The sequence below is a fragment of the Microtus oregoni genome, unplaced genomic scaffold, assembly GCF_018167655.1.
Source record: "Microtus oregoni isolate MIOR12 unplaced genomic scaffold, Mior012 000004F_ref0000308, whole genome shotgun sequence".
Classification (NCBI taxonomy): Eukaryota; Metazoa; Chordata; class Mammalia; order Rodentia; family Cricetidae; genus Microtus; species Microtus oregoni.
The window spans coordinates 36,140,156-36,201,103 of NW_024543063.1; the positions used below are offsets into that span (position 1 = coordinate 36,140,156).

The 60,948-nt window shown below is 43.9% G+C and overlaps 1 protein-coding gene across 1 annotated transcript; it reads left to right on the forward strand.

Annotated features, from left to right (window-relative positions):
• The first annotated feature begins 36,285 nt into the window (after positions 1-36,285).
• Mphosph6 (M-phase phosphoprotein 6) lies at positions 36,286-45,625 on the forward strand. Its single transcript, XM_041650300.1, has 5 exons — positions 36,286-36,422; positions 38,627-38,739; positions 42,268-42,358; positions 43,956-44,053; positions 44,423-45,625. The coding sequence occupies exons 1-5, from the start codon at positions 36,372-36,374 to the stop codon at positions 44,553-44,555; spliced, it is 486 nt and encodes a 161-aa protein (XP_041506234.1). The 5' UTR covers positions 36,286-36,371; the 3' UTR covers positions 44,556-45,625.
• Positions 45,626-60,948: the final 15,323 nt, after the last annotated feature.

Sequence of the window (60,948 nt, forward strand, 5' to 3'; positions counted from 1 at the left end):
TGCCTTTCTGTTTGTTTAACTGTGATGAAGGTAGAAAGAAGAGCAGATTTTTCCCTGGGAGGAAGGCGACGAGCTCATCTGTCACAGGCTTCCTAAAGAGGCTCTTACCTGCAGGTAAAGAAAAGTGCTAACTGCTATTTCTGACCTTGCTGCATAGTGACTGCAATATCTAAGCAGAAGAGCATCAATTAAAAAAAATACCTTCTTCCCTTCTTAATCTAAGAGCTACTGAGGAAGATGGTTCTGGAGACAAACAGAGATTAAAAATGTCAACTCTGTGATTATAGGCAATAAGGCTGATTAGAGAACTTGGCTGCAGAATCAAGCACAAACCCATTTTTTTCAATAGTCTTTCTCCATTAGGCAGATTGACCCAACAACCTCAGGCATTGTTAGGATAATGTGAGACCCTCTCACCAGGCAATGGTGCTTCTGTGAGTCTCCAGCATGCCAGTATCCTGATGAGAGAGAGAGAGAGAGAGAGAGAGAGAGAGAGGATCTGAGTTAGTCCAGTTCTTTCTCCTATCAGAGAAGACCAAGATTGTGAAGAACGCCACACCAAAGGAAGCCCACCATGGGTCTCTCCCCACAGCAGATCAGCCAATTCTTCCAAAGATTTCACCAAGTGCCCTACCATGTCTGAGAGTCTGATAAGCTCAGAGCTTGCTCCGTGATTCCAAGCTTAGGCTTCCTTGATATGACAAAATAGTAATATTTACATGACAGAACTGTCTAGCCTCATCTGGAGCCCAAGGTAGGTTTCCCACTGACCAATCAGCCTAAGCCGGAGAAGGGTTAGATTGTAAAGCAGGTACCCTGATCACTCGGATTCCTTGTCCTCTCCCAGCCAGACTGAGCCAAGTCTCTGCAAAACACACTCAGTGCCACCAGGAGCATGTTGTATGCTATTCCATCTTTGAGGGACCCATTTCATTGTCTTTCAAATTAGCTTTTACAATTGTCGCTGGACGTGTGAAGACAGACAATACAAAGAACTGGACCAGCTGTGCCCTAGTGATGAGACACACGATAGCTGACCAGGAAGCTCTCTGATGAGCTCAGACTACGAGCACTTGTAAAGATGAGTGAACTACCTTAAAAGTGATGGCGACAGCAGTGATAGTGGGCAGTGTGGCTACGGTGAAGACCATGCGTATGCCACATACTAAGCCCTTTACGTATAATGAACCATTTATACTCTCAAGCCGTAGGACATAAATATTCATAAATATTTACCCCTGCCTTACAGGTAAAGAACTCAGGTTCAGAGATGCTGATGAATTTGTCTATGGTCTTGCTGATATAGGAAGCAGGACAGCCAACATTGATCCTGCATGGCTTCAGAGGCCTCCCTCAAGACGTACAGTGGGTTGAACTGAACATACATGAATGAGAGCTACTTTCCCCCTAATAAACTGATGTAAAATGAGCTTGAATGTTCATCTCAAGGCCCAGAAACACAGGAATACCCATTATCAGCTACAATCAAAGTAAAAAGATGAGACAAAAATACACAGGCTCATTGCTTGGGGCAGATGATAAAACATTCTCAAACAACCAAGAGAAAGTCATGTATCTCCGCTCCTATTGTATTTCCATCTTCTTTATCAAGGAGAGAAATCTTTGGACTCGGGAGGGTTGAAGAAATGTAGTTTAGAAGAAACTGAAGCATAAGATAGGTAAGGCGATAGCACAAGACCATCTTGCTGTTTCAAATGAGTCCGAGTCTCTAGGCCTAAACAAATTATATCCCAGAGCGCCGGAGACTTCACAGATGTAATCTAGGAGCCGCTGTCAGTAATCTTTGAGGACTCACGGCGCACAGAAAAAGGGCTGAGGAAACAAATCGAGAAAAATAGCATTCTGATTTTTATACGTGAAAAAAATAAGCGCATCTATGATCTACTCCCTACAAGACTGATTTCAAAACGTGATAACATTCTAAAATGAAGATTTCAAATACTTGAGTATCTAGAAAAGGAGGTCACCGTCATTAGGAGTCAGAGTTGATCCTTAGCAAAGGCAGGTAGAAAGCTCCTGTGTATCTTTTTGTGGGTACCGGGGCTGGTGAGAGTAAGGCTGTCATGTATACAATGAGGGACACAAGAGAAACCTTGTTGAATCTCTGTTATGTAATAATGCTGGGAAATGGGGCCCCTTCTTTGATATATGCTCCATGAAGCTAAGAACTTCCTCAGGGCCAGGTGGGGGTGGCGCACACCTTTAATCCCAGCACTCAGAAGGCAGAGGTGGGCGGATCTCGGTGAGTTCTTCTCTCCTTAAGCTGTGTCTGTTGCATATTTTATCATGGAAATAAGAGCAAGTGATACAGAGGACTTGTACTAGGAGGACCTGCTACTATGAAAGCCAGATCATGTGCTCACACACAGTCAGAGAAATATGAGGAATTTAGCACTGTGGACTACAGGTGCCCTAAAACACCATAATGAGAGCTAAACGGGTTCTTTTGTTGGGAGTCTGGAAAGCCAGCATGCTGATAAAAATGAAGATAATAAACATCATCTGAAGGCTCCCGAGGCTTCAGAGAAAAAAAAACTACTAAAGCTTAAATCACACATTAAACCTTATACACTAATAGCGACAGCCTTCAACATCCCACTCTTACCACTGGACAGGTCTGTCAGACAGAAAGTTCACAGAGAAATGAGGGAACTAACAGATGCTATGACTCAAATGAACTTAACTAACATCTAGAGTTCCATCCAATCATAAAAGAATATACCTTCTTCTCAGCACCTCATGGAACCTTCTCAAAAACTGACCACATACTTGGTAACAAAGCAAACCTCAACAAAAAGGAATAACCCCATGTATCTTATCAGATCACCATGGCTTAAAAGTAGAATTCAATAGCAACATGAATTTCAGAAAGCCCACAAACACGTGGAAACTAAACAATCAATGATCACCAGATTCATCAATGGGTCAAGGAAGTAATAAAGGAAAAAATTAAAGACTTCCTAAAATTCAATGTAAATGACCACACAACATACCCAAATTTATAAGACATAATGAAAGCAGTGTTAAGAGTAAAGTTCATAGTACGAAAAGCCTACATGAAGAAACTTGGAAAATCCCACACTAGTGAGTTAACAGAACACCTGAAAACTCTAGAACAAAAAGAAGCAAACTCACCCAGGAAGACTAGATGGCAGGAAATAATCAAATTGAGAACTGAAATCAAAAAAATAGAAACAAAGAAAACAATACAAAGAATCAATGAGAAAAAGAGTTGGTTCTTCAAGAAAGTCAACAAAATAGACAAACCTTTATCCAAACTAACCAGAAGGCAGAGAGAGAATATCCAAATTAACAAAATCATAAATAAAAAGGGGACATAACAACAGACACAGGAAAACCAGAGAATCATCAGGTCATATTTCAAAAGCTTGTACTCCACAAAATTGGAAAACTTAAAGGAAATGGACAACTTTCTGGATAAATATCACTTACCAAAATTAAACAAGACCAGATAAGAAAACTAAATAGACCTATAACTACTAAAGAAATAGAAATAGACATCAAAAGTCTCCCAACCCAAAAAAGCCCAGGACAAGGATAGTTTCAGCACAAAATTCAACAAGATTTTCAAATAAGAGCTAATACCAATAGCCCTCAAATTTTTCTACCCAAATACAAATAGAAGGAACATTGTAAAACTCTTTTTATGAGGCTACAATTACCCTAATACCCAAACCATACCAAGACATTACTAAAAAAGAAAATTACAGACCAATCTCACTTATAAACACTGATTCAAAAATATTCATTAAAATACTAGCAAACAGAATTCAAGAACACATCAGAAAAATCATCCACCATGATCAAGTTAGCTTCATCCCAGAGACACAGAGATGGTGCAACATAAAAAAATCAGTCAACGTAAACTACTATATAAACAAACTGAAAAGTAGAAACCAAAGGATCATCTCATTAGATGCCGAAAAACCCTTTGACAAAATAAAACATCCTCTCATGATAAAGGTCTTGGAAGCCGGGCAGTGGTGGCGCACGCCTTTAATCCCAGCACTCGGGAGGCAGAGGCAGGCAGATCTCTGTGAGTTCGAGACCAGCCTGGTCTACAAGAGCTAGTTCCAGGACAGGCTCCAAAACCACAGAGAAACCCTGTCTCGAAAAACCAAAGGGAAAAAAAAAACTAAGAAAGAAAGAAAAAACAAACAAACAAAAAGATAAAGGTCTTGGAGAGAGCAGGGATACAAGGAACATACCTAAACATAATAAAGACAATATACAGCAAGTAAACAGTCAACATAAAACTAAATGGAGAGAAACTCAAAGCGATCCCACTAAAATCAGGAACAAGACAAGGTTGTCCACTCTCTCCATGTCTATCCAACATAGTTTTTGAGCAATAAGACAACAAAAGGAGATCAAGGGGATACAAATCGAAAAAGAAGAAGTCAAACACTCACTATTTGCAGATGATATGATAATTTACATAGTGACCCCAAAAATTCTACCAAGGAACTTCTACAACTCATAAACACCTTCATTAATATAGCGGAATACAAGATTAACTCAAAAAAATCATTAGCCCTCCTTTACACAGATGATGAATGACCTGAGAAAGAAATCATCACCCTTCACAATAACCACAAATAACATAAAATATCTCGGAGTAACTCTAACCAAACAAGTGGAAGACTTGAATGACAAGAACTTTAAATCTGTGAAGAAAGATATTGAAGAAGATACCAGAAAATGGAAAGATCTCCCATGTTCTTGGGTAGGTAGAATTAAAAGAGTAAAAATAGCAATCTTAGCAAAAGCAATCTACAGATTCAATGCAATGCCCATGAAAATTCCAGAAAAATTTTTCACAGATCTTGAAAGAACAATACTCAATTTCATATGGAAAAGCAAACACCCAGGATATCTAAAATAATCCTGTACAATGAAAGAACTTCTAGAGGCATCACAATCCCTGACTTCAAACTCTACTACAGAGTTACAGTACTGAAAACAGCCTGGTATTGGCATAAAAACAGACAGGAGGACCAATGGAACTGAATCAAAGACCTGGATATCAATCCACACACCTATGAACACCTGATTTTTTACAAATAAGCAAAAAATATCAAATGGAAAAAAGAAAGCATATTCAACAAATGATAATGGCATAACTGGATATCAACATGTAGAAGAATGAAAATAGATCCATATCTATCACCATGCACAAAACTCAAGTCCAAATGGATCAAAGACCTCAACATAAAATCAATCATACTGAACTTCATAGAAGAGAAAGTGAGAAGTACATTTGAAAGCATTGGCACAGGAGACCACTTTTTAAATATAACCCCGGTAGCACAGACACTGAGAGAAACTATTAATAAATAGGACCTCCTGAAACTGAGAAGCTTCTGTAAAGCAAAGAACACAGTCAACAAGACAAAACGACAGCCCACAGAATGGGAAAAGACCTTCATCAACAGAGGGCTGATCTCTAACATATACAAAGAACTCAAAAATTGACCATCAAACGAACAAAAAAATCCAATAAAAAATGTGGTAGAGACCCAAACAGAGAACTCTCAACAGAGGAATCTAAAATGACTGAAAGACACTTAAGGAAATGCTCAACATCCTTAGCCATCAGAGAAATGCAAATCAAAACAACTCTGAGATTCCATCTTATGCCTGTAAGAATGGCCAAAATCAAAAACACTTACGACAACTTATGCTAGAGAGAATGTGGGGTAAAGGGAACACTCCTGCATTGCTGATGGTAGTAAAAACTGGTACAGCTGTTTGGATACTAGTATGGCGATTCTCAGAAAATTAGGAAACAACCTACCTCAAGACTCAGTAATACCACTTTTGGATATATACCCAAAGGATGCTCAATCATACTACAAGGTCGTGTGCTCAATTATGTTCATAGCAGCATAGTTTATCATAGCCAGAACCTGGAAACAACCTAAATGTCCCCAACCGAAGAATGGATAAGGAAAATGTGGTACACAAGGGAGTACTACACAACAGAAAAAAAAATGGCATCTTGAAATTTGCAGGCAAATGGATGGATCTAGAAAACATCATTGAGTAAGGAAACCCAGACCCAGAAAGACAAATATCATATGTACTCACTTGTAAGTAGCATTTAGACATAAAGCAAAGAAAAACCAGCCTACAATTCACAGTCCCAGAGAGCCCAGACAACAATGAGGACCCTAAGAGAGACATACATGGATCTAATGTACATGGGAAGTAGAAAAAGAGAAGATCTCCTGAGTAAATTGGAGCATGGGGACCTTGGGAGAGGGTAGAAGGGGGTGGGGAGAGAAAGGGAGAGGTGTGGAGAAAAACATATAGTTCAATAAAAACAACTTTAAAAATTCTCAAAGCATAAAATATTGTCTTAGTTATGGTTTATATTTCTGTGATGAAACTCTATGACCAGAAGTGAGTTGGGGAGGAAAGGGCTCATTTGGCTTTCATTTCCACGTCATAATCCATCACTGAAGGAAGGTAAGACAGCAACTCAAACAGGACAGGAACCTGGAGGCAGGGGCTGATACAGAGGTCATAGAGGAGTGCTGCTTACTGGCATGCTCCTCATGGCTTGCTTTACCAGCTTTCTTTTAGAGCCCAGGACTACCATCCAAGGGAGGGATGGCACTGCCCACAGTGGGCTGGGTCCTCAATCACTAATTAAGAAGATGACCTATAGCTGGAACTTAGATAGGCATTTTCTCGTTGAGAGTCCCTCTTTTCAGATAACTACAGCTGTGTCAAGTTGGCATAAACTAGCCAGCTCAAATATTAAGGCAAATAGAGCATTTGCCCCCATTGTACTCTTTTACATATCTCTTGCTATTATCTGATCTATATCTTATCTCTTATCACTACCTGAAGTTGGACGATCTACAAAAGTTACACATTATCATATGTGTGTCTACATAGCTATTACACACACGTACACACAGAGGCTGCTGCCCTCTTCTTACAGATGTGACTGGCGTTTTTGTGGCCTCTTTGCCTTTTAGAATATCAGTGCCATGAGGATAAAGAAAGGATAAAGAACTTTCTTTATTTCTTACCACTATCTTCTCGGTCAATGAATCAGTATGGAACACAGGTTTGCTGCATGTTTGTTACTCTGTAATATGTATCTAATTTAATGGCGGTCAGCCTGTAGGATGTCCAATAATGGCAATGGCTACATGCTTCTGTCATTGACCCTATATGAAGTATTAACTCGGACCCAGGTAATAAGAAAGAAAATGAGAAAGCTGAGTTCTTGCTCAAGAACACTAGTATCACTAATTATTTTCGCTATCCCTAGCATGTGAGAGGCACTGTAGCAGGCTCTTCTATTACTGGGAATCCTTCAACAAACCTAAGGGGTAGAGATTATCATCATTTTCATTTTCACATGAGCAAACTAAGCTCAGGGAATTGAAATAGCCTGTCCAGGATCCGACAGACAGCAGGTACAAAATGAGGCTGGGATTAAAATCCAAGACCTGTCTCACTGCAAAGTACATTCTTTTCTTCACAATACCACGATAACACAGAAACACGGGAGTCCTGTTTAATTCGCAACTGACAAGAAACCCAGAACACAGATGAAAAGTCAAGATTTTGTGAGTCTCTGACAGATTTGAACGGCAGGCCAGAATTTAAAAAAAAAAATACATATGCTAGTTTGAAAGGTAATATCCAGTATAGCAATAGCAATTTTATAAAGCAAATACATGGGTGCACAGTGGATGGGAAACAATCACTTATTTTAAGTAGACTAAGAGGCCTCAACTGGCCACGTGCTCACAGTGAACTAACAATGAAAAACGGCTGTCAAATGAACTAAAACAGTTTTATCTGTGTTGTCAAAGACTACAAAACGGCAAAGATTTTCCAACTGAGTTCTATAGTAGCAAGGCCAGGAAAACCAAAGCCAAAGGAGAGTATCAGGCTGTGTGTGTGTGTGTGTGTGTGTGTGTGTGTGTGTGTGTCCATATGTGTGTGTATATGTATGCATACATATACATCATATACATATATATACATATACATCATATATGTATATATGACTGAAGAGTTTGCTGAACTTTGGTCTAAGCGAGAAGACAAAGGGGAAGAGATCTGCCTTCACTCAGAAGTGCTATAGAAACAAAACCAGAGGATCAAAAGGCTGTAGGAAACAGGAGCTCAAAATACACAGCCCACAGATAACTAGTGCCTTCCAAGGCATACGCCATGGATTTATCTAAGAGACATCCATTCAGAGGCTACACGACGACCTGGCCCTGACCCATCCATCCTAAGCCCTGGGCAATTAGGTTGACTCAGCAGAATGCTTCATTCCAACCTCCTTTTATATATGAAGAACCTATTTTCTGAACTTCAAGTCAATGCCTGTAAACCTTCGTGGGGTTTTGGGATTTAAAAGACAGCCTAGCAAATAAAGCCACAAAACCTTCAGTTCCCAGGAGATATCAATTATTGAGTGGTTGAGGGGAAATATATAAAATTGGGAAGATGTTAAATCACCTGGGTCCCTCTCCTTGTCCCAATCCCACTCTGAAGACGCAATTTTCAACCCAAAGAATTGCAGAAGATTTCATTCATTTTTCTTAGCTAGTAAGTTTCCTTAAAATTTTCCTCAATATATAATTAATTTCAGTTTATTTGGATTTAGAAAACCAATCAGGTAGTGGTGGTAAAAGCCTTTAATTCCAGCACTCAGGAGGCAAAGGCAGGCAGATCTCTGAGTTTGAGGCCAGCCTGGTCTACAGAGTGAGTTCCAGGATAGCCGGGAATACACAGAGAAACAAACAAAAAAAAAGGGGGGGAGAGGAGAAGGAAGGAAGGAAGGAAGGAAGGAAGGAAGGAAGGAAGGAAGGATCAAGAAGCCCCTGGATAAAAACTTCTGGGGCATAATGAAGAGACCAGACCCTCCCTCAGGACCTGTGCCAACTCTCCCTTCTGGCATCCCTTTCACCTCTGGGCATATTGGAGAATGCTTACCAAGATCCCCAAAGTAGCCCTACTTCTCCCGCCTGGGCTGGAGTGTCTCCCTACCACCTTCCCATCCCTGGGTTCCTCAGCAGAGGTAGGTGGGGCCAAGAGTGCCTTGTGGCCAGATCTGTCCTGCGCTCTGTTTCCACGGGAAGCAATCAGAGTGATTAAGATGCTGTAATTCCCGATCCCGTGCATCGAGCTGGTATCAGCTGTTCCCTATTAGACACAATGTTCTGTTCAATAGACTACTTTGTCTCACACTGACAGTCATTCTTCACCCTGCATGGCAGAATTTCAAAGCCAAGAATCATGTAATACACAGTAAACAAACAAAATTAGAGTCAAAATTGCCTTCTTTGATTTTGATATATTAATCAACTCTTTGGGAACGCTTCTAAACATTTTCAATTACATCAAAAAAAAAAAACAGGCTGGCAACATTTCCCAACTTCAAAAAAAAATCAGGCTTAGTTAAAGGTTTGTTTTCTATTCCACAGATATTCCCCCATTACATATTTGCGACTGTTTCTCTTTTAGGACAGATTGATTGATGGCATCAGTTCTAAAAATCTCCGCATGTCCACAGGGGGCTGGAAAGAGTATTTCCATCTGGGGTATTCATTAGCCAAGGCAGAACTATCTATTTCTACGTCTGCTTCTCCCTTTGGCTGCAGCTTTGGGTCTGTGCACATTCCCCAGTGTAAAGGCTCCGTGGCTGCCATTCAGGGTTCTCAAGAGCGGGTATCAGCTCTAGAGACAGAGGCCAAAGAATAGATCCAATGAGCCAGGGAAAGAGAGAGATGGAGACAGAGAGATACACAGAGAGAGGGAGGGAGGGAGAGAGAGAGAGAGAGAGAGAGAGAGAGAGAGAGAGAGAGAAACAGAGACCTAATCTCCTATTCAATTTCATGTATTGTTGGAATGAGCTGAAAATCTGGGCATTTAAACTGATAACAGAAATAGGATGAAGAACAAAACAGGAGGTGGTATATGATCCAAAGATATGTAGAAAGGAGTGTCCACGGACAATTTAATAGATAAAGTGGCGGTGTGTGAAGAGTCTGGCAGACTAGTTGATGGGCATAGCTGTGGTGCTTAAATTGTATCTGTGGTTGGCTTTTATCAAGGGAAAATCATAGGCCAACATCCTCCCCTAACCATGCTTCCTCGGAGCTTAACCACCCCTGCTGTTAACTGCTCCCTTTCAAGAACTGTCTTATATACTAGTTAAAGCTGGATAGTCATGGCGTCGTATAGAACCCTTGCAGTCTGCTACAAGAGCACTAAAGAATTCCAATACAGGGGGATACTGTCTCCAGGTAACACCTCTTCCTGAGAAGCAACTGGCAGCTTCCGCAGGTAACAGTGTGGCCACTGGTAGGTTTTTCCACGCTCCAGTGGATGTCCCCAGACTCAAACAACTATCGGCAGCACTAACTGAACTTAGTGGGTTACTGGCATATTAGCACATGCCTTTAATCTCAGCGCTCAGGATGCAGAGTGGGGGTGGGGGTGAGTCTCTGTGAATTCAAGGCCGGCCTGGTCTACATAGTGAATTCCAGGCCATGCAGGGCCACAGAGTAAAACCCTGTGTCAAAAAGAAAAGACCGGCCGGAACACCGGACGGCGGAGGCGGCCGGAACACCAAACAGACTGGATCAAAGAAAAACATCCCCTCGCCATATAGTAATCAAAACACAAAATATACAGGTTAAAGAAAGAATACTAAGAGCTGCAAAGGAAAAAGGCCAAGTAACTTATAAAGGTAAACCGATCAGACTTACACCTGATTTCTCTATGGAAACAATGAAAGCCAGAAGGTCCTGGATAGAAGTACTGCAGAAACTAAGAGACCATGGATGCAAGCCCAGACTACTATACCCAGCCAAGCTTTCATTCACTATAAATGGAGAAAACAAGACATTCCAGGATAAGAACAAATTTAAACAATACGTAGCCACTAATCCAGCCCTACAGAAAATAATAGAAGGAAAATCGCAACCCAAGGAATCCAACATTGCCAACACTGCCTACAATAACTGAGGCATCTAGCGACCCTTCACTAGCACAACTCAAAGAAGGGAGACACACAAATTCTACTTCCAAAAACAATAAGAATATCCGGCGTAAACAACCACTGGTCATTAATATCACTTAATATTAATGGTCTCAATTCACCTATAAAAAGGCACAGGCTAAGAGATTGGATACGAAAACAGGATCCAACATTCTGCTGTTTGCAAGAAACACATCTCAACCACAAAGACAGGCATCTACTCAGAGTAAAGGGTTGGGAAAAGGTCTTTCAAGCAAATGGTCCTAAGAAAAAAGCAGGTGTGGCCATATTAATTTCTAACAAAACTGACTTCAAACTAAAATCAATCAGAAGACATCGAGATGGACACTTTATACTCATAACAGGAACAATTTGTCAGGATGACGTCTCAATCCTGAATATTTACGCCCCTAATATAAAAGCACCAATTTATGTAAAAGAAATATTACTGAAATTCAAGGCAGACATCAAACCACACACACTAGTAGTAGGAGACTTCAATACACCTCTCTCAGCAATGGACAGGTCAATCAGACAGAAACCTAATAGAGAAGTAAGAGAACTACTGGAGGTAATGAAGCAAATGGACTTAACAGACATCTATAGAACATTCCACCCAAATAGGAAAGAATATACCTTCTTTTCTGCAGCTCATGAAACCTTCTCGAAAATTGACCACATACTCGGAAACAAAGGAAACCTCCACAGATACAAAAAAATATCAGTGTCCACCTGTGTCTTATCAGATCACCACGGATTAAAGTTAGAAGTCAACAACAATCCTACCTCCAGAAAGCCGACAAACTCATGGAAACTGAACAGTCAACTTCTGAACCACACCTGGGTCAAGGAAGAAATCAAGAAAGAAATTAAAGTCTTCCTTGTATTTAATGAAAATAAAGGGAAAACATACTCAAACCTATGGGACACTATGAAAGCAGTGCTAAGAGGAAAGTTCATAGCACTAAGTGCCCACTTAAAGAAAAAAGAGAAAGCATACATCGGAGACTTAACAGCCCACCTGAAAGCTTTAGAAAAAAAAGAAGCAGGCGAGCCCAGGAGGAGTAGAAGACTGGAAATAATCAAACTGAGGGCGGAAATCAACAAAATAGAAACACAGAAAACAGTCCAAAGAATCAATGAAACAAAAAGTTGGTTCTTGGAGAAAATCAACAAGATCGACAAACCCCTACCCAAACTAATTAAACAACAGAGAGAGAACACACAAATAAATAAGATCAGAAATGAAAAGGGGGACATAACCACAGACACAGAGGAAATTCAGAGACTCATTAGATCTTACTACAAAAGCCTGTATGCCACAAAACTAGAAAATGCAAAAGAAATGGACATTTTTTTAGATAAGTACCACATACCAAAGCTAAACCAAGACCAGGTGAACGATCTAAATAGACCTGTTAGTCGCGAAGAACTAGAAACCGTTATCAAAAATCTCCCTTCCAAAAAAAGCCCAGGACCAGATGGTTTCAATGCAGAATTCTACCAGAACTTCCAAAAAGAGCTAATACCTATACTCCTTAATGTATTTCACAATATAGAAACAGAAGAGTCATTGCCAAATTCCTTTTATGAAGCTACAGTTACCCTGATACCAAAACCACACAAAGACCCAACCAAGAAAGAGAATTACAGGCCTATCTCACTCATGAATATCGACAAAAAATTCTCAATAAAATACTGGCAAACCGAATACAAGAACACATTAGAAAAATTATCCATCATGATCAAGTAGGCTTCATCCCAGAGATGCAGGGCTGGTTCAACATATGAAAATCTATCAATGTAATCCACCATATAAATAAACTGAAAGAAAAAAAACATATGATCATTTCATTAGATGCTGAAAAAGCATTTGACAAAATTCAACACCCCTTTATGATAAAAGTCTTGAAGAGATTAGGGATACATGGGTCATACCTAAATATAATAAAAGCTATTTACAGCAAGCTGACAGCTAACATTAAATTAAATGGAGAAAAACTCAAAGCCATCCCACTAAAATCAGGAACACAACAAGGATGTCCACTCTCTCCATACCTCTTCAATATAGTGCTTGAAGTTCTAGCAATAGCAATAAGACAACATGAGGGGATCAAGGGGATTCGTATCGGAAAAGAAGAACTTAAGCTCTCGTTATTTGCAGATGATATGATAGTATACATAAGCGACCCCAAAAACTCTACCAAAGAACTCCTACAGCTGATAAACACCTTTAGTAATGTGGCAGGATACAAGATCAACTCCAAAAAATCAGTGGCCTTCCTATACACTAAGTATAAGGAAACAGAGAGGGAAATTAGAGAAGCATCACCTTTCACGATAGCCACAAATAGCATAAAATATCTTGGGGTAACTCTGACCAAGGATGTGAAAGATCTATTTGACAAGAACTTTAAGTCTTCGAAGAAAGAAATAGAAGAGGACACCAGAAAATGGAAGGATCTCCATTGCTCCTGGATTGGGAGGATCAACATAGTAAAAATGGCAATTCTACCAAAAGCAATCTATAGATTCAATGCAATCCCCATCAAAATCCCATCAAAATTCTTCACAGATCTGGAGAAGACAATAATCAACTTTATATGGAAAAACAAAAAACCCAGGATAGCCAAAACAATCTTATACAACAAAGGATCGTCTGGAGGCATTACCATCCCTGACTTCAAACTCTACTACAGAGCTACAGTATTGAAAACAGCTTGGTATTGGCATAAAAACAGAGAAGTCGACCAATGGAATCGAATAGAAGACCCTGACATTAACCCACAAACCTATGAACACCTGATTTTCGATAAAGGAGCTAAAAGTATACAATGGAAAAAAGAGAGCATCTTCAACAAATTGTGCTGGCAAAACTGGATGTCAACCTGTAGAAGAATGAAAATAGATCCATATCTATCACCATGCACAAAACTCAAGTCCAAATGGATTAAAGACCTCAATATCAGTCCAAACACACTGAACCTGATAGAAGAGAAAGTGGGAAGTACTCTACAACACATGGGCACAGGAGACCACTTCCTACGTATAACCCCAGCAGCACAGACATTAAGGACCTCATTGAATAAATGGGACCTCCTGAGACTGAGAAGCTTCTGTAAAGCAAAGGACACTGTCGCTAAGACACAAAGGCAACCCACTGACTGGGAGAAGATCTTCACCAACCCCACAACTGACAAAGGTCTGATCTCCAAAATATATAAAGATCTCAAGAAACTAGACCGTAAAAGGCTAAGCGACCCAATTATAAAATGGGGCATTGAGCTGAACAGAGAATTCTCAACAGAAGAACTTCAAATGGCCAAAAGACACTTAAGGTCATGCTCAACTTCCTTAGCGATCAGGGAAATGCAAATCAAGACAACTTTAAGATACCATCTTACACCTGTCAGAATGGCTAAAATAAAAAACACCAATGATAGCCTTTGTTGGAGAGGTTGTGGAGAAAGGGGTACACTCATCCATTGCTGGTGGGAATGCAAACTTGTGCAACCACTTTGGAAAGCAGTGTGGCGGTTTCTCAGGAAATTCGGGATCAACTTACCCCTGGACCCAGCAATACCACTCTTGGGAATATACCCAAGAGAGGCCTTATCATACAACAAAAGTATATGCTCTACGATGTTCATAGCAGCATTGTTTGTGATAGCCAGAACCTGGAAACAACCTAGATGCCCTTCAATGGAAGAATGGATGAAGAAAGTATGGAATATATACATATTAGAGTACTACTCAGCAGTAAAAAACAAGGGCTTCTTGAATTTTGCATGCAAATGGATGGAAATAGAAAACACTATCCTGAGTGAGGTAAGCCAGACCCAAAAAGGAACATGGGATGTACTCACTCATATTTGGTTTCTAGCCATAAACCAAGGACATTGAGCCTATAATTAGTGATCCTAGAGAAGCTAAATAAGGAGAACCCAAAGAAAAACATATAGGCATCCTCCTGAATATTAACCTTCAGCAAGCGATGAAAGGAGACAGAGACAGAGACACACATTGGAGCACCGGACATAAATCTCAAGGTCCAAATCAGGAGCAGAAGGAGAGAGAGCACGAGCAAGGAACTCAGGACCACAAGGGGTGCACCCACACACTGAGACAATGGGGATGTTCTACTGGGAACTCTCCAAGGCCAGCTGGCCTGGGTCTGGAAAAGCCTGGGATAAAACCGGACTCTCTGAACATAGCAGACAATGAGGACTACTGAGAACTCAAGAACAATGGCAATGGGTTTCTGATCCTACTGGACGCACTGGCTTTGTGGGAGCCTAGGCAGTTTGGATGCTCAACTTACTAGACCTGGATGGAGGTGGGGGTTCCTTGGACTTCCCACAGGACAGGGAACCCTGATTGCTTTTCGGGCGGAGGAGGGGGGGACTTAATTAGGGGAGGGGGAGAGAAATGGGAGGCGGTGGCCGGGAAGAGACAGAAATCTTTAATAAATAAATAAATTTAAAAAATAAATAAATAAATAAATAAATTTATATATAAATATAAAAAAATGTTGTTATGATTGTTACACTTTGTGGGTTGGGGGGGCTGTTTGTTCTGAGGCAAGGTCTCATTGTTAGTTTAGATTGGCTTGCTCTTTTGCTCCATCAGTCCCTCGGCACTTGCTGAGACCTTTGAGACTGCAGGAAAAAGACTATATATGAATCTGCAGATATATAGACTTGTTGTTCAAACCTTTCAAATTCTCAATAAAACTTCATTTTCCTCGGAAAAAAAATAAAAGAAAGAAAAGACCTGAAGTTAGGAGGGGAAGGTGCTGAGAGGGATGTGGAGGGAACCGGCAGGGAGAATGGGGGTTGATTATGATCCACGTTTCCCTGCATCCAGGTATGAAATTCTCAAAGAGCAAAAAGAGAGTAGACTCTAGATGTGTTTGCTAAGCAGAGCCCTCATGTAACAACGGCAGAACATGTAACATGTACTCTAATGTCATCCGTTACATATTAGATGGGGTATCATGTCAGGTGGAATATGGAATTCCCCCTCCCTCGTTAAAACAGAAAACATAAAACTGGAAGATCTTCAGCACTTGAAGGAGCTTCTTTGAAAAGACAAAGGGCACTAAGGCTTGAAAATGGCTCAGCTGTGGCTCAGGATGAAGTCCTAGTGGGTAGTTCTTGGGAGTTTGGTCCTGGATGTCATGAGGCTTACCGGGAGAATCTTGACCATTTAAGAGGTAGCACCCTGTAGAAGGCCTTTAGGTCACGGGGAAGCTGTCCTCCAAGGACTCAGGGTCAAGTCACTCACAAGAAATACTGCTCCTGAGCTGTGAGTTCCTGGTTGGCAACATAATTAGTTCCTTCTTTTGTTGCCACCACCACGCCACCATCGACCATGAGGTCCTCACCAAAGTAGATCTGATGTTGGTACCAGGCCCTTATTCAATAGAACTGTGAGCTAACCGATCCTCTTTCCATTACACGCTTAGCCTGGGAAGGGCTCCAGCAGGCCTGAGAAGGCAAACAAGTCACTGGAAGGTTTTCCCTTTTACCCTTCTCCTCCTTTCCCTCTGCCTTGCTGAACCATTAGATTATGATCAAAGCATTGAAGTCCAGCAACCAAAACCTCCCTTTTGGCTACCCTAATTAACATTACCCAATCAAAACTAATCAACTCATCCTTACACAAGCTTTTCTCCCTTTATAATCTGCCAGTAGTCTGTAGGCCATGTCTCACCTCTCTATTCAAAGGCAGTTCTTTGTCTTCCCCTCCAGGACAAATACCCCTGCCCCCTCTCCCTTGTTCCTTTCCCCTTCTCCCTCATCCTCTTTCTCCTGTCTTTGTCTCTTATTTACTGTCCTTTGCCCCTATGAGGAAAATAAATCCCCTTTGTGCTGAGAACTTAGTCTTGGATGTCCTGTGCTGACTTCAAGGTCCTTTTAAGCCTGTGTCTAGTATTTTGTTATAGCAATTAAGTACACAGAAACACACATACACACATTTTTAGAGGCATTTCTCAACACATACAAACGTACAAACACACAAGGCTGCCTTACTGCATCCTGGAAGAAGAAAAAAAAAGTTAAAAGAGACCAAAATAATCACCATATAAACTTCTTGCCTCTCCAGATATTCCCGTTCTTATCCACCAAAGGCGTTAGTGGCTCAAGCCTGACAGGGTGTGAGCATCATGAATGTAGGTAAAGACAGAGTGTTAAGGCCTGTTCTAGAATTCTCAGAAATATCTCTGTTCTCCAGCATTAACTATATCATGATGAAGAAATTCTTGGATGCCAGAAGGTACACAGCTTCACCGAAGAATGCAATGCCAAACGCCATCTCCGCATCCCTCAGACTCTCCCATGCCTTGCCTAAGGTGGGACTCTTAATGATCCAAGGCTGGTATTGCTCATGACGGAGTGAAACAGCAAGGAGTGGAGCTTCACCCTCCAGGTGGGTTCCTATGGAGACCGCGCTGCAAGAGGCCTTCCCAGGAAACAGACCAAAACTCCCGAGGAAGGCTGTGCCTTTCTGTGGGTGGAACTGAAAACCCATGCTGACAGGCAGTCACCCCCTTTGTCCTGCCTTATAGGGACAGGAAGGAATGAACTGCACCCCAGTCCTTCCTCACAGACACAAGGGGAAGAACAGCCAGCAGGCAAGGGGAGCTCGGAGTGAGCGGGCTTTATGAAGACCCAGCTTAAGTTTTATGTAGCCATTTCCTGTTTTCTTCCTCAGTATTGGCATACTGTCTACCAGAAAGAGCAGAGACATTTTGTTCTTGGATTAAAAATCATCATCACAATCGAATTAGTATATTTGTTACATGGAAAAAAGAAATCATTGGGGACCAATGCCAAGGATTGAGGCTCCTCCTGGGGACCCCATTTTGCTCATCTCACCTCCACTGTGCTTTACCTAGATGACTGATAGAAATCCAGTGGTGCACACTATTGCTCTTCAGTGGGAACTCAGCCCCTATAATCGTGGTTTGGTCCCTAGTGGGTTCATTGATTAATGTCTTAATAAAACCACAATATTCAAGCAAATACAACGTAAAGGAGGATAGTGTTGTCAGGTCTGAGCTCTGCTGCCAGAAGACGGGAGGCTCTTGGAGAGCCAGGAGTTTGAAGACATGCCAAGGAGTTGTAAAGACACAAGACATATTTTGTTCACTCTGGGGGAAGTCCACTACACAGACTGACAGGCAGACATATGCCAGCAGGCACCCAGTCACATGCTGGCATACAAAGGCCACACGGAGGTAGAGACAAAAACCTACAGATAAGACGCACACATGCAGACTGGTGAAGGCAGTCCCAGGCCATTGACCTCAAGGCCATATTTATACAAAACCTACACAAAAGCTGAATTCTGTGAAAAGTAGTGCTGTGCGTGCGTGCGTGCGTGCGTGTGTGTGTGTGGTTTATAAACTGGTTGCATCATTGTTTACATCATTGTTTACTTTTGTGTTCCGGGACATCCGTGTCAGCCATTTTGTGCCAGCACTACCCATCTTGCCCCATGTTGGCTATCCATACCGACACCATGTTGTCTAAATACAAACTAGCCTGCGGAGAGCCTTCTGTCTCCAGCAGCTGCTCTCAGGAACTATACCAGTGTGGACCTTCAGAGTGGTGCCAGACACACAACAGTGGCTAACTCAGGAGGGAAGTAACTGGGGAAGACATTCTAAAGGCACTGAAACCTCCCTCTAGACTTGATAATCAACCATCGCATTTCCTTTAAAAGGCTCTTATAAGCCATAACCCCAGTGATTCGCATGAATCCGCTAACATCTACGTCTCGTAATTATCTAGCAGAAAATTGAATATATGTTAAATATATGGCGAATTAATTTGGGTTCCATTTAACACAACAGTGATCTCAATTCACATATGCTCAGTCTTCTTAATCTACAGCTGCTACGGCATGATCTGGGCCCAAGACTGTAAAGAAGTAGAAAGTTAATTTTCAGACGTCTAAATTAAGTGTGTCTGTAGGAAGACATCAACTCTAAGGAGATGGCTCTGCTGATATTAATAAAAGATCTGTGCCATTCCTTCCAGTGACTGAAGTAATCCTCCATTCCGATTGAGGCCCTTCAGTGTACTGGGCCCCAAAATGATGATGCCTACAGTGCTTAGGAAGGAAGAGATGCTGCAGGAAGAAGAGAGCCTGTGTGATTAATAGTCCTTTGATAATTTCTGTTCACAAGCTTGAACTCAAGAGGAGGAAAATTACAGTTGGGCGTAATGATACCTGCCTGTAATCAGCTCCTGAGGCAGGAGGATCATGAGTTTGAGGGCTGTCTGGGATACAGCGAAGGGCCTTGTCTTAAAAGAAAGGTGATGAGAAGAAAAGATAGAGGAGCCCAGAAGAGGAGAGAAGGGGAGGAGAGCAGAAAAGGGGATGGGGGATGAAGGCAGGCGAGGGGAGGGGAGAGGAGAGAAGAGGGGAGGGGAGACGAGAGGAGGAAGCAGAAGAGAAGAGAGAGGGAGAGAGGGAGGGAGGAAGGGAGGGAGGAAGGGAGAGAGAAATGACGGTTACAAACACTGAGACAGTGGCCCTTGGTACCTGGAACCAGGAGAAAACAGGCCCTGCCTGGTCCTACCGATTCAGCTTATTTGGGAAAGAGGATCAATAAATCCAAGGAGAAACTGTGATAAAAAAAATTTCATGTCACTTCAGTTAGCCTGTTTTGTTACCACAAGGCCATCCAGGCTGGCTTACATGACTCTTTCTATGTCACAAAGCAGCAAGTCCGCGGCTCTCACTTGGTAATTTCCCAGCGTCAACAAGTGCCCAGGCTCTGCCATCTGTCCACTCGGCCAGCATAGCAACCCTCTGAGGCTGCCCCCCCCCCAAGACTGTAACACAGCCCCCACAATTCTGGGCATCACATGAAGAGGACCCAGGTGACAAACGTGTCCCTTTCAACGTGCACATTTTACATGGAAACATTACCTTTACTTCTGATCCCCGCCAAGAACCCTCCCTCTCATCTCCTTAGCCAAAGCCCTGTCGCTGGCACTTGTCTAGATCAGTACCTGAAAGGGTAGCCATAGGAATCAGAGTGTCTGGCTTAGATCATTCAAGCTCACCACCAGCTCTTGAAGCTCAAGAAAACCCCAGCTTCCCCCTGAGCATATAACCACAACGCTTGAGAGAAACCAGAGTTTCAGTAAGAACCCAGCTGGGGAGAATGGCAATGGAGTAGATAGCTTAGGGCATTTGCCACACAAACGGTAAGACAGGAGCGCAAGCTTGACTCACCATGCCCCATCTCTGTCCACGGAGCGGATGCTGTTGAACCGTGGGCTGTGCCATATGCCTAGGATCAGCCATCGTGGGTATAACTGTGTCTTAAGAGAGACACGGAAAACTGTGAGTCCCTCTTTAAAAGGAAGTAAGTGATTGTAATTGAAGCACAAATCATGGTTAAATCCTATCATCTACATGATCTCAGAATAGACATTTCCTTTTCGATTGAAAAATTAAGGATTTCCTTTACTGGAAATGTGGATTCCATTGAATTTCCAGTAACAGTTTCACATTCCAGATGTGCATTCTTAATAAGTTTATATTGGTTAATTGGACCAAATTTATCTAACGAGCTACTAAAATGGTCCACTGTTTATGCAAATTAGTAACTGAATCATAGCTTGTATTAAAAGGGACATATTATCTGACATCACCTGAATATATCCAGACATACACTGTCTCATTTTTTCATTTGATTCTCAATTCCTCATTTATTACATTTCCTTCATTAAAAATTGGCTAAAATAATACATTGTAAAGGGTGTCCTAAAATATTTAATCAATTCTAATGAGAAATGGAAGTAATGCAATCATTCACTACGTCAAGAAAGACAAAAGTCGTACAACTGTACAGTGATCAAGGAAGAGACATGAACTCCAAAGCCACGGACTGGGAATTCGGTAACATAGTGTGTAATGGAGATGGTGTGTTCAGTAACACAGTGTGTACTGGAGAGTGTGTGTTCAGTAACGCAGTGTGTACTGGAGATGGTGTGTTCAGTAACGCAGTGTGTGCTGGAGATGGTGTGTTCAGTAACGCAGTGTGTGCTGGAGATGGTGTTGTTTTGCCCTTCACTTGTCTAGTCCCTGCAATAAGCCTTAATCTGTGCACTACGATGATTTTTTTTTTTTTTTTAGGCACGGAAGCAGAAGTACAGAGAGGTTCTGCAACTTGTTTAGGTCCCAGTTAATAGTGGCGGGGACAAGTTTCTAGCCAGGCGCATTGAGACCCAAACCACATCATAGTATGCAGTAACTGTTTAGCCCCGGGAGCTGCCACTGGTCGCTTAAACTTCCTGGAGCTTCAGTTTCCTGATGAGTTCAATGAGGAGTAGGAGAAGAGGTATTTAAGAATATATCTAACCTTAATCCTTAAAATTTCATAAAAGTGATAACCCTTATTGTTGGGACAGTTTAGAGTCCTGGCCTCCAGCTGCTCTTCTCCGCTGGTGACCTTTTCTTGCCCTTTTGATTTGATCTTCTGAGAGCTGTGTCAAAGTTGTTTACCAACCCTGCTTCCTGAGCACGCATTGCCCTGGCCTTGACCGAAGGCGATGGGGTCTTCACCTGTTGGCCCACCTGGCTGTGTTAGGTATAAACACTTGTTGACCCACCTGGCTGGGTTAGGTATAAAACCTCTGTGGTGCTGATCAATAAAGGGCTTCTTCTACCAGCAGCTTGAGAGGTGTATGTGAAACCTTCGCTTGGTTTCGGTCCCAGGTCGTGCAGGCACAACACCTTATAGAGATTCTTTTCAATCAAATGGTTTATATTACAGTTATGACACAACTAAAGCCTTTGTCTAAACTTTCTAGAAACTTCTTCAGGGTGAATCAGAAGATAAAACAGCAACCACCAGAGTAGCATCTAAGTCACAGGAAAAATACATCCTTAGAGGAATAAGGTCATTGTTTATCAGACCTAAATCCACCAGGCCCCAGACAATGGAGGCCTATTCAGGAGGCGGGCTGCAAAACTGGGTTCCCTGCCATCTGGCTCCTGGCCTAGGATCTTCCTGAGAATGTTGCAGGGCTACCCAATATTAAGTTGTGGGAAACGTCCCACCCAAGTAAATCTCTTCATTCTCCGGCCTCCTAAAGGAGTCAGAATTGCTTTTATTTTTTTGAAAAAACTAGTGCGATGAGCATAGTTACAAGAGTTCTCAAAATACCCTCCTCGCAGTAGCCAAACACAGAGACACAAAGCAGGCAGATACATACATTTGCAGAAGAACTAATATTAAACACTTTCTCCGAACACTGTGAACTGCCCACCCATAGCATAGCCTCCCACTGTGCTTAGCTGAGGGGAGGAATCTTAAGTCTGAAAGATCGAAGTCTCCAATCCTACTTGAAGACTTGGCAGTACAGCGTTTCCCTGGGATCTGCGGGGCCCTTCATCCTTGCTATGTCTGTTCACTGCATGTAAGGAGGGACATCAGGTGGTCTAAGCTCTGGCCATGGCACGCTGTCAGGGGCATGTTCTCCAGTCAGCTGCCGGCCACCAAGGCACCAGCCAGGGCAATGGATTGTAAAGGAGAGAAGCACCTTCAGCCCTGACTAGGACGCTTGCTGTAAATCTCTGACGAAGATCCATTTTCTCCAGGCGATGGGCAGTTTACTTGGGGCGCATCTCATGATTGCAGCCATCTCCCCAAGATGAGGAAAATCAGCCATGCAAATGCAAAAATACCTTGTGGGTTACAGTGAGTGCATGTGAGTATGTTGTTTTAGAGATTAATTTGATTTCCTAATCTCATTCTTCTTGTATTAGATAATAGTTAGTTTGTTATTCCTGAAGAAAAAAAAATGTGACCCCCAAAAGGCCAAAGCAATATGGACGTAGAATCGAACTGTTAAAAGGAAATGGGCCACGCTTGCAAAGGCTAACCCACTTCTTAAAGATGGAGCTACTTGTTTGCATCTCTGATTAGGAAGGAATGACAAATGAAGTGCTGCCCCTTCTATTCTCCTATCGTCACAGTTTCCTTGTGCAGTATTCCATGGATAGATAAACTAAGAAGAGCTCTATCGTACGTTCTATGAAGCAAAGGTTAGACAGCTGGAGAACAATGCAGAAAAGCCACCAACGACACACACCACCTGCCTGGCGTCTGTTTCCTTAGAAAAGACATGACATTTGTCCCAGTTTGCTGCTCTGTCCCTGCGACACAACATTCTAGCCAAAAGCCGGGCCCGAGAGGAGAGAATTAATATGTAATTTCCACACGACAGTCCAACATGATGGAAGGCAGGGCAGGAACTCAGGCAGAAACCTGGAGATGAGAACCAACGCAGAGGCCACTTAGGAACACTGCTCTCTTATACAGCCTAGGCTTATCTGCCTAAGGATCTCGCCACCCACAGTGGGCTGGGCCCTTCTACAACAATTAGCGATCAAGGAAAAGCTCCCACAGACACGCTCAGGCCCATGTTTCTCGGCTGGAGTTCCCTCTTCCCAGAGCACTTTAGTTTTCTCGGGTTAACAAAGACTACACAGCACCAAGTTCCCTTAAAGTTGCTTCCCCCTTTATGCCCACTCTGATTTCTAGGGGCAGGAAATAAAACAGGGGCTGCCACTCGGTCTTCCCTGAGCTCGAGAGTTCACAGTAAAACACAAACAGTTGACGCTAACATGGAAAGCCAGCAATCAGATGCACAGCCATGATCTTAGGAACTTACGCCTGCACCAGCCGGATTTTCAGAGCCGAACGTGGAATGATGAGCGAGGTGCTGAGAGCAGGGGTGAGGTTCCCTCCAGCTCAGGACCGAGCCGGACTCCGCCTCTCCCAAACCCCTAGTTCCTTTGGATCTTTCCTCAGTCGGAAAACTATGAACACTTTCGGCCCGCAAAGGGTTACAGTGAGCAATGAATCATGGGAGGAAAAGCACTTTTCAAAGCCCCTGGCACCCTCAGCGCTCCATGCCAGCTGCTGCCCTCTGACTACCCCAGGAGGGGACTCAGCCAATGGGCGGGCAGCAATTGGTCACGATAGTCTGACCTGAAAAGTTTCCCATTTCACTTTCTAATAGCGGACTTGAATTCTCCCTTTTCTGAATCTTTGAAAATTTAATTCCAACCATGTTTTTTAAGATTAAAAAAAAAAACCTTAATGGGTTAAATATGAGAGGCCTAGCCTCACCTCCAATATCAAAGGTATTCATTCTTCTGAAAACCGTGTGGGTGCAAGTATGTGTGTGTATGTCCGTGTGTGTGTGTGTGTGTGTGTGTGTGTGTGTGTGTATGCACGCACACACATCCGTACCATAACGTGTGGGTGAGCTGGGCAGGGGTGGCGTACACCTTTAATCCTGGTACTTGAGAGGCAGAGGCAGGTGGATTTCTGTGAGTTCAAGGCCAGCCTGGTCTACATGAGCTGACTCCAGGACAGGCCCCAAAGCTACAGAGAAACCCTGTCTCAAAAAAATAAAAAAATAAATAAATAAAAAACCAAAAACAAAAACTGTGTGGATGTGTGAAGGTCAGAGGTCAGCTAGAACTCAGGTGGCCAGGCTTATACAGCAGCACTTTGACCTGCTTAGCCATCTCCCCTCTCCTCACCCTTTTAAACCAGCCTCTGTTCTCCACTGGAAGTACATGCCTCCACCCTCTTCACATTTAAACACAGGTGCAGCTTTTTTGGGGTGCGGGGTATAGGAGTGGTAGAGCTAGGAGAAAGTCTGGTTATTCCCAGCTTGCCTTGAACTCACTATGTTGCTTAGGCTGGCCTCAAATTTGAAACTTAAACTTATGGTTATCCTCCTGCCTCGGCCTTACAAGTACTTGGATTATAAACATGGCCACCACCACAGCGGGCTTTAGTAATCTTTAAAGCGGAAAGTAACCTATTTTCGAAGCAAGCATTACTCCCTCATCAATGCGCTCCGGTAGGATAAATGAGCGTAGCACGCATAAATTGAGGCTGCTGCCAGGAATGGTGCACTAACCTTAACTAAGCAGATAAAGCAAACTAAGGAAAATATTAATGCTCATCATTGTTTAACTTTTAAGTGTGGTGATACCATTGTCATTAAGCTTTCTAATCTTTGAAAGAGATGCCCTGACATGTTCACACACAAATTCGAAATTCTCTTTGAAAAACTAAGTTCCAACAATAATGCTTTTTAAAGCTAAGTGTAGGTTGAAGAGGGATGGAGAAAAGGAAGTGGGGTACAAAGAAGATTGTCCTAAGTTGATGGTTAATATGACTGTTCTCTCCTCTGTAGTTTTGGCTGCTATTGCAAGTGTAAGCCGAGGCTGACGGCACACACCCAAAATCCCAGCACTCTAGAGACTGGGGCAGGAGGACCATGGGCTTGAGAATAGCTTAGACTAGGTAGTAAGACACTGTCTTAAAAATGGAAAGAAAAAAGCCAGGCACTGGTGGTGCATGCCTTTAATCCCAGCACTCGGGAGGCAGAGGCAGGCGGTCTCTGTGAGTTCGAGACCAGCCTGGTCTACAAGAGCTAGTTCCAGGACAGGCTCCAAAGCTACAGAGAAACCCTGTCTCGAAAAACCAAAAATAAAAAAAATAAAGAAAGAAAATAAGAGAGGACGGAGAAGGGAGGGAGGAAGGGGAAGATGGGGGGGAAGAAGAGAGAGAGGGATTTTTCTATGATAAAAAATGTAAACATTCTCTCTCATAATTTATCTGCTAAATGCCATGCCACCGTACCTTTAAATCAGAGCTGTTAATTCCTGACTGATTCAATGATAATTTAATCAAGACTAATCATTCCTAACACCCAGCCCCTAAAGCAACACAAACAAATGAGAGGCAAGGCAGCGTCCCTGGTTTAAGCGATGCTATAAAAATCCCAACACAATAACTGGCCCAGAGAAGCAGTGCTCAGTAATGTAATGGGAGCTCTTTATTGACGTGTGTAAATAATACACTATTATAATTATTGCTCACAGAGCTATCAAAGAAGCATTTCCCTTTTTCTCTTCTATTAGAATGTCATTAGATGAGAAAGGCAAAAGGTTCCTTAGTCTGTCTACAACCAGGACTTCAGAAAAATAATCCTGAGTATTCTCTTTACCCAGGTGGGCACATATAACCGGTAGTGTGCTCACCAAAATTCTGCCGTGCTAAAACAGAGCATGTGTGACACCAATGGGACCAGTATTTAATCTGTGCATTGCTCTGTGCACTGCTCCAGGAAGGTGACAAGGCTTTTAATAGCTTACTGCTGGCGCTAGGAACCAAGCTGTGCTGGCTGCCTTTTGTCAACTTGACACAAACTGGACGCCTGAGTGGAAGGACCCTCAGCGGAGGAAATTTCCCCTCCTGGAACGTCCTGCAAATGCCTGTGAGGCTATTTTCTATGGCAATTGATGAGGGAGGTCCCAGCCAACTGGGGGTGTGACACACTCAATCCTGGGCAACACAGGAGAGTGATCTGAGCAAGCCATGGGGAGCAAGCTAGTAAGCAGAATTCCTCCCATGGTTTCTGCTGCAGTTCCTGTTTGGCTGCCTGGATGATGGACTGCAAGCAGTAAGCGGAAATGAACTCTTTTCTCCCCAAGTCTCACCTCCGCCATCTGGTGAGCAGGAGGTGCTGGCTGCACCTATAATCGAGTCCTCAGGCGGAATCCCCTCGACAGACAGGTAGCAATCTAGGAAAGCGTGGTGGGTTATTTTCTTCTTCTTCTTCCATTTTAAAGTTGTAATAGGAATTTAAAAAATCTGATTGGTGTTTGTTTTTGACACGTTGTATTTTTGATTCTAATTTAATTACAATGTTTCTCCCTTCCCTTTCTGCCCTTCATACCCCCCTCATAGGCCCTTCTCCCACCTCCTGTGGGGACTCTCTTTTCACTGTCATTGCATGTATATATGCATTTGTGTGTGTGCATGTGTGTTCCTAATAACCTGTTGTAATTACCTGGTTCATATGTTACTGGTATGTATGTTCTCAGAGATGATCATTTAGTGCTGAAAAACCAATTGTACGTTTCCCTAGAGAACAACCCCCTCTCCTGCTCCCAGCTTCACTCCGTTGCCTGTAGTTCTTTGTGTTAATGGAATATACAACCAATAATTTACTAAACAAGCATAGTCCCCAAAACAGTTTATAATATTTGTCATTATACCCAGAGAAAAGAGTGGTCCACATCGAAGAAACTTCTCTTTGCAATGGACAGAGACCACTACGGGATAGTACAATCCATCACATCGACAAAACACTCCCACACCTAAGACTCAGGGAACACTGCAGAAGGTGGGACAGGAAGACTGCAAGAGCCAGAAGATCAGGGAGTTTGCTGTGAGATTGTATCTCCGCCTAACATCAGAAGCTATGCCTGGAAAGTCTCACCAGTGTGTCTGTGCAAACGTTAGGTGAACAAGGGTGACACCAATGAATAGGCCATACGGGACGGAGAAAGTTCTAGTCTGTTTGGCTCATGGTGCTCATCACAGCAATAGAAACCTAACAAGGACAGAGCCTCTGTGGCAAAGAGGAAAAACTGCCTAACTTTTATAGCTCTGGTGTTGCTGTTTCGTTTTGTTATTGTTGTTCTAAACCTATACTCACTGAAGAAGTTTATGCTCACAGCCCAGAGGCAAATGGGAGAAACTATCGCTTCCTAGACAGCAAGAGGCAATAAGATCCCTATAGTGAGCTATAGTGAGGAGATGTCAATGTTCAGAAAGTCCAAGGACACACGATCTGTCAAGGGGGGCGGTGTTTGGAAATGGTACTCAAGAGATACTGAATGTTAGTGCTTTCTTGAATCTAAACACAGACTAGAAGCAGAATTCAAAAGGGACAAGATGGACAGATAATGGCATCCCTGAGATCAGTGATCACCTGCACTTCATCCACACGTCTGTGGATTTTCACCTCTGGACCACGTTCGGGACAGAAGAGTACGAATGAATGTTTACACTTAATTCCTGCCGGCCCACAGCATAAGGTCTCAGGTTTGGGTTTGAGTGGGTTTAAGGAGAATGAAGATGCACCAGGTTTTACAACTCTGCACCTGGGGTAGTTAGTTCATGCAGACTATTCCATTTAAAATCAACGTGACAATAAAAATGGCCATAAAGCAGCCCCCCCCCCTCCCGTGCTGTAATAATCACACTCCACATCTGCACAGCTGTGTGATGCAGGGGTGTTTTTTCACGTATGCTGTTGCTTCGTTGGTTCTTCACAGAGGGACGAGAGTTCAGGGGCTCTCAGGATGCTGAGCAGATGGGCAAGGAGTGAGATGGCTTAATAGGAATGAGAATTTTCTCCCAGGCAGCTGGTCACTAGGCAGCCCCCCCCCCTTCCCAAACACACACACACTCACAACTTAAAACATCTATTTAAAGCTATAATTTTTTAAGATGGATTTTGCCGAGCCCATTATTAAGGATGAATTCACTTTTTAAATGATTCCACTTAGGTTGCCACCCAGTGGTCATACTAAGTCATAACCAAACTTTACCACACACAAAAGCAATGACTTTTTTACAAGCACAGGTGAGGAAACAAGGTCACAGCACTTTCCGGAACCTTATGAGACATAGGTATTTTTCTGAAATCGACTCGTTAAAAAAATACGCATTTTTAGAGAATTCTTTGACTACAGACTTTGAAAATCAAGGGATGTAATGAAAGCTGCCGCAGGAATCGGAGTTAAGGCAGCGAAGGGGGCAAGGCTCCCACGGTTACGCTTTGTTCTGTCCGACATTTCTACTCCTTTTGTGCAGCTCACAGGAAATACAGAACTTTGGTAACGTTATAATTTAGCAAACTTACCTTTTCTTAATGAGAGGAAGCTAATACCTAATTAGTTCTTTTGCTCCTTGTCAAAAACACCACTACTAGCAAACAAAATCGTTTACTGCCTTTTAATGCTTCAAAGGGTTTCAAAGAGAGAAACGCTATTTTTTTTACTCACTTTTGTTAGAAAACCTAAGCCCGCCCATGCCATGTCGGCCAGGAATTTCTACCTACCATACGAACTTCAGTGAGAGAAAAACAGCTGGAGGGAGATTCAGAACTGGCATCAGAATTAAGCATTCACTCCCCATCAACCTCTGCCATCTGGTGAGCAGGAGGTGCTGGCTGCACCTATAATCGAGCCCTCAGGCGGAATCCCCTCAACAGACAGGTAGCAATCTAGGAAAGTGTGGTGGGTTATTTTCTTCTTCCATTTTAAAGTTGTAATAGGAATTTAAAAAATCCGTAAAGTGCAAGAGTATCTTAAATAAAACTTACTATATATAACTGAATTCATAAGACTGCTACAGACACACATATACCTGTACAAAAATATGAAGTATGAGTTCTTACAGGGGTGGGATTACGTATTCTTTGAATGGCAAGATGACACAGTGAGCCAAAGGCCATTGCACTTGGCAGGGCTTCTTCACTAAAGCCTCCTTTTTGATCACCAGCCTGATTTCTTGACATGCTCTTTCTCTCTCTCCCCCTCCCTCCCTCTCTCTCTCTCTCTGGCAAAAGGGTAAACAGTGGTCTCTCTGGAACTCCAATTTGAGACCTTTCATTTGGTCTTTATTAGTAAACACCCAAATTGCCCATCCAGCTCAGCCATGTGTTGAGTTCTAAAACCAAACCGTGCTCCCAGGGCTGAGGATCCAGCCCAGCAGATAAGAACTTGCTGTGTCCACCCTCAGACCTAAGCCTGATTGATCTTCAACACCCATCTAAAACCATGGGTGTGTAAGCACATACTCGTAATCCCAGTGCTAGGGAGGCAGACACTGGAGCCCTGGGTCTCACTCTCCAGCCAGCCTAGTGTAACCATGAGTTCTAAGTCCTAATGAGAGAGCCCATCTCAAAAGAACAAGGGGGGCAGCAGCTGAGAAACGATACTCAAGATTGACTTCCGGCTCTACACACACACACCACATGCACCATGTGCCCATAGACACCCCCCCACACACAAACATTCACACATAACCACACAACATAAAAACATGTCCCCCCAACAGTTCATGTCCTCATTCTTTTTCTTTCTGAGGCAACCTCCTCCATGTTCTGCAAATGTCTTGCGGGTTTAGGCCTGTGGCTTCATTTGCATAAATTGATACATTTAAAAAAAAAAGATTCTCTTCATAATCCTTAAAGCAACTGGTTTCTTTAGAAACCCCCTCAGCAACTCCAAAGATGACATTTTAACTGAAGTGACCATTCTAATAGAATTAGTATAGGGGGAAATCTGGCTTTGTTTCACCCTCGATCTTTCTTTTTGTAAAATGAAAGAAAAACCTGCAAATTCAGTTGGGCCGAATTTGCTACTCATCTTGGAAGTTAGCAGAGGATGCATATTATCCTAAAAGATGCTGCCTCGCCCATTTTCAAGAGCAGTTTTGGACAAACTCCTTCGGCATTTATTAAGTAGATTAAGAGGAGCGTGGCAGGCTCTGAAAGACACAGCTAAGTACGGAACTGAGAAACTGCCTTCCTGCTCTTGCTATCAGCGCAGACAAAAATAAAAAGCCCAGTGCAATTAGACACCAAAACCAAAGCTGCTCGATTGCTTTCCTTTGATGCAAGAGAAAGATGAAACACAGCCCGACACTCAAGAGATAGGTAGGGTCTGGAGGGTAAGGACGGAAAATACTACTCCGGGCATCCGTCCAGCAGAAGACAGCCTGAGTACCCATCTCCACGGGATGTAAATCTGGAGCATCTGGAGGGCTAGCAGGTGGGGCAGCTTGGCTACAGAAGACAAAATTTAGATCCATAAGACAGGGCTAAGATGATGGAAGCTGAGGCCAGAAGCCAAGTCTAGAAAGCCTTGACTGTCAAATCCCAACCTGTGTTTGAATTTACCTCACAGGGAACCCAGTCTAAAGGCAATGGCAGAGACTAATGCAAAATCATGAAGATGGCCTGAGACTCTAAATACATCCCTGCCTTCAGTCTTGCTTTCCCCGTCCTCCACGTCGCTACTGTACTCTCAATCAGCATGGTCTTAAACATGGCGCAGTTTTGTGTCACTTCAAAATGGAGTCATTCTCAACACTTGACAGTGACTTTGAGGTAAGAATCCTGCCAACCTAACCCACGGCCTTTAGGCTCTCTGGGCCTAGCTTGCTCTCCAGCTTTGTTACCCACACAACAGTGTCATTCAGAACCTTTCTGCCAGACTCAAAAAGTCTGTCCTGCCCATACCTCTTGTTGGGTAATCTCCTAATTCCTCTTAAGGTCTCCTTTAGATGTCGCTTCTCCAAACAAGTCTCAAGGCCCCTCAAATCCAAATCGAGTTTTCCCAGCACAGCTCTGAACTAACGATTCTAAATCCACAGCATAGCCAGGAATGTATTAGATACCAAAAAGCATTTGTTAAAGTAAAAAGATGGCAGAAGAATATGAAGATATGGCAGCCAGTCATAAAATAGTATCATGTAGGCAAAACAATGACAGAGAACACAGTAAAAAGGATAAAAAGAATGTGAATGAATCTAGCTCTGTGACCAAATTAATCCAATTTGGTAAATCAGTGTAAGGGTTTGGATAAGACTATCCCCATAGCTTCATGTGTATGAACCCTTGGTTCCCATCGGCAGCACACTGAGGTTTGGGAGGAATGGCCTTGCTGAAGGATGTATATCGACTAGGGGGCGGGCTCTGAGAGTGTACGGTCCTTCTCCCCATGCCTCCCCACTGTGGTGATGAAGGACTCTGGACCAGTAAGCCCAGATAAAGTGTCCCTTCAATAAGTTGTCTTAGTCACAGCAGCAGAACACTGACTAATACGGTATAATTATGTATAGACACTAAGTATACAATATAAGTGTATTTTGTGTAAACATAAAATTAGAAATGGTGAACTCCAGGTTTATTGAGAAATTATCTTTAAATTAAGGTGAAGAGTGAAGGACACCTGGCATCAACCTCTAGCCTCCACACGTTAGAACACACAAGTACACACAAAACAACTGTCCTAGTCTGGTTTCTGCTCTGTGATTTTTAAAAGAAAGAAAGGGGAAAGGAAAGGAGGAAGGGAAGGAGGGAGGGAGGGAGGGAGGGAGGGAGGGAGCATGCTAATCAAAACCAACTTGAGGATGAAAGGGTTTGTTTGGCTCCCAGGTTTACTGTCTACCATTGGGGAAACCAAGGCAAGAACCTAAGCAGAGCCCATGGAAGAATGTTGCTTACTAGCTTGCTTTCTGTGTCTGCTCGGCTAGCTTCCTTACTTACACAATCCAAGACCACCAGCCCAGGGGTGACACTGCCTACATCCATCAATTAACAATCAAGAGAACGCCCCATAGGCATGGCCATAGGCCAATCTGATGATATTTCCTCCACTGAGGCTCTCTCTTCCCAGGTGTGCCAACAAGAACAGTTAGCACAAGAATCATACAGGAAAACATTTTTTTTTTCTTTTTAACACGTTTCAATTTACTTTGAATGTTCTGCTCATCCAATTTCCATGGCCAAAACATGTTTAGAAATTACTCATTCATAGAACCTGCAAGGCCATGTCTAGATATCTATGCACAAGTAATTGATAGAATTTAATAAGCAGAAGAGATGCATCGCACGACTTAGGTTTTGAGGCTGGTTGTCCTGGATTCACAATTTGCACGTAACTGGCAGCCAGCCAGTAAGTACTTGTTTCATGAATGAGTCAGGGAAACAGGGAGAGGGAGCACATTTTGTGAGAAAAGACAGATTTGATGCTCGATATATGCATCTCCCAATCAGCAGTTAAATTCTTCATCTTTTGGGACCCTCAGCAGCACTCTCCCCTTTCCTGTCTTAAGTGGGTGTCTGTCCTCGCCACTGCCATTTGGGCCATAATGACTCTCTCTTCTTGGAGGAACAGCAAGTGTTTTCTCTCCCCACTATGGGGCTCGCTGAAATTATAAATCAGGTCCTACCCTAAAACCAAGACAAAAGGAGAGTCTCCTTGACCTTGAAATTGTGAGCAGTGTGTCCTAAGATCAGAGAAAGCCACCGGTGTCATCCATTCTTACAGGGGCCGTTTACATTCATTCATTCATTCATTCCTGCTTCCGAGACCCCTCGGTGGTTCTGGCGTGTGCCTCCTTACCTTCGTCCTCAACCCTCCTTACCAGTTCTATGAACTGCTGAGTATCCTAATAGATCTGTTTTGCACGAGCCACTTCAATACCAGGTACTTGCAAACAAGTGAACAGCAATATGAAGTGGTACTTAATATGCCAGCTGCCTTGAGTCACTGGGGCAGCGCTTCCTCTGCTGGCCCCGGACTCATCCACTCTTAGCGCCTGCACTGGGAAAGAGGTGAGCTGCTGCAGGCAGCTCTGACATCAGTGCTGCAGAAACGAAGGGGAGGAAGCATGGAGGGGGGGCGCGGAGAGCGGGGCCCTTTTCTTGATGGAGCTCAGGACTGTGTCTTGAGGAGACTCAAGACAATTCTGATCACAAAACAATGTTTTCTTAGTTGTACATAATCACAGAGGGTTATCGCATATGACATCTCTATCTTGTGTCTATAATTTAGTGCCATTAAACTGATTAAGAAGTTACCTCCCCTGTGGGGAGTCAGTCAAAGCCACAATGAGACTGTTGGTATTAAATCACTTCTCATGTGTTACATTTTGAGAGGTAGGACCTTCGGGTATCCATATTAAGTATGTGCATTGTCAAAAATACAGAATATTTTTGAGTTGATCAGCTGAAAACTTTGGCCTTCATCCTCAAACAAGTGCTGAAGAACTGACATAATAATGTCAGTGTTTCAAGAAAATCAAAATCCAGTGTTCAAGTAGACTAGACATAACAGCAGTCCAAAGGAAAGTTTTGGTGCTTTTAACTACCTCTGCTGGTTGTACGCATACTATTATACCTACCAAGATAGATGGTTTCCTCTTCCTAACCCAAATCGATTCATCCTTCAAGAGTTAGTTCAGAGGCCCTCTAGTTTCCCCGAGGTAGATGAGAGACAAAGTCACTTCTTCACCTCTGTTCTCCAGCTCTTCTTTCGAGACCAGCCCTCCCCCGCAGAGGAGTCAAATTCAAAGTAAGAAAGCAGAATAGCAGTTGCAATGGCTTCTTGTTTTCTTGGCACAGAGTTTTCAGTTTTACAAGAAGAGGAATGGGTGGCAGTCAGCCATGGTAGCACAGTCGTGGGAATGACTGGGAGGCCTTTCCTTGGGCTAATTCCACTCTTTTCTTATCTGTCTCAATGTCTCTCCACTTGGGACACATTTTGCCTTTCCCAGGCCAGAGGGGCTCAGATACGCTTGCTGTGCCATCTCTGCTCAGCAGGCTATCAGTAACAACTGTAATTTATAGTTGGGCTATGGCCACCGTAACAAAATACTACAGATTTGGCTGGAGGGCTACCTTTATTTCTTACAGTTATGAGCAAAGTGGTAGTAGCTTTGGCTTCTCCTGTGGCTTCTTTCCTTGGCATATAGATGCTCACTCTTTTATCATACACACCTCTGGTGTGCTCAGTTTTCATCTTATAACAAGGCTGGAGATGTAGCTGAGTCGTAGGGCACTTGCCTGGGCTATAGCTCTGGTTTTCATCTCTAGCCCTCAAGAAAAGCAAAAAAAAAAAAAAAGCAAAAATATACCAGGCATGCTGGATTTGGGTTCACCTGAAAGGACTCCATTTAACTTAATTGCCTCTTTCTCTCCAAACACAGTCCCATTCTGATACAATGGGGTTAGGACTTCAATCTAACAATGGAAGGGGGCCTAAGTTGGTCGCATGTGGTTAGGCCAGTAACAAGGTAACAGGCAGTAAACTCGGGGACAAGAACTTGGTTCTAATTTGGGGAACTGCTATGCCCTATTCTTTGTACACGTCACCTCCAAGTCTTCACACAACATCATGTTCTTGACTTCCAAGTATTCCCACTTTCATCTGAAGAGGACCATCCTCGACTAAATTTAAAGTGACCCTCAAAGTCACTCCACACAGTAGCTTTCTTTCTTCCATGGTACTTACCACCTTTTAATGTACAGAGAGCCAGATCCGGGGTGGTAATGTGTTTTTAGCCACTTGATACTCTGCAATGTCTCACTCACAGTTATGAGTAAATGTGTTTCTGTAACCACTTAACACATTATGTCTTTATTTACTCCACTGAGAAAAACCTTCAGGGCTTTTAATATCCGGAATGCTTTATGAATCTCAGCTTTACCACCTTCTCCGGCAGGTTGCTTAATACACAGCAATGATGTGTTTCCTTGGTGTTCCTACAGAGTTCAGGAGCCAGCTCAAAAAAATGCTATCCACTGCATGCAAACAGCTAATGGGTTATTAGGTGTATTCCAAAGTGTGAACCCTGAGAACGGTCTGGGGGAAAAAAAATGTCTTCCGGGAGGTACAGTGAGCACTAAATAGAAAGGTTCTAAAGCTAATGCATCTATAATTGTTTGCCTTAATATAGGTCTCAAGGTTCTTTATTTTTAGTAATTTACATTTATTTGTTTTCAGGTGTGGGCATGTGTGAAGTCAGCGGACAACTTCTGTCTTTCCATCATGGGGAACCCAGGGGTCAAACTCAAACCCTCAGGCTTGGCAGCACTAAACCATCCCTGACCCCTTCACAAATTCTTTGTCGCCTTTCCTCAAGCTCTTGCTAGTTCCTGTTATTCTTCCTGTTTAAGAGAGAAATCCTTCCAGCTCAAAGATGCACAACAAACAGGTGTATGTATGTATAATTACTAGTCTTCCGTGGTTTCCTGTGCAGAGGTACAATGGCGCCGCGTCACTCTCGACACTGGGCTTGGGGCCCCCTCCTTCACTCTGTGACTGGGCTAGAACAACAACACCAGCGACTCAAGGGCTACCGGGAGTTCTAGAAAACGAGCTGCAGAGGGAGCAAACCAGTCGTGTTTTCAAAACTTTTAAACTCTGACAGCAACTTCAGCGGCTGAGCAGCCAGGACCCTTAGGGGGTCCCGGAGCCGCAGAGGCCTCAGGGAGGCCCCGCCCACAGCTCCAGCGGCGTCCCACTCCGTCTGCTTTCTTAGGGTAAACATGGGGACCCTGAATCGCAGTCGCCCCGCGGCAGCTTGCTTTCTTACCACATCTCCTTGGAGAAAGATGAACACCCGAAGGAGCCTAGCGAGAGAAGAAGCACAGCCCGCCTCAGCACTAGGCACATGGGCGTGGCGAAAGCGGGTGAAGGGGCGGGGCAACACAGCAGGGTGTGTCCAATGTGGGCGAGGCAGATATGTGGGCGGAGCTAAAGGGCGGTGACAAGGGAAAGCGACGTGGCGAGAGGCGGGCACGTTCAGTCCGACGTCACGGTCTGCGCTTGGCAGTGCGCAAGCGCGGTGGCGCGGCTAGCCTCAGGAAGTGTCGCCAACATGGCGTCTGAACGCAAGACTAAGTTATCCAAGAACCTGCTGCGCATGAAGGTGCGGGGCTTGGGGGTTGCCGGGGTGTCGGACGGGGCGGCTGAACTCCGAGATGTCCCTAAATGACTCGGACCGAGGCGACGGACAGGCTGGACCCCAGATGGGCCCTGGATGGCCGCGGCGCGCGCTCCCATTCATTCGCTCATCCTGCGGGGCACTGGGCACCAGGGTGATATTCTGCTTAGGCAGACTCGCCTGGAGCCCGAAGCCCGTGTTAGGGACGGAGCTTGCCCGAACATAAGAGCCGGAAATGTTGTCTGGGGTGACTACTGAAGTGTCAGGGCCGCCTGGGAACTTAGGCATCTCGCGAGAAGTGGCCCTTAAGAAACAACGTGAGAGGTTGTCTGGTAGTGTCCCAAACTAGGGAAAGTAAGTTCAGAAGTCGGAGAGGGAGAAAAGAAAACCACGAACATTTATTTCCAAGAACAAAAGGTAGCTCGGACGTCCGAAAGACAAGGAGCATAAAGCTAGTCTGGAAGAATTAGTGATCACGACATCCAAGGAATTTTGTGAGCCAGACTGAAGTTTTGTTCCCCATTCTCATGAGCAGTAGCAAACTGTTGAGCCTGGGAACAGCCTCATGTGTTGTTAGCTTTCAAGGCTACTTTTGACTGTACTGTGGATAATAGTTAAACACATAAGCTTACAGTCAGGAAGACCAGCAAAATGTGAGTCTACCAGTCTTAGCAGTTTGTGATCATACTGATTAAAGAGAAATGGAGTGGAACTGGGAAGCACTGAGTAACCTCAGCTCTTGGAATAAGCCAAGGGAGAGTGTGCTGAGCAGCCAGGGTGGACACTGCAGATCTGCCTCTTGACTTGAAAATAATTAAAGCAGTTATGTTCCCTCACCCAAGGGAACGAGATCCAACTGGACGTGACAGGTATGTGGGAGAGCATTGCCCATGTTCTGTTTGCCTTAGCTCTATTGACAGAGGTCTTTGTGGTGGACAGGAGGTATTTTGCTCAGCCAGAGCAGTGCGTACTAGAAGGCATGGAGCAGAGAGGTGCCTAGGGAATCCGGGCCAGGCCGTCTGTCAGGGAGAACAATAGGGCAAGCATTTAGTCCTGACTCACTTCGGTGTTTTTTTAATTAAAAGTTTTTCATTATTTTATATATAAGGGTGTTTTGCCTATGTGTATGTTTGCATCACATGAGTGCCTGATGCCCAAGGATACAGAATAGGATGTGCAGTCCCATTGAAATGGAGTTACAGAGGGTTGTGAGCCCCATTATAGGTGCTAGGAGTCCCCTGGAAGAGCAGCCAGTACTCTTATCCACTGAACCATCTCTCAGGTCCTTTTTTTTTTTAATTTATTAGATTTATTGTGTGTGTGTGTGTGTGTGTGTGTGTGTGCGCGCGCGCGCGCCATGGCACATTATAGACAATTAACCAGTGTCATTTTTCCTTCCAAGTGGGCCTGAGGATGAAACTCAGGGTGTCAGCCTTGGCAACAAGCGCCTTTATCCATTGATCCATCTTGCCAGGCCCGTCAGTATTCTTGAATTCCTCTGTCTAGGGCAACTGTTTAGGATGAAGGTAGTTCTGGTGGGAGAGAAGGATTGCGTAGAAGGTTTGCCAGGGTGGCGGTTTGGGTGTGTATGGTATTTGTTTGTGGTATGGTCTTTTCTGGACCTTAGGACTTAGCACCTTACAGAGTGCTCTCTGTAAAGGTCAAGATAGTAAATATTCTAGGTTTGTAGGCCAGCGAGGACCCGTGCACTACTGAGCTCTGCCATTACTGCCGAGAACTAAATCAGCATGGCTATGTTCCAGGAAACCGTAGACAATAGAGATCCACCCTGAGGACTGGACTTTGCCAGAGTCTGCTCTGGGCCCTCATTTTGGTGTGTGGAGAATGAAATTGCTAGTTGAGACGCTGTAGAGCCAGCATTGAACTTCCTACGCCTAGCTGTACTCTATTCACAGCTATAATATGTTCCTTCCTCTGTCCCGTGTAGACATGTGTGACTATCTGTGTGCCTTAAAGCGTCTGCTGAGGAGAAATGGAAGATACAGGGCAGTTAGGATTACACCAAGAGCCTAAGGGGCAGCATTGGGACCCCTGTACTTTGAACCACAAGGAAGTCTAGAAAGCCAAATTAAATGCAGGTTCATTGATAACTCAGAGCTCCTTGTCTGCCAGGTGGCCTGCGCAACCATGAGCAAGGGCATTGACGCTGTTTGTTTTTGTTTTGACAGTTCATGCAAAGGGGCCTGGACTCGGAAACCAAGAAACAGCTAGAAGAGGAGGAAAAGAAGATGATCAGCGATGAGCACTGGTACCTGGATTTGCCAGAGTTCAAGGAGAAAGAGTAGGTTTATTGGGGTTTGTAGCCATGGTTTTGGAAACCCTGTGGAGTGCAGTGCTTCCTGTTCTAAACACTATCAACCTGTGTGTGTGCCACGTGAATGCAAAGGCCCAAAGGTGGGCTATGCGGTTACACCTCACCAGCTTCGTTTCTACAACAATCCTTTGGCAGGTCGAGATGTTTGTTTGTTTGTTTGTTTTAACCAGTACTACACTGAATGTCATTCATGTCACAAACATTGCTGCACTGGTAGTCTGTCCTAGGCTAAGCATTTCATTTCCCTTAGTTAATCAATACTCCCAGCAACCCAGGGTCCCTTTTGCTGTTGAAGAGCTGGAGCTTAAAAAGGTCATTAGCCCAGAGCCACCTGCCTGGAGAGGCGGAAGCTGGGTAATACCTGAGGCAGTTTTTCTTCCTCTCCCAAGCCTATCTGGTGCTTGAAAGGCTTGAGTTGGAGAGTGGTAGGGTCACCTCATCTGTTCGTCCAAATGCTGGAAGTTTTGTGGCATTTTTGTATAGGCAGAGTTTTCCTGTCCCAGGGGCCTCTTCCTAATTACCACACAGAGGCTTATATTATTTATAAATGCACAGCCAATAGCTCAGGCTTGTTAGTAGCTAACTCTTACATTTAATCAACCCATATTTCTGTTTTTTACCATGTGGCTCATGGTTTGTTACCTCATTTTCTACACATCCTACTTGGGGGCTGACTGGCATCTCCTCTGACTCTGCCCTCCTTCTTCCCATCATTCTGAGTTTGGCTTTCTCACCAGCTACTGACCTGTCAGCTTTTTATTAACCCATGAGAATAATACATATTCACAGTGTACAGAAGAATTATTCTACATTTTTCCTTGTTTATTTTCTTACTTCAGCATGGTTTATTACTTATACTTTTGTTGAATGGCTGAATGCTTTACCTATAGTTTTTAGGTACATATATGTCCTTCTCTTTTCCCCCTGTTAATTTGCTGTTTGGTTAGCCATATTGTTCTTCTTTTTTATTATTCTGACTTTCTCTAGTCCTTTGGGATAGTGATATATTCTCCTTTGAAGAGAAAGTCCAGATTCCCCAGAGTGATGAGAAGTAACTTTTTTACTCTGTGTGCTTCTTACAGGCCCATTGATCAAGACGAAGATTTTTCAAGACATAATATAAATAGGAGTGTGCAGGGGACTAGCACAGATGAGGACCCCAGGAACAGTGTGAACAGGAGTGTGCAGGGGGAGCTAGCACAGATGACAAACATAAGGACAGTGTGAACAGGAGTGTGCAGGGGACTAGCACAGATGACGAGTGTAAGGACAGTGTGAACAGGAGTGTATAGGAGGGTCCAGGGGGCCCAGAGCTCCAGCTTCCTTTCCTTGCATTATTTGATGTGTGCCCACCACCCACACTGAATAGACGTGATGAGAACAGCTGTCTCAGGAAAGTGCTGACTTGTGCCTTCCAGGCATGGCCTGCTATGTGTTTTGGTAGATGCCTATCATCAGCAGGGTTAGTTTCTTTCTCCCTGCTTGCTAAGGGCAAGTTATATTTTTGTTTTTTAACAAGAAAAATATATGATTATTGTTTTCTGTCAAAATGTCAGGAATTGCATTAATTTCTGAATATGAAAACCATCTGGGTTTTTTTTTTTGTGTGTGTGTGTGTATCAGGAGAGCAAGAGGTCTTGAACTCTCAGTCCTCCTGCCTGAGCCTCTTGAGTGCTGGGATTATAGACATGTGCCAATGTGCCTGACCCATTTAGTTGTATTTTTTTCTAGTTCAGTTCCATAATTTTTATTAATAATTTGTGGCTATATTCATAAAAATGTAGCCTGTATATCATCTATAATATCTTAGGTCATAGGTCAGCTACTAAGTGTTCATACCTCCTCTCTTTTCCCAGTTTGTGTAACACTTATAGTATTTCCTTGTTTCTCTTGGGGTGCTGCTCATATTTCACCAGTGAAGTGATCCACGCTCTGAAGTATTCTTATCCAGAAGATTTTCAGTAAGGAATTCATATCCATTTTCTCTAATAGAGCCAGGCCTGAACTCTGCCTTTGATGCAGGGCAGGGTTTTCCTCTGCAGTTCATGCCAATCTCAAACTCAGCACTCCTGCTTCAGCCTCCAAGATTGGGGCTGTGGTATTCCCATCATGCCCGTGGCAGTGTCCTTCTTCAGACAGGTTTCTATGATTGTGGGATTCCTATCTGGTACTTTCTTGTAGTTTCCACTTAAAATTTGGGCTTTTTTTTTATTGTTTCTTTTTTTTTTTCTCTCGAGACAGACAGGGTTTCTTCTCTGTAGCTTTGGAACCTGTCCTGGAACTAGCTCTTGTAGATCAGGCTGGCCTTGAACTCACAGATACCCACCTGCCTCTGTACTGGGATTAAAGGCGTGCACCACCACCGCCTGGCAGCCTTCATATTTTCATTGAAATTCACAGTCATGTTTATAAAACACTTAAACTTCTTGAACTGTTTTTTAACTAATTCCATCATCTCTTGATGTCCTGTGAGTGAGGACTGTGTTTTCCTGCTCCTTGCTTGTCTGGTGGTTTGTGTGTGAGGGTGAACATTGCTGGTTCTCTGAGTGTAGTTGTTTCCATTAAGAAAGGTAGGATTTTGTTCCATTAGACAATTGACTGACATGCCCATCAGCTCACTGTTTGTGATGGTGAGTTTTCTCATCTTTGCCCTGACTAAATTAGCCATCCTCCTAGGTTGGGCCTTTTGCCTAGGTATCACAGGGACTCAGCTTGATCTCTTCTCCACTGGACAGAACTCAGGTATCCTCCTGTTCTGTGCATGTTGTGTTTGTTCAATGTATATGGCAGGATACACTTTACTTCCCAGATATAATAGGCTAGAAATGTCCTTGCCCCAAATAATAGATACCCAGGACTACATCTCTCAAGCATGTAACTTGTGGTAAGAAAATGCCTTGCTGCTGTGATTAAGTTAAGGATCTTGAAGAATAAGACAATCCTGGATTATCTGGGTAAATTCTAAATAAAAATTTTGTTCTCTGGCATACTAGTCTGGTTTCCATTGCCATAATGAAGTGCCTGAGTCTGGATGGTCTAAGGAGGAGAGAGATATATCTAGCTCACGATTCTGGAACATCAAGGGCATGACACTGGTATCCGCTGGGCTCTGTAAAGAGCCTGGTGTGGAAGGACTTTGTGAGATCAGAAGTGGTGACTTGAGGCAGGATGTCAGGGACACAGGTCAGGCTCAGGCTATAGAAGTCTGACACGAGAGCTGACTCCAAAACCACCTGCTTTTTGTTTTTTGGGTTTTTTTCTGAACGTGGTACCCCTGGTGACCTGAGGCCTTTGTGTGATGTAATTTCTTGCAGAGATCGGAGGGTCTCCCCGTGCCTTTGCTGACTGGCTGGATCAGCTCTTACTTCTCACCCTGGTTAAAGATCTCACTGTGCCCTTACATGCTCCTTCTGAGACCCGGAAGCTAGATTTCCATTCAGTCTTGACCTCTGCTTCTGCGCTTGGTTGTTAATACGAGTTTCTTCTCCTGCTCAGGAGTTTGATTATAGAAGAGCAGAGCTTCTCACTGTGTGAAGATCTTCTCTATGGAAGGATGTCATTCAGAGGATTTAATCCCGAAGTTGAGGTATTAAATATAATTGCTTTTCAAATTTAAAAATTTTTTACAAGTGAATTTTTTCCTGCCAATAATTGAGCTTCGGGCTCTCCCCACCAGGTACCATTTCTTCTCATTATGTGAAAAATAACAAGTCTTGAAATATTGCCATAGCTACTTAAAGAAATTGCAGCGTGGCAGTCTGGTTTTATGGAAGAATTGAGTGGGTAATTTAATGTAGCAGTGTGCCGTCCCTGATGCTGCCGCCACGTTAGTTTCCACTCAGTCTTTCACGGGAGCGGCAAGACTATTCATACGCTGCCGTTATGAGGAGTTATTTTCCGGCTTCTGTAAATGTCTCATTCTTAATGGAAAAATGCTGCTTAAAATGGTGTCATTTCACTTAGTAATGGATGGGTTTTAATCCAAGCTGTTAAATAGATTGTTTTGATTTTTTTTCTTTTTTCTTTTTTTTTTTTTAAGTGAATCTTTTGGAAAGTCTGTTTGAAAAATGAATGTTCACCTTGTGGCTGGGCTGTTGGTTTAATCTCCTGACTCAGCATCACAGAGAAGCGGGCGTTTACTATGTCACACTTGGAAGAACTCTGGTGCCTGTGTCAGGAGCCCTCCTGGGAACTGACCCACGCAGACGTATGGTGTGAAACCTTTAGCCGTGGCTCCTCAGTCTAGGCGCTGACATGGTGGCTGTCCTGGATGGTAATGGATGACCTAGGCTACCCCCTAAACCTGACCTCCACCCTCTACATGCCAGGAGCACACATGCTTCCTTCAGCTCAGCTGGGATTAAAAGTGTCTCTGGCCATGGTCATCTGGCCCCTGGTGGATAGAACATCCCCAATGAGAATCACTTTTCTGGATGCCTCTGAAAAACCACAGTCACCTAAGCCCACACCACAGTTTATTTAAAGGTGGATCGTTGATGGAGGGAGTGTTTTTATGGAGGAGATATATGTGGAATGTACTTATAATCCAAGTGTTTTGTTTATACAGAGTCCACACTAATGTTTGGGTTTAGTATTCATTTTCTCTGTCCCAGCCTCCTTTAAGTTTTAAATGGGCAGGAGACTGTGGGGCAAAAAGAAAAAAACATTTAGGGGTCATGAATCTGTTGTTCAGAGAGTGGGGTTTAGGTGGGCAAGCCCCCCAGAGTGTCTCCTCAATGCAACCGTTCAGGTGTAACACCTCAGAATTTGGTGTGCAAGATGTTCAGTCACTGGGCTCCGCCCTAGAGTCTGTTCTCTCAGCAAAGGTTAGTGAGAGAAGGAGGTGGGCAAGCCCTCGGACAGCGTCTGAGACGCACTGTCCACCCTGAAGTGTGGGAGCCTTCAGCTTTCTTTACTTCTTCTTTCCCCTCTCACTGTCAACCCTGTGCCCCCTTTAATATGAGTGACAGGTAGGGTGTGTGATCCAAGAGACAGCTTACCTGACACTGAGCCAGCCGTTCTTAGGTTTCCCAGCTGGTGCCGTTGGCAGTTGTGGCATGAAGTTCTGCACAGAACCTCTTGAGTTTCGTCTAATCTCACAAGTGGTTCTGTGCGTAAGTGTCTCTGTTAGAAGACAGCTTTGACACCAGGCCTCCCTGACGCCAGCACGGTGTCTTTTTCAGAAGTTGATGCTTCAGATGAATTCCAAGAACAAAGCAGCACCAGAAGACAACGACGAGACCGTGGAGGTCGATGTGTCGGATGAGGAAATGGCGAGAAGGTAACTGTGCCTAGGAGTCGCCCCATTCTCCATTGCTCTGACTGCACGCTGTGCAGTGGGGAGATGCGCACACTGCCCGTTCCTAATGACCCAGTGCCTTCACGCTGGAGTGTGCTGGCCGTGAGGACTCGGGGCAACTGCCACCTCCAGTGACTGTAAACGTACTTCTCAGTTTGTTTGGGGGATACAGAAACAAAACCAGCAGAGAATTTAATCACCCTTAGTCAGTTGCGTGCATTTTTAACTCAGGCAATCTCTTTTTATCATAAATTTTGTTTTTCTTGTTTTATTTGGCTTGATGTTTTTGGCAAGCCTTGATTCCTACTTTTTTATTTGAAATTAAATTTGTGCTGTGTATCATCCTAACAGATATGAGACTTTGGTGGGAACAATTGGAAAAAAGTTTGCCAAGAAGAGGGACCGAGCCAATTACGAAGAAGATGAAAATGGAAATATAAAACCCATTAAAGCAAAGAAGATGTTCTTAAAGCCCCAGGATTAAAATGGATGCCTCCGATACAGCAGATGCCTGTGAGCACGGTGTGGTTTGCAGTCACCCTTGTGGCGTCTGTAGTGGTTAATACTCCAGTGTTTACCTGTAAAGAAATGCGTAATTTTGGAAATGTGCTGTTCTTGAGACAGATGTGTACTGGATGTTATACATCCTTTTAATGGCGTTCTTCAGGGTCTTCAGATGTATGGGCACATGCCACTCCCTAGGTTTTGACCTGATTTTGATTGTGTGTATGTACACACAGACAGGACACATATGAACAGCTCCCTAGCTATTGTCCTGGATTGACTTATGAACTAGTATCGCATAGTTCCAACTGCCCTTATATTTATAGTTTACTTTTTGAATCATGTCAAGCCAATTCATACATTCACTTTGGACTCAAATATTTGGGAACTTTCCAGAAGTGATTCACCAGGAGCAGATCTGCCTCTCCAGCTGAAATGTCTGATGCTGCCAGGTTTTCTCATCTATAGTGGTATAGGTTTTGTTTATTTAAAGCAGTCACTTGGGTCATTTTTCTAATATTCAGTAATAAACATCTGTTTTCTTATACTTTTCTGTTTTTTTACACTTTGAAACAATTTTAGTCCTACTTAGTGATACAGCCTTATACAAATAATAACTTATAAAGACTAGCCATGAATTGAGAATGTACTGATGTAAGATTGAACCACAGAAGGTTTCCTGTGTCCGTCATGAGCAATTACCAGTTTCTCAGGGGACAGTGTGATAGAATTTAGCACTATGATAGAATAGAGCCTATTCTAAGTACATCAGCACATGGAATTGTCTGTCTGTCTGCCTGTCTGCGTGGAGATATGTGCTGAGAACTTGCCTTTCTCTGGATCTCTGGACTACAGCTGTTGTGTGACCTCGGCTCTGTGAGTTATGTGTTGACTTTGCCACCCAGTCAAGAATACTCAGGTAGGCCTGTGACCAAAGAGACAAAGTGAGCCTCCTAGGAAATGATCCTGCACCAGCTGGGACTCCGCTCCCTTTTGAAGATACTTTTTGTACCACAGACATTTGCAGTTATTAAGGAGAAATAAAGATGAATTTCTCCTGGCAGTGGTTGCCTTATATTTAGAAGCATTGTTTGTGTGTTGACTGTGTGAACCAGCAGTGAGCTCCAGCAGATAGTGAGCTGTGCCTTCTCAAATTTGAATTTGCCCTCTGTTTGTGGTGGTTCTTAGGAATGGGGGAAGGCTTTGTTTTTAGGAATTCTGGAGGACACCACATCTGAGAATTCATAAGCACCTAATCAGTGATAAAGTATGCACACCACACCCAGATTAGAAACCATGCTGATCCAGTACAGATGTAGAATCATCTTTATGCTGTGTTGTTTGGGGCATAATGAGAAAGTCAACATTCAACACAGGCCCAACTTTCATCCCTGAATTGTTTGTTTTGAGACCCAGCCTTCTATGTAGACTTGGCTGGCCTGGAATGTGCTGTGGAACCCAGGTTGGCTTCAAACTCACATAGAACTGCCTGACTCTTCCTCCCCAGTGCTGGGATTTAAAATGGGGCCACCACACTCATCTTTCCTGAATTTTTTTTTTTTTTACCTCTGTTGGGTCACAGTTACTGATCCCATGGTTCCTAGGGATTAGTCATACCTGCCTTTGGCATTTGCTTGGGGCTGAACAAACCTCATTTCTCTGACGCCAACCAGCTTCTTTCTGAAATACATCAGTAGAGATGAAAGGGAAGGCTGGAGGAGATCAGACAATCCTTTCACGTGCTTCCTCTTTGTCCCTATTCCTTTGTCCTTGTGGTTGTTGACACCAGTCCAGAACAGCCCATGATCCCATCCCAGTGCACCTATAAAGAGAAGAAAGGGTAAAAAACAAAAAAGATTGATTCAGTGTGTCCATACTGAGGAGGGAACAGGTAAAGGAATCCAATCCAGTGACTCCCAGTGCCTTTGGGGAACTGATAGGAACTGAGATTAAATAGCAAGAATCAGGACAGGGCAAGAGGTCTGCATAGTTCAGCACTCTGAGTCAAGGTGTTCTCTTGGATCCAGTTCTCCAAGGTGGTCCAGAGTTCTTGCTGCTCTCTTGTGAGGGAGTTGAGGTCTGGTTCTTACAACGTGATCACTTCTGCTCCAGGGTGCAGCCTCACCATCGTGGAGGACTGAACTCACTTTGGGTGGGAACCAGACTGTCTTTGTCCTAATAAGGAAATCGAAGGTGACTTGCCAGTTTAAGATAATGACCTACCTGTGTGTCCCAGGTAGACAGGGACACAAAGAACAGGAAGGAGATAGATTTAGGGAGACAGACACTGAATCCTCCCAGTGCCTCTACAGAGTCAAGCAGGAGGCTGAGCCTCAAAGACACAGGCAGACACAAAGGCAAAGACGCCATCTTTGTCTTGCTTTTAGTCCCCTTGTGGGCTCAAGTGATTTTTAGCAGCAGTTTCAGGTGCTTGTTACAGCACCGCCAGCAGCATCCAGTGCCCACTCTGATGTCTGCCTGGTACCATGGCCCATAGCCCCCGATTCAACACCAGGGCTCTGGTGTGACTGGTATTCAGCTGCTAAGTGTCCAGGCTTCTGCCCTCCTCCTGGGGATGGCAGGACACCTTCCTCCTCTTCCTTTTTTTTTTCTTACAGTACCTCAGTGTCCAATTCTTTATTTTGAATTCCCTATAAATAGTAAGGTGGTGGAGAAACTAGAGCGAAATATGCCAAATTGGTCTATTATTTCAAGCTGAGATTGCTTAAGGACCTGCAACTTCTTGAAAGGGTGTTTGGCCTGTCTTGCACCACAACAAGCCATAATGTTTGGGCAAGAATATCCTTCACCTGCCAATGGAAATTAATCACCAGAGAATGGGAACTGGAACTTGTAGGGTAAAAGGGGCAGCCAAAGAAACCCACCCTGGCCCTGAAACCAAAACTAGTGAAACACACACACACCCTGGCCCTAAAACCAGAGCTAGTGAAACAAACACTTGAGCCCTAAACCTAGGAAACACACCTTGACTCTGAAACCTGAGCTAAAGAAACACACTTGGACCCTAGAACGAGAGCCAGTGAAAGAGCTATGCCTTAGCCTTGAAAATAGAGTCAAAAGGCTAAAAAGGGCCAGTGAACGAAACAGTTTGATATCCTGAAACCAGAGCCAACTCTGCCCCTGACCAACTAAACCAACCAATTCCTGAGCAGGAGAACTAACCAATCCCTGAGCAGAAAAATATCCCTGGAAAAAAATCTGCCCTTAAGAAGCCCTATATAACGCCGCCTGTTCACTGGGATGTCTTTTCCCACCCTGGGAGAGGCAGTCACTCTCCTGGACTCCTTCCCAAATAAATCTCTTCCTCAAAAGAGTTGTGGGTGAAGGTCTTTCACTAGCGTGGAGCAGAAGAACTTTCACTGACGTGTTTCCTTTACCCAGCTGAGCAGAAAAAACAGAAGAAACAGTTACATCTGCTGGGAAACTCCCTTAGGGGTAGAGCAGAAAAAGTCACTTTTTGTCAGAGCTGGAGGAGATCACTACATTTCTGCAGGGATTTCCCCTTTAGCAGAGAGAAGTAGAAGAAGTAACATCTTGGGCAGGGGCTGAACAGAGGAGAAATGGATAGCTCTGCTAGGACGTTCCCTTAGGAGAGCCGAGCAGAGCTCAGCTGTAAAGACTCTAGAAGAGGAGCAGGATGGTTGCATCCTGCAGGGAGACCATCCCCACCACACCCCAGCTTCAAGTATAGCCTGGATCCCTGACAAGTCAGGATACCTTTCCCTCCAGAACTGTCCCTTTGCAGCTCCAGCCTCCAGAGCGGTCCCTTTGCAACTCCACGTGTAGCCTAACTTCCCAACAAGTCGGGATACCTTTCCCTCCAGAGCTGTAATACTCGTATCCCCGATGTAAAACTGTCATCCCAGATCTTGATGAGGAACACCAACTACCATGGACTCATGAACAGATACAAAATTCAGTTGGAAGCATAGCTCATTTCAATTGTGCATACACGCAGTGGCATCCCACGGGCTTCTACCCTCCCCTTTAGGACATCGCTGGAATTTATACTGCCCAACCCTAGATCTTCACTGTCCTGTTGGTCATCCTTTCCCAAGTTCTTAGTCCAAATGATATATAAACGCCATGCGTTGGTCATTTCTCTGAACTCTTTTCCCTTATGCAGCTTCCCAGGACAAGCCAACTTAAAGCCATTAAGGAGGGTGATGCTTGTCTTGTGATTGAAAGACCCTCAGAGAGGACCTTTTCCTCCAATGAAGTCCCCAGAACCAGGACACTCCAAGTCCAGACCACAGGATGCAATTAGCAAGAGGTTTATTGAGTAAACACAGGGACCTGCGGGCAGCAAAGTCTTTCGGAGGACTTGCGCGCCTGCCAACTGGAGAGTGGGCTTTTTATAGGGAAGAGCAAAAAGCAAGTTTACAGAAGCAAAAGCGTGGTTATCGGAATGAGGCGGTGGGGAGGCATGACTGTTCCTATCTCATAGATATCCTGTTTTGCAGTCAACCTGCTTTGTTGATATCCTATCTTATTGACATCCTGCCCTGCAGTCTTCCTATCTCATAGACATCCTGCTCTCTCAAGCACGTGGGATGTTCTTACGAGAGCAGGCTCGCTGCTGATCCGGAGAATTTTTTTAAAGCAAACAGGACATTCCCCCGGGAGCATACTAGCTGCAGGTTTTGAGGAGGGGGTCTGTAGGGTCTTTCAGTGATGTCAGCACTCAGGAAACAAAAAGAACCATGAATTCAGTGCCAGCCTTGGTCAAATATAAGTACCAGATCAACCTGGGCTACACAGGGAGGCTCTGTTTAAAAGGGGAAGAAGAACATTGACTGGAAAAAACATGGGCCGGAGTAGACACTATGAAGATGGGCAGAATGGCTTAGCCATCCCAGTCGAAGGGCATTAATATGTTAGGCCAGTATTTGCTGCTGTTACCTAGCAATCCTGCCTTGGCCTCCTAGGTGCTGGGATCACAGGCGTGTGCCATAAATACTAAGTAATGAAGAAATCAATGAACAGCAGTCGGGATGATTTGGAAGCCTAACAACCTACAAAACCTGTGTAAGCCACAGTGCGGTGCAAAAATAAAGACCAACCAAGCAATGAAGCAAAAGCTTCTAAGCCCCAACTTTTATCATCCCCAAACCACCTGCGTTTTTGGCAGCGCCTCAAACGCAGGCCCAGGAATGCAAATACATTAGCATGTAAAGGAAGACGAGGTACAGGTGTGCCCTATTTTAACACCGCCTGGCTTGAAGAAGCGGGGCTCAATTAAACCAGCAGTTACAAGAGGACACCTGGTGTGAATGATGTGAAGTGCCTGTTTGACTTTGGGGGCAAGGACAAAGATTAGGGAGCCTACCAAGTTCTGCCTGGCTCGAGCGACTTACTGTTGCAGCATTCGCGTTTCGCTGGTTCTCGCGAAAGTTCGCGAAAGTTTATGAGCGACTTCCACGTGCACGTCTGTGATAGCTACACCACCTTACACTCTCGCTGGCAGTGAGGAAGGGGTCTCTTTTCCCGTGCCCTCCGTAGTATTTGTTGCCATTTATTTTCTAGCTCGTCGGTAGGTAGCCATTACAACTGCCGTGAGATGGACCCTCAAGGTTTTAATTTGCATTTCTTTGAAGAGACCACGTCCAGGCAACTCTTACAAAGAAAACATTTAATAATTACTTCATTACTAAATCAGTTTAACTGCTCACTTACAGTTCAGAGGTTCAGTCGGTCACGGCAGGGAGCACGGCGGCGTGCAGGCAGATGTGGTGCGGGAGCTGAGTGGGCTACATTTTACAGGCAACAGGAAGTCGACTGACACACTGGGTGGCATACTAAGTAAACGAAAACTCAAAAACCGCCCCCCCACAGTGACACACTCCCTCCAACAAGGTCATACCCACTCCAACAAAGTCACACTTCCTAATAGTGCCACTCCCTATAAGATTATGGGATTCTGGGGGGCCCTATGTTCAAACTACCACACTAAGGAATTGGAACACTTTTTCAAGTATTGGCTATGTGTGTGGATTTGACGATCAGAAGATTTATTCTTGGGGGGAGTGTGCTTATGTTTATAGCTGCCTATTCACAATAGCTAAGAAATGGAATCGGCCCAGGTGTTCATCAGCTGAGAAATGAGTAGAGAGAATGTGGCGTGCAGACAGGGTGGGACCTTACTCAGCAGTAAAGAAATGAAGGCATTGTAGCATTTGCAGGAAAATGCATGGAACTGCAAGTAATCATGTGAAAATAAGATTCAGAAAGACATCGCCACATGCTTTCTCTCATGTAGATCACAGTTCTTTTAGGTGTGTAGGTCATGAAACAGGAAGGGGTAAAAGATTGTGGGGTGGAGGAGTAACAAGAACAGAGGTGTCTCTGAAACAGTTGGATTATGGGGGAGACCAGTAGGATTAGTCGAAATAGGACGGGATCAGAGCATAGGAAGGGGTCAGAGCATAGGAAGGGATCAGAGCACAGGAAGAAGTCAGAGCATAGGAAGAGGTCAGAACATAGGAAGAGGTCAGAGCCTAGGAGGGGGTCAGAGCATAGGAAGGAGACAGCATAGGAAGGGGTCAGTGTGGAGAAGCCCATATAGAACCACATGTATATGCAGGTATAATGAAACCTATTTGGTAATTTTTTTTGGTTTTTTTTGGTTTCTCTGTAGCTTTGGAGCCTATCCTGGAACTTGCTTTGTAGACCAATCTGGCCTCAAACTCACAGAGATCTATCTGCCTGCCTCTGCCTTCTGAATTCTGGAATTAAAAGCTTGCGCTGCCAATGCCCAGCTCCTAACGGGTAATTTTTAAAACTAATTTTTTAAAAGGTGGTTATTGTTTCCCTTCCACGGCTGTCAGTAGAAATAGCAGAGTGATTTCCTGAAGCAAGAGCTTTATAACCAAACGGCTCCCTAATTTGCTTAATGTAAACTAGGTGGTGGTTTCTCGGGCAGGTGGCTGCTTGAATCAAAGGCTTGCATTTTGTTTGTGGCTTTGTTTTGACAAGGTCAAAACTCACTAGTAGCCCATGCCGGCCTTGAGTTCTTCATTCTTCTCACTCAGTCTTCCTAAGCGCTGGGATTTCAAGTGCGTGTCGACACTCGTGGTAGACTGTGATCAGGACTTTGCTCTCAGATTCCTCTAGCTCTCTCATGCTCACGCCTATTTCTAATTAAATACAGCCATTTGGTCCTGCCTAAGTGAAGGAGGAGAGGGGAGGCCAGGGGATGATGTCAGTGTCTTCCTCAATCACATCCAATGTCATTGACTAAGCAGCTACAGGACTGCAGCTTCCCAGTGTGCAGACCATCACTGTTGAACCGCCCAGCCCCAAATCATGTAAGCTCATCTAATAAACCCTCTGTTCATATACACTCATCCGATGATTCTGATCCTCTAGAGAAGCCTGGCTCAAACAGGATATGTTCTAACCATGGTCCAGAATCTGAAAACATAGAGAGAACTCCCCAACTTTTATGAAGGAATGGTATGTAAAATCACATATGGCTACTGTCTTAGGGTTTCTATCTCTGCGACAAGACACCGTGACCAAAAAGAAGTTATGGTGGAAGGGGTTCAATTGACTATCAGTCCAGCATTGCTGTTCATCATGAAAGAAAGTCAGGACAGGAACCCAAACAGGGTGGGATCTCAGAGGCAGGAGCTGATGCAGAGGCCATGGAGGGGTGCTGTTTACTAGTTCGCTTCCCATGGCTTGCTCAGCCTATCTTCTTACAGAACCCAGGACCAGCAGCCTGGGGATGGCATCACCCATCGATCACTAAATGAGAAAATGCCTTACAGCGGAACCTCAAAGAGAGTTTCCTCAGCTGAGGCCCCTTCGTTTCTGATGACTCTATAGCTTGTGTCAAGTTGACACACAACACCACCCAGTACAGACACCCAAGCACCTTCACAGATAACTACAAGGGAGCAGATGGTACCCAGGCCTGGATGCTACCTGGAGGGAAATACAGGAGGAGGGGAGCAGTTGCCGTTGGAGAGTGTCCCCCAATACCAAAAGCTTAGCCAGTGCCTGGTCTGATGCTGAACCAGGCACTCACTGGAATGTGGGATGGGGAACAAGATATCTCCCTTTGGCCCAGGAGGAAGCAGAGGCACAGGTGCGGGGTTCACCTACTCCCACACAACTTTTGAAACAGAGTGTTAGGATTTGGACTCTGACAAGAAAGCCATGCTCAGATCATGCCAACACTTCTGGAGAAGAGAAAGAATATTTTGGGGAAACGGGTCAAAAACAGCCTAGTCTTATAAGACCCTAATTTTTGTAAGCATAATGCATTTCTATGGCTGGTAATCTTAAATATTTCGTTTTTATTTATTTTCTTTTTTGCAGAGATGTATTTTATGTATATGTGCCTGAATGTATCTGTGTACCACATGCGTGCACGTACTCACAAGGGCCAGAAGAGGGCTTCAGATCCCCTGGAACTGGGGCTATCGGTTATTTTGAGCCACCATGTGGGTGATGGGAACCAACCAGGTCCTCCACTACTACTGAGCCATCTCTCCAGCCCCCATTATTTCCTTTTTACAAACTGACTTCCTGCACATGACGTGGTTTCCAGTCACATGAACAACCAGTTTTAGACACAGGTGATTATTTTGATGAATACGATGTTCTCAACACCTGCGACTCCATAAACACTGCATGCTTATCTATAGAACACATTCTTTTCCCGAAACGAATTGGGAAAGCAATTATTTAATGAGCGCTCACTTGACATGTAACCGTTTATCATCACATGTTTTCGTATGCCATCTTATGTGAAAGATGACCCTGTTTCAAAGCAGGAGTTCTGCCTCACTCTTTATTCAATTCAAGCCCCGAGTTCTTCAAGCAGTCCTTGCAAAAAGTGGGTATTTAGCAGATAATAGTGAACAGAATGAGAACTGCCTTTTATTACTCAAGCTATTGTAAGTGGTTTTCCTGACTCTCTTCTGTGAACTCGTTTTTAGTAAGTACTGGGCTCCACAAAGCTTCTGCATCCTTCACTGTTTCTATGGTAATTCTGTCTGTGTCTGACAGTGTCTATTCACAGATGCAAAATCTTCATTCATTCAAGGTCCAAGAATAATGGAGAATCAGCAGCATTTCCTCCAGGAAACCAGGAAATCATTAATTAGGGACATACGATTTCCTTCTTTCTAATTTTTAGTGTGTGTGTGTGTGTGTGTGTGTGTGTGCACATGTGTTCATGTTGGGGGACACTGCACATGTGCATGGGGGTAGCAAGCAAAGGCGTCATTCCTCATGCACTTCCATCTTTTGTTCAAAACAGAGTCTCTCACTAGCCTGCAACATGACTGAGAGGGCTATACTAGCTGGCCTTGAAACTTCCAGAGAGCTGCCCATATCTGCCTCCCATCTCCCCACGAAGGGAATTACAAGTGCACCCCATCCAACCCAGCTTTTTACATGAGTTCTGGGAGCAAGCTCAAGTCCTCATACAAATGAGTCGGTCTTTTTGGTGCCTGAGGCATCTCTTCAGCCTTATTGTTTTTGTCTGGTTGAATGTCCATACTGGATTCAACTCTTAGGCAGAGCAGGGGTGCAAGGCATCTGAGCCTGATTCCCAAAATTCCCAAAAAGCGAACCCAGAGCTCCCTCTGTCTGGTGAGACTGGAACAGAGGAATTTTAAGACAAAAGATTAGAAATGACAGATAGCCTCTTCCCATTGCTTGAGGGGGAGCTGTCTCACTTCAGAAAGAACTGTTTAATTTTTTAAAAGAAAGATTTAAATAAAGCCCAAGGCCCCCGGGGTGTAGAAAATGCAAACTTGGAGCATCAATATTAATGCTGCTTCTTAGGGTAAATGTTGACATGCATCCTCAAGGCCAGCATGCAGCTGGAGCACCTCTTAAACTCAAGTGAGAGAAATGGAAGAGCATGCCCCAAGACCTGCCTCACTGTGCAAGATGGGTTCTGAGCATTTTTAAGGAATCGTTATGAAATATTGGGGAAGAATTCTGACAGGCAGAAATGATGGGACATTAACTTTAAAAGGTTTCCAGCTGGGCGTAGGGATGCATGACTGTAACCCCAGCACTTAAGAGGAGGAGCCATGGGAAGTGTGCGATTGAGGGCAGCCTGGGCTACACAGCACAGTGAGAGCCTCTCGGATGAGCAGCCAGTTTTGCCATCTTCTTCGACATCTTGTTGCTTTCCGTTGCATTTCTCTGATTTCCTGGGGCTCTTTATGTGTCTCTGAGAATGTCACCCTCTGTGAGTTGGAAGAAAGAAAGGACTCCTAGGGAAGGATGGGATGGCCTGTGTAGATGTAACTACTGAGAATTTGAAGGGAAGAAAAGGCTGCCATGTCAAATTAGCACCCAGCCAACTCTTCCATATACAGAGTGGTAGGCCTGCAGCTAAGTTCAGCATTGGTCAATAGATCATGGCCTCCATCCCTGGATTCTGGGAAAACTAGCATCTGCATGTTCAGAAATTCCCCTCCCAAATGACCAAGTGGACACCATAAAGGTGATCCTTGTCATCTCTAGCAAAAGTAACAGAAGTGATGGAGGCTGCCCAGAAAGAATCAAAGGAGCAACTGGATCAAAAGTTTCTAAGGAAATTAGGTGTAATCCCAACAATGGGGGGCAGAAACAGGATTCCGGAGCCTCTGTGGCAGCTAGGCTACCCTCATCAGCCAGTTCCAGGTTCAGTTGGAGAGTGTCTCAAGAAGTAAGGAGGGGAAGCAATAAAGGAAAACACCAATTTTATCCTCTGGCCTCCCCACGTCTGTCCATGCCTGTCTGTCTATCTCTGTGTGTGTGTCTTGCTGTCTGGGTGTGTGTGTGAGAGAGAGAGAGATTGTGTGTGTGTGTGAGTGTGTGTGTGTGTGTGTGTGTGTGTCAGAGACAGAGTTTCTGTGTATGTATGTGTTAAGAGAGAGAGACCCTGTCCCAAACATGAACCAAAACGAAAAACTCAATGGAAAAGAAAGTGAGGCTAGTCGTCCAGCCTCATCCTGAGTATGAAACACCTGAGGGTTGAAACTCAGTGAATGGGACCTGGAACCATCCCAGAGCACCTGCAGATTATTTTGAAGCCAGAGACTGATAATTGCCACGTCTGTGCCTAAGAGAAGTAGAGAAGTGTCTGGTCTCCCTGGGCTGACCTTTCCTCATCAATAAAGATGGTGCATAAACTCAAAAAGCTACTAAATAGATTCAAGTGATCAGAAGGAGTAATTATGAGACTAGGAAAAGTTCACTCTGAAGTATGAATTATGCATGTTGGAAAATTATTGGTTTTAATATGTAACGTGTTAGAATCAGTACTATCTTATTCCAAAAATTCTAATTCATATTAAGTCAACTCAGTATAAAATTTGAATATAAGTTAATTCACTCTCCATTTCTTTGATGAGAATAAATACTTCTTGTAGCCCAGACTAGCCTTGCACTCGTGAGCAAAGATGGCCTTGAAATCCATACCTCCTGTCTCAGTCTTTCAAGTTCAAGACTTTCATTCTTTGAAAGAAAAGAGAAAGCTCCAGGCCATCCTGGACTTAAGAGAATCTGTGTCACAAAAACAACGAGAAAGAGAAAAAGAGGAAGGCGAAGGAAGAGGAGAAATGGGAAGGTTTTTCTTCATTGAGCTCTGAGAAAACAGGCCAAGGAAGCGACTGACTTCAGTTTGAGGGCTTTAGCAAAGTCAAGACCTTTGTAAAATGCCTGGGTCAAATCTTCACCACATAGGGTCTCTATTATCTTGTAGCTCTGTCAACTAACCAAAGAGAGTAATTGCTCTAGCTACACAGCACTGGGGTATAATTTGCATGCAACGTAGACATAAACTTTTAGAGACTGTTGCGCCTTATTTAAATATGTGATCAACTGCATTATAAGAAATAGCTTTCCCCAAAGTCGTGGAGAAACATTTGGTCTAAACACAGCATACTGGAAGTACCGGGAACAGCTTCCCAGAACAGCATTCAAATAGTAACTGACCATAAGCTGGTATCAGAACAGCCATGACCACCACGTTGGGTTAGTTTTAAGGTGTGTATGTTTAACATGTTTTCTTTTATTAAACTGCAGCTGCTAACTGAGGCCACTTCTCAACTGCCTTTCCTTCCTGCTCCCCCCATGTCTTTCCATCAACCTCAAATAAGCTGCTAATATTTTAATCCTCGTCTCCACACCATCTTTGGGAGTCATGCAAACTAACACAGCAAATCTGGGCCAAATATTGTAATGGCTCTTATTGTTAATTTATGGAGAGATAAGGCAGTCTAGATGAATAATTGGATAAAAGCATACACGGATGGGTAGGTTGAATGGAGAATGGATGATAATCAAATGGATCGGTTGGATGGATGATTAGTGGATGAGACAGATGGGTTATTGGATGAATGATGGGTGGAAGGGTGGATGAATGAGTGGATGGGTGGATGGGTGGATGAATGAATGGATGTGTGGAGGGAGGGAGGGAGGGAGGGAGGGAGGGAGGGAGGGAGGGATGGATGGGTGGTAGGTATACGAAGAACAGATGGGTGGGTGGGTGGTGGGTGTATACATGGATGGGTAGGTAGTATCTGCTGGACAGATGAAGACTGGCTGGCTAGTTGACTGGATGCATGAAGATCGAATGGGTGAGTGAACAGATGAGTAGGTGGAGAGATGCAGATGAACAGACAAGAGTAGATGGATGGAGGTCAGCTGGGCGAATGCTCGGGTGAATGAAGGGTGTAGCAGTAGATGGCGCATACATGAAATCAAGAAAAGAATAATGATATGTGTGAAAATGTCAAAATGAAACTCATTGCTTTGCAAGCTAATGTTGAAAGTTAATTTTAAAAGTAAGATAAAGGAAACCTTGGAAAGAAGCAGAATTCTATATATTTTATCTGAATGTTCACATTGATTGAATACATATCTTCTTTAAAGGTAACTTAAATTTCTCCCAAGGATTTGATAATGCTTCATCTCAACTCTCTGAAGAACAGATGCCCTAATATAAGTGTTCACATCCCCGTTTTCTAGTTCGGAAATTATCCACTCACCAGCATCTCGTTACCTCAGTTACCTACTCCCCTCTCCCACTTGTACCGGTTTTGATCAAACCACAAATGTCATACATGTATTTTAGTGTCTCTGCCTGAAAGACGAGAGCTCTTAAAACAGTATTTACGGTAATCACACCTAAAGTCATTACTAATTTTCTCATCTCTTACAATATCCAATCAGTGTCGGATTATCTACTAAAATGCCATCATTTCGAGGCGTAAGGGCACTTCAGATCTGAAGATCAGGGCTCGGCATTGTGACTGGCTGATGTTCCGCTTAAGGCTGTTCAGCTAGGGGTCCCTACTCTTGTCTCCCTTTCTTGCAAATGTGTGCCTTGAATAATCAGTGTGTTTTAACTTAACAAAAGCTGGCAAAAACCTAATGCACATTCTGTTTTTGTTTGCCATGAGTCCCGTAATTTATACCACAGGGGGAAAGCCAGTGCTCCGGGGTGCTTTCTTATCGTCTGCAGGCTAATAGTGGAAGCTTTTATTTATATTGTGGAAAGCATTTTCTAAATGTCAATGGTTGGAGGTTTCAGGAACAGGCGTACGTATATGAAAGGAAAATAAGGAATCAAGGAGGCTGGAGAAGCAAAGAACAAGGAAGAGCCAGCAGCAAATGCCAAATCACTTTGTAAGTCTGGGAATCTGTTGTGCCGCTCTTTGCTGAAAATCTTTCTATGGATTTCCGTGATGTTGATGGTGAACTCCAGATCCCCTGGCCCTGCCCTTGCAATCGCATCTGCAGGCATCTACACCCTGCAGTCCTGTGAGCATCTCTCCGGAGCTCTCAATGCGGTAGGGCCTCGCGCTTCCCGGGTGTTGGACCTGAATGGGGCTGCTCCTCACTCTGGCCTTGCCTGCTCACAGCGGAGAGCTGAGCATGTGCACAGTTATCCCCAAGGTTAAATATGGGCAAATTGGAAAGCAACAGACAAAATGTGCCTGTGGCCAGCAAGAAGACTTGGCTACAGTTGAAAGCAAAAATCAAAGGTGCCTCTGATGAGGTCCAGATATGATAGGTCGCTTAGCAACTGAAGCTTGAGGTAGCATTTGGAGAGGGAATCGGAGTTTCTGTTAGCTGGTTGTTCTGTTGATTGGTTGGTTTGTTGCTGTTGTGTTTGTTTCTGGGTGGTGGTGGGGGGGTAGTGTTTACACAGATTCTCACTGTGTTGACCAAGCTGACCACCAGCCCCCTGCCTCAGCCTTCTGGGATTACAAGCACCGATCAGCAAGTCCATCTTAGAAGTGGAGTCACAGGTCCCTCAGATGTAGTGTGAGAGCCAAAGCAATATTTAGGTTTCAATTACTATACCTTAGAGATCCACAACACAAAAATGCTTCTGATCCGCCAGCTCCTTGCCCAAGGACAGACGGTTCCTGAAATGCTGGAGGCTGTTGTTTATGGGGAATAACAAGCGACAGGTTTTCACTCCCCTAAACAAGTTTGTTTGACACATCTGCACAGGATGTGCTTGATGGCATGTGGGCGGGAGGTTCACAGGCAGTGAATACATCAGGATGTGTACGCTTGCCTCTGATTGGATGTAGCCTGGAGTATGTAGCCTGGAGTATGTAGCCTGGATGTATGCTTGCCCCTGATTGGATCTGATCAGAAATACTTAAACTGCTCCAAAACTTGATTGGGGCATTTCCCAGGAGCTTGGGTATGGACCTGAGCAGCGCTCATCCACCTGGCCAGTATTTAATTAAGGCTTGCTTCAAACCTGACTTTAAACTGTGGTAGTGATCTTATTCTCAGTCAGGGGATTCACAGTAGAACTCTGGGCTGAAATTTGTTTCCAGATCACAAAGCAGAGCCGCGCATGCCCTCTCTGTAAGAAACGTGGAAAAGTGAGCTCTGAAAAACAAGGAAGAGCTGTGCCACACAGGAAGCACTAGTGAGCAGAGAGCCAACAGCCGTTGAAAAGCTAAATACACATTGATTGGAAACTGGAAAAACCTAAAGATGCATTCATTATAAATAGTGTATTGGTTTTAATTTTAAAAAAATAATTTGAGTGGAAAAAATCACATGGAAGGGACACTGTGGAGAAGTCGAGTTGTTCTGAAGTTTCGTCTTATTCCAGAGACTCGTTTTTATGATGGCTACTGTTGTTTTGACCAATACCTCTCTGTGTGGCCCAGGCTGGTCTTGAAATTATATTTCTCATGCTTCTGCCTTCAAAAGCAGAGGTTACACATGTGCACCCCCATTCCTGGCTACAAAGAAATACACACTTAAAGTGGTGATTTTTCTTATTTTGCTATCTTGGGTTGCTTGTTATTTTTGTTGTTATCATTTGAGACATGGTCTCATGTAGACAAGGCTGGCCTCAAACTCACTATGTAACCCAGAATGATCCAGAGCCTCTCATCTTCCTTCCTTCAGGTCCCAAGTGCTCAGATTAAAAATTGAATATATACATTTCATGTTAAAATTTTAAAAAAATCATGACTGGTGATTCCTATAATCCCAGCACTTGGGTGGAAGAGAGACAGAAGGATCAGATGTTCAAGGCCATTCTTAGCTACGCAGTGAGTTTGAGACTAGTCCAGGGTATGTGAACGGCTTAAGAAATAGTAAAAAAGAAAAAGAAAACAAAAAAAACTTTTGAGCTGTATACTTAAGATGTATATAGCTAATGTGTATAAAATAGTATTCCACTTTTAAGTCTCTGTGAGAAATGGTTGCATTTGATTCCCTCTCAACATCTCCTTCGATACAAATGTCCTTTCTTCACAGGCCTTGGACCCTCTGATAGGTGACAGACACTTCAGTGCTGTCCTTTAGCCTCCCTGCATCCACACCCTTGTCCTCGGAGAACGTGCTCTCATCTCTAGATGTGGGCTCAGTCATGTGGCAGGGGTCACCGACCAACAGTGATGCGCTTCTTGTAGCTCAGAAGCCTTTAGCAGGCATTATTTTCATTCTCCTCCTACTGTATGCTCTTGCTACAAGCACGGCTTCCTTCCTCTGGGTAGCCACGATGCCTTCAGCCTGGCCTCCTGAAATGAACCAGGACTGGTCCATTCTAGAGTTTGAAACAAAGGTCCTAGGCTGGACCAGCCTCCAACAGTCAGTCTCCAGATGTCCCAAGGAAGACCTCAGCCTAGCCAAGCAGGGTATAGTCACCCAGCAGAACCAGAATCCCCAGCAACCGTGGCCTTACAAACCCATAGAAGCCTAGATCTAAAGAAAGCTGAAAATGGGCAGCGTGTGTGTCTTCCTTGGAGAATGTTGTTTCTAGGTAAATCAAACAGGGATAGTCGAGAAAATGTTAGACAGTCTGGATGTCTAAAATGTTAGAACGAATCAACATCAGAGACAAGACCAAAGGA

Bases quoted from the DNA above. Each gene is read 5' to 3' on its own strand.
- Mphosph6 (XM_041650300.1), top strand. From the start codon at position 36,372: ATGGCGTCTGAACGCAAGACTAAGTTATCCAAGAACCTGCTGCGCATG. The intron at 38,740-42,267 runs GTAGGTTTATTG...TCTCCTGCTCAG, and splicing joins CCAGAGTTCAAGGAGAAAGA to GAGTTTGATTATAGAAGAGC. The intron at 44,054-44,422 runs GTAACTGTGCCT...TCATCCTAACAG, and splicing joins GATGAGGAAATGGCGAGAAG to ATATGAGACTTTGGTGGGAA.